The sequence below is a fragment of the Eurypyga helias genome, unplaced genomic scaffold (assembly GCF_000690775.1).
Source record: "Eurypyga helias isolate BGI_N326 unplaced genomic scaffold, ASM69077v1 scaffold13150, whole genome shotgun sequence".
Classification (NCBI taxonomy): domain Eukaryota; kingdom Metazoa; phylum Chordata; class Aves; order Eurypygiformes; family Eurypygidae; genus Eurypyga; species Eurypyga helias.
The window spans coordinates 1-60,284 of record NW_010227699.1 but is presented as its reverse complement, the minus strand read 5'-3'; the positions used below and the strand labels follow the sequence as shown (position 1 = coordinate 60,284).

Here is a 60,284-nt window from a genome sequence, read left to right as displayed (position 1 = left end):
ATCCATGTCACCGACAAAGATGCTGTTTAAGCACAGGCCCCAACACTGACCCCTGAGGAACGCCACTCGTCACCGATCTCCACTCGGACATCGAGCCGTTGACCACCACTCTCTGAGTGCGGCCATCCAGCCAGTTCTTTATCCACTGAGCTTCTGCTCTACTTTTTCTCTGCCTTTCCTCTTTCCAAATCCTTATCTAGACTTCAGTGTATGCTTTTATGGTGTACTTCCTCACTTTAAGAGTTCTTGGAGCCTGGCTCATGTAAAGCTCTATGGAAAGGGGGAGACTTAAACATGCTGAGAGTTTAAGACTGTGCTTTGTTTCTCCAACATCCTGGAATACATCTGTATGCTGAGTGGGATAGCTGACAATCCAGGAACCTGTCTATAAGTACCCAATTTTGTGCCCAAGAAATTGAGGGCAAGGATTGAATTAAAGCACAAGCAGTTAGCATCTCAGACCAATCAGAACGTATTGTAGTCATGCTAAAATGAACGAAGGAAAGAAATAAAACTCTGGAAGGGATTAATGTTGCTGTAAGGTTCTCGCTTAGGTAGGGCAAGAAATTTTCTGCAATCTGAAACCTTCATTAGCCAATTTAAACTGATTGTTTTAGGCTGCCAACTCTGTAATTAATGGACACTTTAAGAAACATTCTTATTTTTAGAAATTCTTTTCTGGTGGTGATGGGGTGGGGGTCTTGTTTGTTTTTTTCTCTTTTTCACATGTGTGAGTTTAAATGCTAACATCTTGGGACTCATTCCTGCATATGTGAATGAAAATGAACCTTAAGGGGAGGCTGCCAACTCAATCAATACTGTGTTCACCCTAAGGTAAAATCTGAAAGAGATACATGCTTCAGTTAGTATTTTCTGTGAGCAGAATGGGAGTTAATGTTTCAGACTACAGGTTGAAGTTTCTAAGAACATAAACAAGAAATTCATTATACAATTCAAAGTGTTGCTTCTCTTTTCCTTCAACAGTTTTCTATAGGGACTTGCAGAGATGGTGATAGATCCTAAAGAACCTCCAGTACCTTGCCTAGTGACGTGCCTTTAAGCTATCCCCTTTTTTCTCTGCTCACATTCATCTTCATTTTCCATCCCTGTTCTTTGGTCTTACAGATTTGTCTCACAGCCTCCAGCTCACTATTTGAGATAGCCACCATATTTTTGTGCTTATGTCCCATGATACTGGACACTCTTAGATCTTACCTTTTTTTTCTTTCCTGGAACGCTCCGGCACACTTCCTAGGCATGTTGTTCTTTCAGGAAAATTTGTCCTTGCAGCCTTTCATTCCCATTAACATGAGACATAACTTTAACTCAAGAGGCTTTTCACATATGTGCTCTTCTAAATTTACTCTCTCTTGGCATCACAATTCCCCTTTCAGGAAGAGATTGTAGTTGTGGCAGACCTTCTCAGTGTTGTTTAGGAGTAATTTATTTTTAGAGTTTCGTCTAGCATCTGAAAACATAAGCATTTGCACCCATTTCTCTGCATCAGTTCATTTCTGGTCTCCACAGGCAACTTGTTCATTAAGTCCTAATTTTCCTTTGCTTCAGCTTCTGACCAAATGCCTGTTGGTGCATTTGTCCAGCTTGTCAGGGCTGCTCTGAAAAGCAGCTCTGTCCTAGAGTGCCAGCCAGCCAGCCAGCCAAGTCAGTGTCGCCTCCAGACTTGCTGAGGCTGTGTTCTGTGTTACTGCCCAAGCTGGTAATAAAGAAGTTAAAATGGTATTGGCCTCAGTGTCGACCGTTCCTGAAGAACAGCTGTTCTAACTAGTCTCTGGTTTGACTTTGAGCTTCTGACCACACCTCTGTGATCGCAATGACCACTGCTTCACCCACGCAGATGCTATCGCTCTAGTTTTTCTGTAGGGAGGTTGTGGGAGACAGCGTCAAAGACGTTCTTTAAACACGCCATGGCTAATGCACTCCCCTGTGCCACAGAGCCAGTCCTTCATCACTGAAGGCAATCAGTTTGGCCATGCTTGATTTGCCCTTGGTAAATCAATGCTCTTTATTCCTAAACATCTTCCTCTCCTTAATGTGCGTGGAAAAGCCTTCTTCCACGATTTCTTCAGGAACTGAGGTGAAGCCTTAGCCTGTAGCTTTCTGGATCTTCCTCCTTCCATTTTTTAAGATGGACATAACAATAGCCATTTAAGTGCATTTTATATTATAGCCATATGTATCTAAACTCAGCATTTTGGAAGCATCATGCGTGCCTCTGAGTAAAGATCCGCCTACTGTGAACCCTGCCTCTCAATACCACTCTTGGCCTGAGACAGAATGGCAGTGTTGTCAGCTGGATTAGCAATAAATAATGTTAGAAATTTCCATCTAGTTTCTTAGTTTTGGCAGACAAAAAATATATTTAATACAGTCAGAGAAGAAAGGGTATTTATTTTTCTTGTTCTGGGTAATTCTTTTTCTCCACTTCTTTATTCATTAAAAAATCCTTCTATTGAAGTTGCCAGGGACTTTGAACATTAAATGATTACCAGTGATTTCCTTTTTGAATAGTGATGAAGACATTGTCTTGCTTGTAGAATGTAGATATATTAAGAGCCCCAAGTGCTAAGAAAATGTATTTCATTAAATTGCTTATGGAGGTTTAGCCTTAAGTATTCTCTGAACTTCAGTATGTAGGAAAAAGGTGGGAATTAAATGCCAGGGTTTTTTTTGCCTGAGTATCAGAGGAGTGATAACAGGGAATTGTATACTGGGACTTGCACCTTCTGCTTAGTGGTCTGTTCTCTTAACTTTGGCACCAGAAATTCCTAAACCTAAGTATGGATATTATTAATAATTATTTGCCCTCAAATAACTTTTTTTTGGGTTCACCAAAGCATTATGAGTCTGTGGGAGCATGTCTTTTGCCATACTAGGTACTGCCATTATTGGGAAACTTGGAATCCTTTTCTGAGCAGCATTGTAAGGTACCACAGTCAGGGAATAGGAGTGTTCCAAAAGGAAGCTCACTTTCTGTACAAAGTTCCTTTGCTTCCCACTTTATCATGTCAGCGGATGGTAAAAGATAGCGATCGTCTTGGTCAGGGTAAACTGTCACTACGTACATTTCTAAATCTACTTTTATGGCTTACGACACACAGGAAAGTATGTTCCATCTTCCATCTTGTCTTCAGGAGGCCAAACAAACTGAGTTTTGTAATGCTTCTATACTGTACTGCATTTCTTAACTCTCTAATAATTATTTTTTTTCTGTAATGTCTCCATTTGGTCCACCGTTTTCTTGAACTGAGCAGAGAAACTTTAATAAAGGGACAAGGTCATTTATGTTCATTGTCTGTGCATTCCATCGTGCTGGCAAGTGTCAGCTTGGGAGTTTTTGACACAAGTATGTCATTTGTCAAGTTCTCCAATGACCTGGCACGTGTGACAATGTATAGGATGTAGCAAGAAAAGATGCTGCACATCTTTTCTAGTAGAAGGTGGATGGTCAAGATACAGTTAATAAAATTGGCGTCTGTCTTTGTGTTCTTGGAAACACAGTGTCTGGAAAGATGTATCACATTGCAATTTATATTCTCTGATATTGTGGGTTTTGATAGATTCTAAAAGGACTTAAAGGTAGCCGTACCAATTGGTAAGGAAGCAGCTAATTGCCATCTCGGGCCACAGCATAGAGGTCTAATTGCGTATCTGTTGAGCGTCTGGCCTCGTTTGCTTTTTCTGCATGAAAGTGTTTGTTTTAACATCACTGAGAAGGGTTTGGAAACTGGGAGCTTTCCATTCATGCAGGATTTCCATTAGGCCCCGTGCAGTATTTTTTTTGAAATCTACTTCAGATTCATATCACACAAGATAACCGGTTAACCGTATTTTTCCATTATGGAGATTTTCCTTGGCAGATAGTGGAGCCCTACCTTTCCATTTACACAGGACTAAGCCTTTAGTTGTTATCTTTGCTGAACAGTTAAAAGGCAGTGCATTCTTCACACGACGACCCTTAAAACGGAGGTTACGCTATCCATTTCTGTAATAATCTCTGTTAAAACTTGGACAATATTAAACCTAAAGCAATGGTGACCTACACCACTTTATTTCAGACAGAACTGTGTCAGCAGAAGGGGGGGTTTGTTAGTCCTTTCTCTGCATTCTGTGCACGTCAGACCTCTCTTTGCTTCAGTGCTTCAGCCTTTTTCAACTTTGCTCACATTCCCAAACTGGTTTGTTTAGAAGCCTCCCACTGCGGAGGGCATATGGGGAGGGATGCCTGAAAAAAGAAAGATGAGAGATGAACCTGTACAGCACAGGATAGTGCCTGGAACGTCTTTGATCATCTTTTAATTTGCCCCTTTCTTTCACAGTTGCAGGTGTGTTTGGCGTGTGTAGAAGTGAAATAGTGCCAGTCCTCTCATTGCTCTACTTCCATGTAGACAGTAGTCCGCGGGTGTAGTTACAGAGCATGCAACAGGCTGAGCAAACACTGCCAACAAACTCGCCGTTATCTAACTTTTCTGCTGACCCTGAAGACTGGTGTCATCCTTTCGACATTCCGTATTCACAGAGGCATTCTCTGATGTAGCAGTTTCATAAACTGAACCAGAATTCATAATTTTTGCGTAGGTAAAAATCCCAAGATTCTCATGCCAGACACAGTAGTTCAGGATTACCTAATGGCATGTTTTGTCCGAGTTACCATGGCTGTGTAACATAAAATGTAATTTAATACTGACATACTGAATGGCAGTCAGGAGAGTTAAAAAGAAGCACATAAGCTCTGAATTATTTCATGGCTTCGTGCAAGAGACGTTTCACAGTGGTACTTCTGAAGGCAGCAGATCTGCTGTCTTCACATCTTGCTCGTCTAATATTCTTGTGTTGCATTCTCTGAGAGACAAAGCAGACTTTACATCTGTGTAGGAAAGGAGATTCAATACTGAAACTAGTAAGGAAGTTTTTAATAAGCTTTTGAACTTCAAAACCTAAATGTTTTCTCTTTTTAATTATATTTTATGGTATTATCCTCTATACCATAAGTTAGATTTTATATTTATATTCCTTTGCCTGAGGAAAAGGACGATTCCCTTCAGTATTGGTGGTATAGATGGGAATACGAGCATACCCACGTGGCTATTCTCTCTGTAACTTGACATTACTGATACTGTCGTCTAGCTTGATCTGAATTCTTACTCAGGTCTGTTACCCTTTGGGTGTATGACCATTCTTAGTTTGTATCCGTATTTTCTCCTTTGTCTCCATTCTTCCTGTTGATGTTATTTTTTCTATTACTATATATTTGAGTATCAAAAAGTAGTTTAAGCACAAGTACAATTTTACTATTGCCACTTGAAAAATTTGTGAGAAAATGGATGCTTAGACAGAAGGAGAATAATTTTTTTCAGAAAAGGAATTGTATAATTCCTCTTTAATTGGCACCCTTCTGCATTTTTCTACATTTTCATAATCTGACTGTTTCAACCCAGCAGTTGCTTCCATCACTCTTTAAGCAATCATTTTCTCCTTGTCCTTTTCTCTAGCCAAATCTTTGTACTGTTTTAAACTGTTCACATTATGCATGGGTGACTTGGAAATGCTAATATGCCGTGCTCATGTTGTATTTGTGTGTTACAAAAATCCCTCTTTTCTGGCTGTCTTGGACACAAATTGACATCATACTCCCTTCAGTGAGGTCATTGCATCACAGAGCTGAGTGAAATAGCAGAGAAAGGTTTGAGAGAAGTTCTCTCTCCCACAGTGAGTGTTTGGTGCCTTTTAGTGTGGAAGTGTGTCGAGCAGCTCATTGTCTTGGGGTAGGGCAACTACTGCCATTTAAAAAAAAAAAAAGTCTGTCAGGGAGGGAAGAGCAAAAGCAGCTTTGCAGTTCTGCCTGCGTCGGAGCAACTGCCAGATACAAACATGCTAGATCTGTAGGGAAGACACGAGTCGGCTGATTTCAACTCCCATCCTTCACACTGACACCACTGGGTAGCCCTTTGGTTAACTGTACAGCATACTCTTTAGCTCCCAGGTGTTTCTTTGTCTTTATCAAATGTTGAAGAAGCCCTGTGAATGTTAAATACTGTCTCTTGTCAGAAGATAGAAATTACTGTGTTACATACTGTTAGGTTTTGGGTTTTTTTTTTTAATAGTACTGTGGAAGAATAGTCCTTTTTTTACTTCATTTTTCAGCCCTTTTGTTAATGGGGTGATTCTGTAGATGTTAATTTTTTTCCAAAGCTTTTTCCTAGGAGGCTCATCTTTAACCTTTTTACTCTCTCATCCAAGAACTGGTGTCTAAGAGACTTTTTGGCTTTCAGAGTTTCTGTGTCCTTATGTGTTTCACATAGATTAACAGCATCTCCCTGCCTACTCTCCAACTTTGTGTTGTGTCTTGTTTTGTGCCAGAAATAAAAAAAAAATGGATTTAGGTATATTGGGACAGGCAGAAAGTAACTAGAACTTCTATGTGTCTTAATTAGTAAAGTAAATATGGGTAGGCTTTGCGTATGTTGTGGCAAATCATTTAACTGGAGTTGACAACAAACCAGTTGCCATACTGTAGAAGAGATGACGCAAACAAGAATCCTCAGTGTGGCTTTGAATTTGTGAGGTGATGATGGATTCTAAAGAGGAAAATTCTGAGAAAGAAAAGTATATTGTAGGAATGAAATAATGAAAATGGAATAGAGAAGTCCTGTCATCAGGCAATGACAGAGATAGGTGGAGGGGGAAAGTGTGGTGTGGCAGAAGGCACTGTGAAATAAGGTGGCTGTAGCAGGAAAGCCAGTGCTGCGTAATCGTGTTAAGGCATTGGTAAGTGATGCTGAATGTATGTGTATGTAGATACATAGTTGAACAAGTTTATTTGTATGTCAACAGTAGGATGTAAACCAATAATATAACCAGTAATACAGTAAATATATTACTATAAATAAGAAGAAATGTAAATCATATGGACAATATACATTTTGTAATTATGATGCATATTGCAATCATTTAATAATAGTGTTATTTTAGTACTAGGCAAAAATACTGCTCTATTCACATACAAATTCATTTATCATGAACATCCTAACACAATTTAACATTGTAAATTGGTGTAAAAGAAGAAAATTATTTGTTGGGGCAATTGTTTGTTGACGGAGATGCATCTCATGTTGGAACCTTTTGTCACAGTGGCTGAAGAAGACTTCAGCAATAAGTAGTAGCCTTAATCGCTTGAGATTTTCCTTCTTTTTGTAAATATTCACTACGTATGTAAGGTTTTGTGATTTTTCATACTTTTCTAACACATTCTGCCTCAATATTTTCCTGTTGCTGTTGCTTGTAGGAGAGTATTACTGTACCTTTGAATTCTAGGAATCAATGAATTGTTTTAAGGATTTCAAGGGCAGTTCAGTGTAGATTTCATATTGTAAGTTTTTTATCCAAGTCTCTGCTGGCCGATATATTTCAACAGGGAAGAAAAAGATGTAGTGAACTCTGTGTCTAAAATGTATCTGGTTGTGTATGAGATGCCATGTTAAAAGAAATGGTTTTTTATTTGCAGAAAGCCATATTCTTGAGGACGTAAACAAGTGTATCATTGCACTGAGAGAGCAAAATGCGGATAGTTTAGATCGTGCAGCAGGTGCAATCCGAGGGCGTGCTTCAAGAGTGGCTCATATTGTCTCGGGCGAGATGGACAATTATGAACCAGGGGCTTACACCGAAGGAGTGATGACAAATATTCAGCACTTGACCAAGAACGGTGAGTGATTTCTGAGCCAGGTTCTCAGTTTCTTTCGTGGTATAAATTTTGTTTTATGTCACAGGTGAAGTGAATCCTCTGATTCTCTGATCTAATGCACTAATGACTCACTAAATGATCTCTAATCTCCTTTCAGCATGCTTTTCAATTATAGATGTTACCATGCAGTTCAAAACAAATTTTTAAAATTGTATTTGAATTAAAACATTTATGTAACTCTTTTTTAAGTTATGGAGGACTTTGACTGGAGTTCTTAAATAAATGCAAATAACAATGTTTGGAGACTTGTAATTGATGAGGCAGCAGCTTTCCACTTTGTTTTACTGGCCCCACCACATCTGTTCTAAGCAGGTGAAAGGCAAACTCAGAGAATCAAGTTCATGATTTCTGTGTACTGAGCACTTTAAGGACTTTGGAGCAGTGGTTAAATATTCCCAAATACCTTCAGTTTTGCTAAGCAAGTTTGGAACATCCTGAAATGGTTAGTAGTGTACATTTCCTTTTTTCATAATAACCAAAAGAGGGTATCCTATATTGGAATGTCCCTGTATTGGTAGTAGTGGTGTAACTGCACTATTCTGTAAATCATGTCTTTTGTTTACAGCAGTTGTTTATGTAAATGAATCTCTGGACTTTCACAGTATATACTGTAGGAAAAAAAACCCCAAACCAAAACAAACAAAAAAACGAAACAAACAAACAAACCAACCACCAAACCCAAACATTACTATCTGTGGAGCTCCCAGGACTTCCATGTTTTCAGTGGTTGCAAGTCTAATAGTTGAGCAGTTTAAAAATTGCACTTAAAACATTTTCTGGCAAGTCTGTACATCTCTGGAATACAAGATTTAGTTTCATGAACTCAGAAGTCTAAATCCTAGCTTGGTCAGTCTAAACAAATTTATAGTATCTTACATTTGACTGACATTTACTTTATTTTACCACAAGAAAAGAGGAATTTTGTTTGAGCTCTTTCTTAATCAGTTCAAATATGTCCAGGACAGAGCTGTCTTCATGTGAAACAAGAGTGAACTGACATCACAATGAAGTGGCAAGAAGGACAGAATAGTGAGAAGAGTTTGAAACAGACTTTCCTGTTTTTATCTTCTTTCCTGACATTTTGATGAGAAAATCTGAGACTTTCAACATGACATTTTTTTTTCATAACTTTTGAAAGCACTGTGACAAATACCAAGGGAAGCAGCAATTATAGGAAAGCATAGTTTTGATTCCCATGTAAAATCTGAGCTCTTCGTTCTTTAAACCGGAGGTGTTTAAACACTGTAAAAGTTGACACTGATTTCTGTTCTGTTGCCTTGTTTTGACAGTAATACATAATGTACCTAAATCCGTCTATCTGCAAAAGACAGGAAGATGTAAAATGGATTTGGGGTGGAATGTTTGCTGTGTCAGGGGACATTAAGCATGGTGTCATCTGCTCAGATGTCTTTGCAGCACTTCAGACTTAAGAATCCGCTCCCTTTACATTATTCAGTAGGAGTGGAAAGAAGAAACATGTACTTTTCATAGCTGTACTTATATGATCTGCAGTGAGTAGACATCAAATCTGTGAGGTGTTTTGGTTGCATCATGGTTTTCTTTTGGTTTGTTCAATTGCTTCAGCTTGCAGGGAAAATGCAGGTAGGCTGCAGCCTTCAGGTGTAACCCAAAACACTGTGTCACTGCTGGGTCTTTCAGGAGCCAGCTGATTGCAGGGTGACACTTTGCTAGGAGAGAACCGTGTATTTATGCTGCCGTTAGCTCCTACGTGAGCTTACCTGAGTAACCTAGCAGCAGTTAGATTTACATAAAGGGGTTATATTATGGAATATATCTGTTGATAAAGTAAAAAGCTTGTATTTATTGTAGATTTTGTCTGCAGTTTTGCTCTCCTGTCAGATTGCAATAATGTGCTATATACATGTATATGTTGTTATACACGCATATAAATCCTATAGTTAGTTAGGTCTAAGGATCTGGTAAATAACAAAAGGCCGGAGACAGAGATGGTAAGTATTTTAACTGTCTTAAGGTACTAATGGAGGTATCTTTCTCTGAATTACTGGAGATCTTTTATTCCAGTAGTGCTGATAGAATCACAGCAGACCATTGGCCACAGCTTCTTAGAACCAGAATGACAAAATACTTGGTGATTTATATAGGGGTAGGGCTTAACTTTTAGGGATAGTGATCAAGCTGTATTTGGAATAAAAAACTGATTGACCCATTCTCAAATTAAAGATCAGGTGTAGGCATCGTTCTGAGGCAGAACAATGGTATGACACAGTACTGTTCTCACTACTTTGAAGAATGGATTAAGACAGAGTTTAATCCTGAGACAGAATGTAAAATTGAACATGGATCTGAGAATTTCTTCCTGCCCCAGAAAATGTTTAGACACCTGTATCCATAACTCTGAATTGCATATACTTTCTCAGTCTAAGAGGGATGTCAGACTTTTTACAAATGACCCATGGGCCTAAATAGTGTGAGTCTCATTGAAAGTTATTAAAACTGTTTCTTGTGATATTTACGCCCATAAACTGGGAAGTAGTAATTTAATTGACTGGAATCTAGCAGTTTTAGTGATGACCAGTCCTCTGATGCGGTACCAGCAATGTTACTTGCAACTGGGGTTTGAAGAGCAAAAGATGTAAGAGGTATTTTTTATTGTGTAATCATCTGGGTAAGTGCAAGTTTTTAGACATTTTCGAGTGAGGGAAAAACTCATATCCAAACAGTCCCCATGACTTATTCACGAGGCTCAAGGAACTTTGAGTATTACATAATCACAGTTTGTTGTGATAGCAAGGACGATTTGTGGCCCCATTATCTCCTTGAGAGCTTTGTAGGCCTATTACTTCTAATTAAAGATTTTCCTTAAAATTCTAGCATTTATGCATGGCCAGTTTGTACGTTTTCTTCTTCTGTCAATGTGAACAACTCTTCTGCCTCCACCTGGATTAAAACCACTTGGCCCCAGTGGCCAAACACAGTGGACAGTTATACCTGTTCTGGAGAGACTGGGACTGTGATGAGTAGTTTTCTTTAAAACCTTCATGAATTTCAGTTACCTTTTTTTGAAGTCCTTTCCTATGCTTTTGTCCTAAAAGTCTTTCTGTTTTCCTTGACCCAGATGTCTTCTGTATGGGCAGCATGTTTTTGCATCGTGCTGTTTGCCAGTGTCACTAATGCATTTATTTATTTATTTGTTTATTGGTCCTAAGTTGTAATCTTGGCCACCTTCAGAGTCTTCTCTCACTTTATAGCCCTTGGAGTGTGATCAGTTGTATAGTCTCCCTACTAAAACTGGCCTGCTCCACCTGAAATAGAGCTTTCCTGTACAATACTTTATTAAACGATTCTGCAGGGTGTGTTAAATCCCACTGCATTGTTTTTCTCTGGGAAAAGTTCATTTATCTTAGCAATGAAAAGTAGTAGTGTGATACTAGCTTCCTTCCATCTTCTGCTTTTTTGTTTAACTTTTCCATTGCTTGTCTGCTTCTGTGCGCAAGCTAATGGCTTTGTGTTTTCCTAGATGCCTCACTTGCCTTTTTGAAATGCAGTTCGCAGGCTTGTTGAACCAGCTTATGCAAAATGACGGACAGTTTCCTTTGTCCACTGTCTGAGTCTTTTGCAGTAGGGATTGTCTGTTTTCTCCAGTTCAAGATTGTTATACTCTTGCCCAAAAGACACACACCAAGGGGGGAGATATGAGAAGCCTTTGAGGTCTCCTTACTCTGACATCTGACTTTATCCTCTTTTGCCATGCCATCTAAGTCAAAATGGGGAGTGAGAAGCACCTCCACAGACTTTTTGCTGATATAGCTCTTCAGATTAGTTGGATAGGATGAATCAGCTGTTGAAACTCCTTACCCGTTTCTTGTAGTATAAAAGATACCAATATGACCAACTCTATTTTCGGTGATATATTTGGTGGTAGCTAAAATGAGGTGGATGATTTTCACTCATTCTGCGTTGCATGCAAAATCAAAAGTTTTCATTAATTTAAAAAGACAGTTACTTTCAATGAAAAAATATTTTTCAGTGTTCATTGATCACCCTCAGAATGAGATTTAAAGATAATATTTTCTATTAGAGTCTGTTTAGTATTAAGAAGTTTTCCCCCTTGCTTGTGAAGCCCAAAGACTGCTAGAAAGGCCTGAGTCTTTTCACTATAAAATATATTTTAAAAAAATCATGTCCAAAACATTTGATAGACAAATGGGCGTGAGGCTTGAGTGTGCAAACTTATGGAATTGGTGAACTTGTGAAATGTTGTAGAACTCCGACAAGAAACAGCTTGTAAGAAACTGTTCAGCAGAGACACTGGGTGGGAGTTAGGATGCCTTTGGCTACACGTTTGCGTGCTTCAAGGTGCTGTTGCACTTACTGATCGTCCAAGGTACTGAGAAGAAACTTGGTTCCTGTTCCCAGAGGCTTTGTTCAGTAGAAGCTCCAGAGCAGCCAGTGCAGGCTCACTGTCTAGGAGGGCACTAGTCCTTAACCGCACAGTCCCCACAGGCTGTCCTCAAGGTAAAAGGTAGTAACATTGAAAACTCTGCAGTAATACAAAATAGATTTTTTAATTAATAAGCTAATAATTTTATTTTTACAGTTTTCAGTTTATTTTTACTTTTTTTCCATTTGTTAGCCCATTTCCATGATATAGTATGGTAAACAGTGTCTATTAGTATCTAGACCCTCCAACTTGGACAGTTTTTATCTGTGTGTCCGTATCAAACCCGTTACCTTCATTTCAGCTGTAACTTTTCTTGCACAGGGTCTTAACCTCTGTAATGTTCTATTAACCAGCTGCAGCAAGAGTAGTTTTGGAACAATTAGTTAGATAGGAGACGAAGTGTAACTAATAGACCCATCAGTTTTAGAGCATTGGTCATGGACTTTCATGCAGGAATATACAGCTGTCACTCACGCTTCTTTGATTGCTGTCAGGAATTAAAAATGAAAAGGTAGACCGCTTCAGTCAGCAGATGAGAAGGCATGTACCTTGAGCACTGTACAAAAAATTCATTGTAGAAGCCTTCAACCTTCCAAAGCAGTATAATGTAGCAGCCATGCTTCTCTCATTGAGCATTCAGAGCTTGACGGCTAGGTTAGGCAGTGAACAGTTTGATACCCCTCCTAATCAACAAAAACATTTGGGAGAAGCCATAGATACTTCAGCAGCTTGTTTTGTTTTGTTTCATCTGGAGCAATTTCATAACTTCTCTCCTGATCTGAAGCTGCAAGTTAGCATTTCTTGCGTAAGACTTTTTATCCTTGGTGTTGAGGGAGGCTTAAAATAATTTCCTGAAACTGATTCCTTGTTTTGAAGTCAGAATTGTTTAGTGGTCTGTCCTAGAAGATGGCTACAAGTAATAGACCTATTTTCCTAGATTTCCTGGGGCCGTTGTTTTTGATGTGCTTGTTTTTTAGGAAGCGGAAGCTGTATTTCAGGCAATACTGTGAAGCAGATCCCTGAGGAAGCATTCATGATAAAGTAAATAATATTCAATGGTAGTACACCAGACATGAAAGAAAACCAATGTGTTGATTATAATAAGAATGCCAAAAAGGTGGGAAAAATCTGAGGAAGTGCCATTTGGAAAGAGGAAGGTACTCACTGAACACTTTCCAAAATAAGGCCTTGCTGAACTCAGAAATGCTGGGGAAAAGATTTCTGGAAAACAGAAGGCTCTCAGGATGGCCTAGAGCAGGGGACCTGTGAGGAGCAGGAGATTGTTTGCTTAAGGTTGGGAGGTGGAGGCGAAGGGACAATCGGATGGAAGCCTGCAGCTTCTTGAGAGACGGTTACAGGGTCGATGGCACCAGACTTCTCGTGTTCAGAGACAGACTGCCCAACAAAGGCCAATAGCCACAAGTCGCAGCATGAGAAGTTCAGGTAGGGCATGGAGCAGGCTGGGATGGGGATTATAGGAAGTGCAGTGCAGCAGTAGAACGGAGATGCAATGAAATTTCTGTCCTTGGAGGTTTTCAAGACTTAGCTGGACTGAACTGTGACTGACCTGATAGTAGTTTTAGTCTTTATTTTTAAGAAGGAAACTGATCCAAATGATACTTGGAAGTCCTTTTCAAACAATGTGTTCATGATTTTGTTTTTACCCCTAATGTTAAACACCAGCTGCATTTTTATAAGACTCATAATTTCTGGGTAATTAAGTGTTTTGACATATGCATTCGTACTCTACCGTTGCGATCTCGGATTCCCAGAGAAGAGTTCCTTCTCTTCCTTAGTGACTTGCTTGCTGTTTAATTACGTTGTGTTAGTATTTGGGAAGGACATCTAGAGTAAAAGGGTTCAGATACCTCATTCTGAATCTCTGAATTTCTGTGCAGTGCTAATGCAGGTTTCTTACATGAAGTATCATGTATTAAATGGAGGTGAAGCATAGCAACACTGCAAATGGGTGTAATCAATCTACGTGATTTAACCGGATACATTTCCAGATGGGCAGATAAACATTCAAAGCTTATTGGTACTCTATTTTTCAAAGTGTTTGTTTGCTGTGCAGTGTGCTTTTTTAAAACTACATTGACCTGAGAGGTAATAGTAACATTTTCAGTAGTGCTTTGAATTTCTACTAAATAGCAACACAGTCATCTTCTGTGTACTCAATTTTCTTTGCTTCACTTGCTTATATGTTACTCTGTGAGACAAACGAGGCAAATAAGTACATGTACCTAAGAATACCTTCAAAGATGATACCTTGACAGTGTTAGAAGCAATGTTAGTTTTATTCAGTATAGTTTTGTTCAGCTTCTAACCGTTGTTTCTGGGTTAATAACTGACATTCTTGAATCTTTAATAAAATCTGCTGAGTCTGGAAGAGAAGGTATTCTTTCTGCATTGCAGGTTAGGAGGAAGTATTCTTGTAGTCAGCCTTTGTAAACTGTAACCCACAAATAAATTAAAAAAATAATCTTCTGGAACTTCTTCAGCATTTCCATACTCTCTACATAAAATTGAAAGCAGTAGCAATCTAATTGGCAAACATTTTCTTGTCTGTTGCAGTTGGATTTCACCCTGGATGTATGTGTGGAACAGTCAGTACCTATTGTAATTAGTCATTCTCACTGTTTCTCTAAGTTGCTGATAACACAGGTTATCAGGTGGTTTAAGGCAGATTTAGGGAACCTGAACTTTCTCAGACCCATAGCAAGCAGGAGCCAGTAGAAGTGGGCTCCTTAACTTCCTCATTCAGACCTAAGCTTTTTTTGTGAAAGAAGATCCTCAAGCACAGTGGCATTTTTTTCCCCAATAGAAGGGTGTTCTGTGTTTTGGAGGTGTGTGGGAGTTCCTTGTTGGTTGTTTTCTAATGAGTGATCTCTTGGATGAGTTTTGTGTTAACCAATTAATTAGACAAGAGAACTGAACTGCAACTAACCTTTCAGCATCATGCTTAAAATATTAGGGACTGATGTTCTTTTGGCTTAGTATTAGGAACAGCACCTAGGTAAATGAATTCTAGGTCAGTATCAGTACAGCCAGAATAAGTACTTCATGAGCAGCAAATCTGTAATGTGTGCACAGATCTCTGGAAGTAGCTGAATGTAACTCTTTCCTCAACATGTTTCATATCTGGAAACTTTTGAAAACAAAACACAGGCTTTGCAAGTTGAACTTTGTGTGTAATTTGGAGCTTTTAGTGTGACCAAATTCCTCAGCTGTATGAACACTGTTTGCAGTGCTTTCTGATGATATAGTGGAGATACCTCAAGGTACAAGTCACCACTGCTGGACCGCACATCCTCAGAAGCATGTTCTCAAGTGCCCTTGGAGCGTGTTCTAGCCCAGAAACCTAGGTGTAGTCATTTCATACCCTGCAGGTTGTCTGCAGGCAGGCAGGATGCAAGGAGGACACAGCATCTCTTGCGGCTTCTTCCTAGGCTCTCTTGGAGAGCACTGTAGTCATAGCCATTAGTGGAGTGCACTGATCACTTTCTCTAGTTAGGGTGGTAAATAGAGGCAGAAATTTGAAGAATGTTGCTGCTGCAATTCTCTCTCTATACCTGCAGATTCAGTCCACCTTTGCTTGTAAGTTGGTATATACCCATTCCCCTGTTTTCATGGGAAATCCTCTTTCACCACTTGAAAATCAATTCTTTCTGTCCCTATAGGATGATTGCTTCATTTGATACTAGTTTACATAGCTATGCCTTGTGGCTGTCTGTAGCAGTGGTAAATGTAGAGAGTCAAAACAAATCCGAATGCTATCTTACAGGTATTAAATAATCCAAGCTGCAGTTGGGAAATAAATCATTCATATGTCAGCTGATTTTATTGGGGTCTATTTTTACTGCCAAAGGCAACAAATGTAGCACTGGTGTTTTCTGGTTTCTAGCGGTGTTCAGCAGAGATGTCTGCAGTGTTCTCATTCCTGTTCACACACACCTGCCCATGTGCCTTTCTAAATTTTATCCTTCTAACAAGAGGTGGACAAAAAGCCTGTAGTTACTGCTCACATATTCTGCCTGGTCTGGCCCTTTTTTCAGTAGCTGAGAGTGCTAGATGCAGTCTGGTTGTCTGTCACAGGTATATATTTGGCTCAAGAGCCCATTAGATTTGGTACTCGAGACAGTATACACCCACACTTAATGCTGCTTTGTAGACAAATTCATCTTTGCCGTGTTTGGTAAAACGGAGGCTCTATTCTGAAACATTATTTATGAGACTGACATTTTGCTATTTTTGCCATTGCAAGAGACACATTTTATGTGGTATCTCAAAATGAATGATCAGAAGTAGAAATAGAAATAAAAAATAGCTTTTGGTAAAGGGTCTTGCTTTTACAGTCCTATATTTTGTCTTTTATGAATTGCATGAAGTGTAGTGTGGCATGCAAAGGAAATACAAAAATCATGTTTCATTTTTATAAAAACTGCAAAGAAAGTGGCTGGATAATGAGAAATATTTAAAAGGGTGATACAGACCAAGTGTATGCTAGGGTAGAGAGAATTCCTTTGCAGATTTGTGGCCTAGACTTGTTAATATAAATGAATTTTCTGCATTTTTCACTGTAGAAGACTTTACAGAAGGATGGCATTGGCAGTTCGACATTGCAAGTCAGACTGAAGTAAGATGTGACAGGTAATGGCATGAACCACTAGTCAGAGTAGTGTATATTTAGTTCCCAGTGTTTTACTGAAATGTGCATGTCAGTGGGTGTGTATTAAAAACTAAAGTAATGTCTTACTCAGTTTAGACAGAGGATCCCTCTTGGAGTAGTAAGGCAGGACTACATAATTTCTTCCTGTTTCATTTATTTTTATACCTGTGTTTGGTGACTTTTTTTTCTAACTTGAGGTGTCCTCTTGCCCTGCTATAGCTACATCCCAAGGAGAATACAACAGGATAGAGAAAATGAGATAACAATGTATCAGTCAATACTGCTTGTTTGATGGGAATAAAATTTATCATTTTTTGTTTAAAAAAATTATTTGGAGAAATTTCATTTCTCTCTGTGTCATTGAACTGGGTCAGTCTTCGTCCCTCGGAAAGTCTATTCAGTGGAAACATAACTTCTGTAAAGGGGAAGAAATGTCCTGGAGTTTCTGACCTTGTTTTAGTTGAATGATCTTTAAATTTTTAGATAATTTTATAATTGAATCTCTGATTCAATACTGCTCAGTACAAAAAGCAAAGTCTCACACCAGGTACTAAGAGTAGATGCTCCTCTGCTTTGCATGTGCTTGGTTTGCTTCAAGTCATGTTTCTTGTAGTCATTAAGAGCCTTTTTTGGACTATTTCAAGCTCTTCCCTATTACCTGTTTTCTGTAAAGGCAGAACTGAAGGTAATTATTTCAGAGAATATACTACCAGTGGTTATTACATTTCTGTAAGGTAACAAATCCCATTCTGGTTTCTGCTCTATCTTTATGCAATTATAGCAATTTAGAGTGTTTCTGGAGACCTTGGGAGTGTCAGGAGCAAGGGCAACACACAGAAAACAGCTAGCCCCACGCCGATCTGGTGCTAGAGTCCAGTGTAAGGGTCTGTTCCCTTTCCCATTTTCCCATCTGAGAGGCAGCCATATTTGTTACTGTGTGTTATTTAAACTTAATTAAACTTAACTGGAGTAAAACCTATCCTGAATTTCCCAAGGTGTCTAAATATGTTTGGAGACTGTTACAGTCTAATTATGACAAGGAGGAGTCTGGCTTGATCCCTTTAAAAATGTCCATGTTAGGTACAGTATGAATTTTAAACTCTATGACTCTTCCTGTATCTGTTAGTAGAGGGATGTATTTTTGTCCTTTGATCTGTGCATGTGAGGGCAGGAAGTGAATGAAGGATACCAACTCCTTAGCATGCCTACGTAGCTCTTAATGGTATGTGGATGTGGAAGTTTCTAGGAATAATAGTTGTTGAGGCACACTGTGCTTAACTCCTCACTGCTTGGGGAGATGCCTTTCATTTTAAAATTTTCCTATCACTTTCAGCTTTTAATCTGTGGCAAGCCTTTGCCCCTTGCCTGTGGCTTATTTTTTTCCTCTCTAGTTTCATGTACAAGCCATTTGCCTCCTGTGAGCATTTTCAGGGCGCTGCAGTGGGTTAGAGATGGCCACTTCTCGTGGGCTAAGGCATTCGGACATGGCAGCATTTGATCTGTCCAAATGTTAGCGGCGTGTCTTCAGTGAGGCTGTCTGTGCGCGTGCTGAACCCCCCCTCCCCTTTGCAGGGAGCGCAGCCGGGCAAGGTAAAAATGCCCGCCTGTGCTTCTCCTGCTTCCTTGCACATTTTCATTTTCAGAGACAGTGTTCGTGATCTAATTTTCAAGGAGTTGTTGCATTTAGCTATTTGCACTGTAGTTTGTGCTAAAAGGCTCTGCCTTTTCGCTAAGGTCATCTGTACAGTTTTGATAGAGCATATGGAAAGACTTCATGGCAAACTCACACCTACAATGAACACAAAAGCGTAATCCGTATAGATGACATTCAGAAATTATTTTACAGTGATTTTTGTTTTACAAAGTCCCTTTCCCAGACTTAATTACCAGATACTCATTCACGTCAGTGAATGTAACACTGTCTCATAGATACAACGTCTGAGATACGCATTACCTGAAGACCCATCCAAATTGACTTACCATGCTTACCCTTGCTGTATTTTTAAAAATTGTTTGTAAAAAAAATTTGGCAATTTTAATGAAATGTGTTATCACTTTTTCAGATAAATCAGTATTTTCATGCTGCATAAGCTGTGTTTTGGGGCAGCTTATAGGATGAGAATATAACTTTGCACTTAAAAATGCAGTTGGTTTTCTGTGAGTTCTCACTAAGCAGAGCTCAGAAGTACTTGGAGATACTTAGTGATAGATAATTAGTGTTTGTGTATTGATTTTGTTGTGCTAGCTAGCTTTCCCTAGTGCTTTTAAATGCCTAAGTTAAATTAACCATCTTCCTTATCCTCCAAATGAAAACAGTAAAATGCCACATCCCACCCACTACAACAGTTTTCAATTGGAAGTGAAATCAGATACTAGATATTGAAAATCAGAGAGTGCTTTGTCAGACCTGACATAAAAGTAGTGAAAAATCAGTGAGAGAAGCCTGCTGTCACACTGATACTGATTACAGAATCAAGTGCTAGAAACAGGTTGGTTAGTTCTAGCATCCCACCAGATTGTCCTCTGTTCTTGTGGGCTGCTAATTCTCTTCCCGCTGATTAGAATAGGTTTCGTTTTTCTCTTTTCCAGTTGTAAGCAATAAGACAAAGAGATTGTAAGATCTCTCAAATATATTTTTCCTCATTATCCGTAGATTTGAGAGTGCATATGTGTGTACATACAGCATTTTTTCAGTTGAATAGGAAGTTACAGAGTCTAAAATGGATGGAGAAAGTGTTACAGTCATACTCAAGAAAATAAATAAAGCCAGTCTTCTAAGGCTCAAAAACTGTAATCTGTCAGACAAAAGGGAAAAAAAAAAAGATTTTGCAATATTTTTTTTTCTTTTTAAAAAAATCATTGTGTTTACAGATACAATCTGATGGAATGCATCTGGTGTGTTACAGTAGGTATGTTTACAAACAAATCCTCCTTAGCCAACAGACTGCTTTGTGGAATTCATTTTTTAATTGGATGAAGCCTTTGAGGATCTTCTGAAGATGCTTGGATTACCTTCAGGGAGAGGAGAAGGTTCACTAAGAGTTACAAGCTCAGGGTGCAGGCCAGGGTAATAGTAACCAGTAATTCCTGGGATGTAACAATAAATGTGTGGAATAAGCAGACTGGTAGTCTGCAGGTAGTCTCCGCATTTATGAGTATGTGAGGAAAACCACACGTTAGTCATGGCAATGCTAATTTATAAAATACAAAATGGGTTGTATTGCACATGCACACAGAGTAAGAATATATTCCATGTGCCAGCGTATCTGTTTCCCAAATAGGTAGGCTCTAATACAGTGGTGAATTCTGTCGTCTTTTCATTACTCTCACCAGATCAGACTTAATAAGATTTCTATTTTAGTTCAAAAGAGGTAATTATTTTTGAATGCTCTTAAACGACTTTACATATATCTTCTAAATCACCTTTTCAAAGGTCAGTCTCTGTAAAGACTAAAATAGTCTAACTTAGACCAAAATATCCCTTTATGTACTTTGCTAAGCATATTCTTATCACTTTGAATTTCGTAGATATTATCATATTAAACATACAGTTAAGAAAAGGCAGCATGTAATAATACTCGGAAATCTAATGGTTTAGTATTTTTGCTAATTAACACCAATCTCTAGCTTAAGCAGGATATAGCATAATGCTTATTCACTACACACAACCAGGTTTCACAGATTTATTTATTTATTTAATTCAGCTCTCAGGATTTCTCTTCCCGCCTAATTTACTGAAAAGCTGTTCTTTGTTCAGATAGTCTACGTACAATGAAGGGACCCTCCCTTAGGAAGACCTCTGTTTCCTCTTAATGGTTTCTGTGGCACCTCCTGTGTCCTGTTCGGTAGGTTTGAACAATCACAGTTCCAGAGTATTTGTTCAGCAGCCTTTAGAAGTTGCCTCATCTGTTAGTCGGCTCCTTGCACTTCCTGGCAGAGCTTTGGCCTTGGGTATAACAAAACCAGTGAAGAAAAACTCCATTAGGAATCTGCAGGTACTAGCATGGCAACTCTCTGGCCTGGTAGCCAGTGGGGCTAGAACACTGGACTACCTCAAAAGTATCTTGACATCCTTAAACTGAAGTCTTCAACTGCTCCAGTTCATTGAACTTCGTCGTCGTGCTGCTGTCTGGTCACTGGTTTTGAAGTGAGGGTGTATGTGCTGTGGTTTGATAGTAGCCCACAGTTGGACTGAAGGTAAACTGAAGCCTCTGTGTGCCCCATGAAATGCACTCACAGAAAGTAATCATGCTTTTATTGTTCTCTTTACAGAGTTATTTACTAGTCTTAGCTTTTGTGTACCACAAGACATTCTGTTTAGTGCAGATGCCTCTCAGTTAAGTACAGTGACTTCAGTTGGGCTAAAGAAGGTCATGCTGTTCTGTACTCTGAACTGGGTCCTGGAAGAGAGGATGTTTCTACAGCACATAAAGACCCTGCAATAGCAGGGAACTGATGAGATAAGACAGGCCCACATGGTCCACACTGTCTGCTAAGAAATACAAAACCAAAACTTGAAATTCTTTGCCAGCATGACCTAGGAGAAAATGTCTTTCTCATCTGAGATCTCATGGTCAGTCTGTCCTTGGCAGCAAAATGCAGTAGGTAGTGAGTTTTAACCAAGTTAGATTTTTTTTTTTTTAATGTGATCTCAAAGTTACCTTTCTGCTCTTTTGGATGCTGTGACTCACATCTAATACCTTGTCTAGGGAAATCCATCTAACCCCTCAAAACCAAAACTGCCTCTTTCTGTTTTTCTTGGCACTTATGCAGTGAGGGGGGAAAAGATCTCTTTTCAGAAGTCACCACTGAAATCTTCAGCTGTGATGTTTAATTGTAGGCACTGCCTTTATTCCCAACTGTAGTGCACTTGGCAGGCTGGGCAAGCACGGCAGAGAGAGCTTGAGCAGGGGGAAGTCCAGAGGCTCGCAGATTCTAACATTACAAGCAATGACCCTTACCTGTCCGGTCTGCTGTCTAACAGAGTAACAGTGACTTCCTATATATCTGAGTTGTCTTGGTGCAGATGAAAGGAGCTGTATGTTTTCCAGGTAGGAGGTTGAATCACTGTCATGGGTGCATTTAAAAGACGGATAAATTAGGGCCTTTTCAAAGTTAGAAGCAGCAATTTACTGGATTGCCATTCACTAATAATATACATTGCCAATAATTAGGTCTCACTCATTATCAGTCATTTCTCATATTCAGGACAGTTAAGTCTTAAAAATCTTACCCTTATTAGCTGTAAGGATGTAATACTGCAAAACTGCTGTCATGTCGTCAGCATGGCTGTTTCATGTGTTAGAAGTTCCAGAAATGTTAATCCCTTCTCTTGCATGTGACCTATAAACTTGTTACCAAAAAACACTGATTGAAAATGAATGATATTATTTGAAGAAGTGGAAGGGATATATCAAAGACACACAGTCACACAGCTCTTCTACTCCTTTCATATATATGTATCTACAGGCATGTCTTAGCAAGTCATCTGATACGGTGTTATAATTAAGTCCCCAATTTAACTTTGTGTCACAGAAATACAGGCTTGAAGTTAAGTGTCTGCACCATAGTGAAGTCAAAGTTAGTTAAGAGCTTGCTGTTCATCTTAGCATTGTATTATGTGGCTTTGTAACAGTCAGAAATTATTTGTGTCAAAAAACTGTTTATGTTCTTCAGTTCAATCTTTGCAGTGAGTGAAGAATTGCTTTTCTTTGTAGTAATTATTATTTAAATGTATTTTTGAACACATCTACTGAAGATGTCTGCATCGGTCATTAAACAGTTTATTCCATTCTAGATAGGATGCCTTGGGTGGTGTAACTCAAGCCTCTGCCAGAAGAAGCCCTTGTAGTTGAGGTGGTATGGCTTAGCCAGCAGAGTTGCCTTGGCTTAGATGTTTTTGATTTATTAGTTCTTTCTATACCACTTTGGATTGAAATGACATTAAGGATAGGCATAATACTTAGCAGTAAAACAAGGTTACCAGAATATACAGTGTTCTTACTACCTGCAATTCTTAGATACCACTCAAGAAAAAATTTGCAAAGCCTTATTTTTGAATCACAAGAAGTGCAAGCTATCCTTTAGACTCAAAGAGTGAAATGAAATAAAGTAGTACTGAATAAAGACACTGCCATTATTAACTAGATTTCATATTTTCTCTCGTGAGTTACCCTTCATTTAAGCAGTAACTGTGTTTTGAATCTTTTCAACCATAGCATAAGCAAAGGCTTATGCTTCACTTTAGCTGAATTCCTACATCTGGAAAACTATTCAAATCCTCTGAAAGCAAACTTTCTGTACCCATCACATTGACTTTCATGCTTGGTGACCAGATTATGGGTGATAATAAAATACTTGAGATACACACCACTTGCCACAACTCTGCTTATACTGTCACAGGAGGACTCATCTGAACTTCTTGCTGAAAGATGAAGGACATCCTTAAAGAAAATCTTTCATTCCCCTGCATAAATTCTAGATTAGTTTGATCAAGCATAGTGTACAATTCCAGGATGTAGTATCAAAAAGCATTCTCAGGAGGGTAGGGTTCAAGCATTTATTCCTTTTGCCGTGTGGCTTTCTCAGTGCTAAACAAAATTAGACTAACCCAATTGTCATGGTTTAACTCAAGTCAGCAACAAAGTACCACACAGCTGCTTGCTCGCTTCCCCCCTCTCCCAGTAGAGAAAGGTAAGAAAACTTGTGCGCTGAGATAAGAACATTTTAATAATTGAAGTCAAATTATGATAATGATAATAATGAAAGTAATACTAATACTATTAATAATGTTGATGAAACGTTAATGAGAAGGAAAACAATGCTCACCTTGCTGCTTGCCTGTAGCATTTACCTGGTGTCATGATTTAAGTGTACGTGGCAACTCTTTTCTTTATAAGGTTTGGATAAGCTTCTTCCTTTAAATAGGGAAGTCAGGACGCTGTTAAGAATTATCATCTATTAGCTGTCTGTTAGAAGGATAGATTTCTTTTTCATCATCAACACCTCTTGATAATTTTTACATGCAGAACTTAAAAGCTTGAATGGTACATTTCGCTGAAATGGAAATTTTTACTCTTAGAAAAGGAGAGGAATTTTAGATTTGATGGACAGTATAGTTCCTGTGTTTAGGAAAGAGCGTGGGCTAACATACTGCAGCATATGGGGTCTCATTAAAGGCCAGTATCCATCCCAGTGTGATCCTAGGCTCTTGTCAAAGCAAGAGCCACCTATGGTATGGTTAGATTTTAGGTTCTCAAAGTTCAGTAGGTGCTTTGTAAGGTAGAGTAGTGAAAAAGTTAAGATACGCTAATTTTTTTGTAGTTCTCTTTTTCTTCCATTGTTTAAAAAGCCTTGAGTAATGATAAAAATACCTATGCTGTGAAAGGAGTTGATGAGCCAAGAACATGATTAAATGTGCAGAGGATACTAAGTAATTGGTTCTGCGATAACTGGTTTAATAGAAAACCAGTGTATTTCAAATAATTAGGTGTGGTGTTTAGAATGTAGAAGGCATTTTAAAAATGGAATCAGAATCAGTGATCAGTGGATTTGTTGTATAGGCTATGAAAAAATACTCTCATGTTGTCCAGCAGTGAAATTCAGCGCCCTTCTGGGAAAAATGTTTTTTGTTTAGAGAACTAAATATAGAGATATAAATTGTTCAGTTGATGAAAGGGTAAATAACAAAATGAAGAACATGGTAAAACACTTTTAAATACAACTGTGTGATTGTGTGTTTGAACAGGTTTTAATACTTGTTTTTAATACTTTTTTTTCTCAGCACAGATGATCTTGCAATGAACCAAGGTCATTATCAAGACCAGAGCCTCTGGTTTTTGCCATCTTACTGGCCAAATGGTGGATGGTGTTAAACATTTTGGTGGGGCTATTCTTTCCTGCTTGGAGGCTGATTAATAGAGTGCGCTGAAAGAAGGTATTAAGCTTAGTGGTTGAAACATGTGGGTTGGTATAGGTCTAAGTTGCATTCATCTCAATTTGCCTACCTGCAAATTTGAATAGTTTCATATGAGCTTAATTCAGTGCCTGTATAGGCTTTACATGACCAGGCTTTTGGCTTTTGCTTACTTTTTTAGAATCTGTCTTCTGGCAGGCTTTTTTAAGTTCTCGTGGGGCTTTGTCCTCCTCTTAGAATCCTAATTCATCAATGACCCTGATTTTATTATCCTCAGGAGGAAACCCATTTTTTCACGCAGTCTTGCTCACATATTAAAAAAAAAAAAAAAAAAAGCCTTTTGCGTAGCAATTGCTTCAGCTAACTGTGGAAGATTCCTGTTCTTGACAACAAGTCCTCCTAATGCCATTCATGTTAAATTCTGCAGTCTTCACTCAGATGTTAAAGGTTCACTTTAGGTACTAACCTTCATGTGATTTATTCTGCATGCTTTGTTAGTTGAAACTTTTTATTCACTCTGGGTATTCTCTATTTTTGTATATTGTCAAGACAAACGTTTTAGGAATGCTGCTCATGTTTTCATATCTCCTACCCAACAGTCCTATGGCTCTTTTATTTGGCTGCAGAGGATGCCTCTGGATGGCTGACTGCCCAACAAGAGTCTTCTGCTTTGCGGAAAGATCACTGAATTTCAGTTCAAGCAATGGCTGTGGCAGTCTTGCAGAGTCTACTGTAGCTGGGATCTGTAGGTCTGCCAGAGGCTTTCTTCACTCATCTGTGCACTGTGTGCCATTTCCATTTCAGACCTGCCTTTGAATGAGTAGTTTTTCAGACTTCATTCTAGTGGGAGCTCTTGAACCTTTTTCCAGTCTATTTACAGTAAGTTGCTTAGAGTGTTTATACTTAGAGATAATCACTGAAGGTGAAAGTTTGGTCATTTGCCACAAATTCTTTTTTTGGAGATAGACCATGTATCTGTTCATTCAGTAATCCACCACTTTGCTCTCTCCTGACATCCTTGAGAAACTGTGGCATTCTGAGATGAGAGGAACTGAGGGGGAGAACCATACCCTGCCTGTACATTTCAACATAAGCACAAGGGATGGGACCTGGGGATAATTCTGCAGAGATATCAGAATACCAAATAGTCTTATTTGCAATACCTCAGTATAAGACTGGTGAAAAATAAGCAATCTGTTTTTTCATGTCTTTATCAAATAAATGAAATGGGTATTGTTAGGGTTTTTTCTTTTTTTTTTTTTTCCCTCCCACAATTGAAAACCATAAACATTTTGAATGGGCCAGGGTGAAGGGGAAGTTATCATTGTTATTTTTGGATCAGTTCTAGGAGGTCGTGTCTCTCCATGTCAGTTATACTCATTTTGTTAAGGCATTCTGTAGGTGAATGTTGCATATATGTTGACACTTCAGCTGTGGAGAGTGTTGCTTTTTCAGTATCAGGCTATCTTGATTGCTGATGAAGTGCAGTTAATCACAACTTCATTAAAAGGTGCAAGTAGAATGGTTCTTATTTTCACATGTTGTCACTGACCACCTGCAAAGCTGAAAACCTGTTGTCCTGCTGATTTTGTTACTAAAAATAACACACAAAGTTGATAATTGAAGTTTCCTTTTCCATGCTACCTGATGTCATTGTGATGTACAGATGTGGTAGCCTCTGGGTGAAGAGATGGACTATGACATCTGTCAAACTACAAACAGGATTCATTAATTGGTTTTGGTTGAAGATGTCAAAATCAAGCAGAAATTATTAGATGTCTAAGAAAGACAAATAGTATTGTTTATTTAAAACGAGAGGAGTTAGGGAAGACATGGTGAATTTTAAAATAAATAAGCTTAATTTCAAGAAATGTTTTTGGCGGCATGAAATCTGTAAATTAGTTTGGGGACTTTCAACATTATGATTATGAGCATTATTGGTATTTTTGAAAACATCCTCCTCCTTTCCACACCTTCCCCCTGAAGAAAGGCAGGATTATAGATGTTCATTTTAAAATTTGCTCCTAATTCCTGTTGAAAAAAAACCCAAGCAAAATTTCAAGTAAAAATTACAATGTTGACTTTCAGAAATGTTAAAACCACAAGAATCTAACAATATTTCTCAATTGTATAACTATTGAAATTTTTCATTTTCCTTACGTGTTTAATTTTTCTTTGCCTTTGAAAGGTTCAAAAAAAATTAATCTTGTCCAACCTGCTTTTACCTGCATCCACTTCTCTGCATTGAGGCACCTGGAAAAATAAATCCGAATACAGCAAAGATGCACATTATTAATGTAATTCTAGGCCACTTAATGCAGTGTTTCAGGGCATTGCCCAAACCATTTGGGGGTGAATGAATTCAAGTATATTTGATGCCAGTGATCCATGGATAAGACCTCATATGTCTACCAGAACCTATTTTTAAGTAGTCATTTTGTTGGGAAATCAAAATTTAAGTCAGTCACGTATACTCAAGAAAGGAGTCTGAAATTTGAGAGAATTATCTAATCAGATATAGGGTAAATGATTGAATAATAAGAACTATTTGATACCCTTGTAACAGCCTGAGTGTATTTTTATACTTCATTAGCAGATTGTTATGTATGTTTTCTATAGTTAGAGTTTAGTCTTGTGTTTTAATCATCTGTGTGTAAAATCATATTGGTGAAAAGCAACCATCTTAAAAACGTTACCAGGGGGAAACCACTGAGATCGTAATCCAAGTGCAGCCCGTGGTTTAACGCTGACTCCACCAGTAGCATGCAAGCTATAAGTACGTATTTGTGTAAAATCCTTTGCAGCATTTTTACAGTGCATGAGCTGAACGTTTAATTTTATGTAAACGTATGAGGTGACTGCGTATTTCAAAATTGCCACACTTGCAGTTATTTTGATAATCTAGAGGCCAAGATCATTGTTAAACAGAAGAAAAAAAAATTATGTTCTAAAATTCTGTATTTGTTTCTTAAAAAAATATAAATTCAAAAAGCACAAAATAAATAGGTACTTGTTCTCCCTAATTACTACATTAGGTCGCTAATGAAAAATGTACCTTGACTTTTTCCCATAGCATTTAAGAAATCTGTTCTTCCCACTGACCTTTTCAGAAGGCAAAGTAATTCAAGTGGTAAGCTGAAGAGGGAAGAAACAATTTTACATACCCTATTTTTCAAATTAAATGGCATCTGCTTGTTTCACACTTGTGGAGACCTGTTTTACAGAATTAAATGAACTTTCCCACTCCCACTGAATTACCTGAAGTTTGTTATTTCTCAGAACTGACACGTGCAGTAAGTGTTCTGCGCTCTAGAGAGAAACAGCTGAACTCTAAGACTGTGAAGGTACTGGCATGTGAATTTAAATGTTAGGGTTACGTGGATTTCTCCATGTAAAGTTAGGAGTTCAAGCATTATGGGTGAATCTTTAAATATCAGGAAAGTGTATGTTGCTGGATTTTCTAATTGAAGTCCTGTTGACTTCAGCTGAAGCTTTGTCTGCATACAAATTTATTGTATTCTTTAAAGCTTGCCTGAAATGATTCATACCGAAGGTATTGGTCGTGTAGCTTTCGAGTGGTATGTATTTATGAATTACACAGCACCTACGTGTGGAGGAAGGGATGGAAAGCATACTACGCTTGTATTTGAAACCAACACAAGCTCTATGTTACTCATACTGAATATTTTACAATCTGAGTTCTATCCCTTCACTTTTCATTCATTCGGTGTCTTTGCTCTTCAGGTAGTAGGAAACGAGCTGTTGCAAATGAGGTTGATCTGTACTTGTTTGAGGTCCTTCTGTGTGTGATGGGTTTTCTCTCTGCATTCTTTCTTTACTCTGTATTTTGTGTGTTGGGTTTCCTTTGCTTCAAATTGGTGTGAAAGATCAAGTGAGATACAGTGGTACCAGGTCACCATGCAAAATTAGGCCATGGAGCACCAAAGAAAATGCTGAGGACATTCTGGGTAAAGATTGGGTTCATATCAAACTGGCTCAAAATTTATAATCTGTTTGATTCAATCTAACAAGGTAAACTGCCTTGGTCAGTCTAGGTTACAGTTGTGGGACCCATCTTTGGTAGTTTTGTCTCCATTCAGACTGAAAGCTGATTCTGCAATAGTCAGAGTCTGTTTAATAGTCTCTCCAACAGGTTATTCATCCTGATTCTTTGGGTAAAAGTACTGTTGAAATAACTGGCAAGTTTTTGCAACTGCTTCCCCAACCCCTCCTTTGAAGCTTTCCCCTTCTTTGTTGTAGTGCATAACCATCCACAGCTTGCATGCACACCGAGAGCTTTTCTATCACTGTGCTAAGAATTACAAATGTGTTCCCGCTTAAAACTGTGTTACTACTATAATGCTTTTAAAAAATAAAGTTTTAATCAGTGCGAGAGAATTTTCCAGAAAGAAAAATGACATGTTTTATGCTTTTTATGCTCACTGAATTTGGTTTGTGTTTTCTTTTCTTTTTTGAATAGTGATTCCAGAGTTCATTTCTCAAGTCAGTATTGCACTGGAGAGCCTCAGCAAGAACACAGTGCATCTGTTCGATGATAACCAGTTTGTGGACATTTCTAAGAAGGTGTATGACACAATCCATAACATCAGATGCTCAGTCATGATGATTCGGGTAAGTTGTTTATTGAATATTCATTTCTAAGATAGTTCAGGACATCAGAGCATTTTCAGGAGAACTTAAAACTGTGAGAAGGCAATCTGACAAGGCAAGAAAAACCAAAGTATCAGAAATTGTTGGCTGTACCTGGAGCTTTGGGTAGCAAAGAGCAGATACTCCTCCTCTGAACTGAAGAAGTTAGGACCAATGGGAGAAGAGCCTGCCTCCCATGATCCTACACAACGTGTGTGTTTGCCTGAGAAATCAATGTGGCTTGAAGTGTATTCACTGGTATTTGAATGTATTCAACAGCCTGGCAATTGTAGAGTTCTGACAAAAGCTCAGGAGATAAAAAATAACACTTAACTCATTAAAAAGGACATATGCAGCTTTCCACTTATTTAATACCATTATTCAGACGCTCCCGTGAGAGGGTTTTTTTGGGGTTTGGTTAAATGATACTCAGCTATCCCTTAGAGATACTGACTACCAGCACAGAGAGTGCTGGGAAGACCCGGGCATTCATTTTTTGAATAAGGATGTATTTGCATTTCTAATTAGAAACACTCCAGACAATGCCAGTTTCATTTCGGTCTGCCTGTAAGGAGCTTTAGTAAATCTGGTGGTGGTGGTTCAGACATACGCTGTTACCCCAGCAGCCAAGGTGAGGAAGTAAGTCTTCTGTTGCCAACTTATAGGGGCTTACTGATACAATGCCAGGGACCAATGCGTTGCTGATTACAGGGGACGGCAAGGCTGAATCAGGGAAAGAAACTGTTGATCTAAATATAATTGAGAAGTGTAAATGAACAAGGACACTGATTCACAGGGGGTGATTTTTCAGCATCAAAGTAAAATCAGAAGCTCTCCAGATCAGTCCCTCAGGAAGCATTTCAAGCATGTAATTACACAGAGAGGATGTTTTTAAAAATAGAGTTCCAAACTGTAAAATGCTGCCAAATACTGTTGTTAATGCAGATTATCAGATACGCTTTTCCACGTCTAATCTTAACCATAGATGCATAAAACATTCATTCCAGTCCTGCAGGTATAATATGAATAGCACTTGAGAGCAACTAAGTAGTGGAAGGTGAGCTGCACTGATGAGCTGTAATAGAAATGCCCCTGGAACTGCGGGGTGCTTCCCTTAAGATGCTTTTCATTGTTTCACTCACAAGGATTAATTCATCCAGTGGTAGCTGTTGATTCGAAATCATCAGATATTTGATCCAGGGCATACAGCTGCATGTGCTTATTAGTGTCCACATTCTTCTGTCGCTTTTTGACTTTTGAAGCATCTGATTTTTGTGAAATTGTAGAGGCTTTGTGAGCTTGATAGTGTTTTAATCAGGCTACTGCTGTGATGTAAATAGATTAGGGTAGACAGTAGAATTGGAGACAAGAATTCTGCCATGTGAAATAGTAAGAAAGAAGGTTGACAGTTCTTGAGACAATAGGTATTAAATGTTTCATAGTGTTAAAACTGATGTTAGAATGCCTTTAAAAAAAAAAAAGGGCTTCTATGTGAAAGTATAGTTTGTTGATGAATATGAGACAGCTGGATTGAAGTAACAACTAATAATATCCCATTAGGATATTAAACACAGTGGAAAGTAGTAATGAGTTCAAATGAATAATAACTACTGATAGCTGAAGCAGTAATATAAACATCCTAACAGAAATGCACCAAGGAGAGTGGAAAAGAATTCACCCAGTCAGAAGTTTCATGCAATTGTTTGTTTTTATTGGAGGATAAACAAGTGGGCTGCTGTGAGTTTTCCAGAGAGGAAGAGGGCAAAATGTTCATATACTCTGTTCAAAATCCTTCTACTGTTATGTTCATGCAAGCAGTGAATGAGGAACCTGTGTTCCCTGAGAGGTGGAAAAAGTATATTGAGGTTGCAGTCCGTATCTGATACAGTGCATCATTTTGATGCATTTCTTAAAAATCCTTTCTGCCCGATGTGCATTTGATGTGCTGTTTCACTCAGAATTCTGGTAGGGAGACTGCAAGTTCCCTCAGAGTTTGTGGTGTTAAGATTTTTGAGTGTTTCTTTTGCAGACTGTGCCTTTTTACCATTCATTCTCTGCACCGTGTTGCACATGGTTGCCACCGCTGGTTCCCCCCCCAACGCTGAGGCAAAGCGGTTTTCTGTCACACCTAGATACTTTTATTTCAGCTATGTACTCATTACATTCCCTTTCTATTCTTTATTTCCTTATTTCCTTATCTAATGGTGGTTTGCTGTGGATTTTAATTTCCTTTGCAAAATCACAATCAGTTTAGCTACACATTCAGGTGTCTACAGCATGACCCTTCATAAAATGTTTTGGCTACCTCAGAAAACCTTTGGGATGGGTTCCCTTTTTCTCCTTTTGTTCGTTGCAAATTCTGGGTAGTTTTTCATACTGTTTTGAAGAAATGTAAGAGTTCATCCATAGCAGACTTTGTGAGGTCTTCAATATACTTGATTTCTCTCATAAGAGATATCACAGCAGTCTTCCTTCTCTTGTATCCAGCACAGTTACAGGAAATCTCAGAACATGAACTTCTTGGAAAGGAAGATAGCTAGTGGTGAAAACCTTCCTATCATCTTGTTTCTCTTTCAGCCAGTTAATGTGTCTAGTTTATATTTTACCTTTGCTTTTATTAATGACAGAAATCTCCTACACATGCAGGGTTTTCTACCTGTTTTTACTTCTCTGGTAAGAGTGAGTTAGAGCCTGTCAGATGCAGGCAATAGCACACATGAATTGAACTTCTGTTGAAGAGCTAGAGAAAACAAAGCAAAGCAGGGAAGTGTTTGATAAAAAAGACATTTACTGCAGCCTTATAATTGTTTGTTTTTCCAAGAGAGCCGTGACACCGCACGGGAGGAAAGAGAAAGAACAATTCCTACAGTCTTGGTAAACTTCATTATTGTTGCTCTGAAATTTATGAGTGATGCTAACTTGTTACAGATACATATTGGGAAGCTTGTTAATTACCTTTTTCTTCATTTTTCTGTCCTACACCAGTTGCACAAGAGGAACTTTGCCAGCGGTAGTTAGCAAGCCAGTTGGACTTGCACCTCTCACAACTTTCTTGCCATTACTTACCTAGGTAGGGCAGAGCTGACTTTTCCTTCCCTCAGCTCCTTGTCAACTGCCCTTGCAGAAAGCAGGAATTTTCTTGTGCATTTTCACTTGTGCTCCCTTATGCATTAGGCTTCAGGTATAAACATAGTTAGTACTTGGTATGTTGTCATCTTTTTTTTTTACCTTGAGAGGGTTTTCTTTCCTTGTTATTCAGGAAAAAATACGCTTTATACTGGTTGTTACCAAGCAGATGTTTCCATCCCATACCTTCTTCGAATAGTGCTTTCCTTGCTTATTCTGTCCAGCCTGTCATCCAAAGTTTCATCTCCCTAGATGCAGTGTGACTGAAAAAGGATATAATATCTGATTTCCTTTAAAAAAGGCCTAGAAGTGCCTGTCATCTGTTAAGGATAGCTGGACACCTGTTCCTTCAGGTTTTTTTGAGTCACATAAAAGATGTTATTGGAGAATGTTATGCTTGTGCTGCAGAAACCAAGTAAGAGGTGAGTTAAAACTGTTTATGCCGTGATCAAATATGCATACTTGCAATTAAAGCTTCTGGAAGCTAGTTGTCCCTGCCATATTGCTTGCCTTTTTAACACCTCGAGTCAGGATCACCAGCCTTGAGCTACCATTATGAGGAAAACTTAAAGCACTATCCTACACAGGTTACATTTTATAGCTTAATTCATCTGCATATGTATTTTCCAAAAATGTGTGTGTTCTTTAACCCCACAGTATACCTGGGAAGGCCTCTCGTATTTTAAAAATAAGTACTTGTTTATATTTAGATCTGTATTAGCATCATAAACTTAGTCATTATTATTATGACTACCTTGCAGATGTCTTAAGAAAATGTTCTGTATTGCAACAGTTTTGGGACACAGCCTGCATACATTTCAGTTTAACATACTGACAGGTTTTTTAACGCTAATATGCATTTAGTACCAGGTCAGTTTGTGTTCCAAAATAAATAAAGGCGATTTCTATTTTCTGGCAAACAACTACACATACAATTTTGCTTGTATTTCATGTTTATGTACCATATAACAAACTCTCAAGGGGCTGATTTTATGCCAATTTCATTAGTTTAAGGCCTTTAATATCTTCAGCAAATCAGATGACTGTTGTGGTTCTCTGTGTAATAGTATTGCTGGTTTCGTTGCTTTATAGAGCAAAAGGCTACTCAGCAGTGTGTCTGTAAATAAATCTCACCCTCTTATTTTCCTTGAAAGCTGAATCCTGTTTCCTTGAACACGTGCACAGGGTCTTACCCTAAGAAATCTCTTCAGAGTTTGGAGTTGCCACTGTTGCCATAACAAGTATCTGCTCTTAAGAGTTGAGGTGTTTCCACAAAAAAAACCCCAAAAACTTTGTTAGTAGAAAACTGGAATAATTTATTGACTTTAAAAACAGATGGTGTCTTCTCATCTCAGGTAGAGGGAGGAAGGCAGAAGATGAAAAAGTGAATGCTCACCCTTTTAATCTCAGACATGGGGTTGGAGGTCAAAGCACAAATACATTATTATTTCACTCAAGGAGTGATGGCCCTTCTCCCACATCTTCAGGTCCCCTTTGCTTAAAGCACTGAATCAGAGTCAGCAGCGTAGTTGGGGAGTGGGGATTTTTAAACCAAAAAGAAGAGAAACTGCCTGACTTGTGCTTTTACATTCCTTCACGTTCAGACTAACAAGTTTTAAGCTTTGTGCTCAATGTACATCCTTCTGAGTGCTGCCCCTGCTCCTGTGCTCCAGGCATTTACGCAGTCTTTACAGGGCAGTTCCTGATTTTAGAGTCTGGGTTCTTTTCACATATAAAATGAGTAGTGAGTAGGAAAATAAACACCCCCTTCATCCTCACATTTGCAATTCCAAAATTTTCCTTTTACATCCATGGGACAATGTATTATTTCTATACAGAGAAATCATCCTGTAGTATAGGAGTGTCAAAAGCAGGTGAGCCCTTCTGAGCAAGAATATGTAGAATTTTCATACTGTGTTAGTGTACGTTGGAGGAGTACACTCTCTCTAATTGCATGGATAAGCATATGAGAAGGCAGGTGATGCTGTCAGGCTACATCTTGCGCACAGGTCTGATGTTGAAGATTTTCTTCTACTTCCAAAGCTGCAGCTCGTGTGTGTCATCTGGGTGACTCTGGATATGACTAAATGGAAGTAAGTACTTACAAGGAGTGTCAGGAACACACCACTTGGATAGTACCACATTCAAGCCTGTAGTTACTGGATATTAACCTTTCTTACGGTTTTTCATTATCTGGAATTCTTTTAATACTATTCAGTATTACTCCTTTTGTCTAAAATACAGTTAACGGCCTTCTTTCTAAACCAAAAATATTGCAGTGTCTTTAAAGCGGAACCATACTTCTCACTGTCACGCACTTTACTTGTCTCACCCTCTTGTCAGTGAGGGGAAAGAGAAGAGTAGCATACTTAGAGGATCAGAGAAGGAAGGGGCTTCAGGAGGTCATCTGATGCAACCTCCTCCTGAAGGCAGTATGTTATCCAGGGCACTGTCAAGCCAAGTCTGAATTGTCTGTCTGTTTTTTTATTTTATGCATTAGCTTTAAGACAATCATGGAGAAATGGTGGGGCAAACAAAGCAGTAGTGTGTGCTGAATCTTATTTATAAAAGCAGGCTGTTTGCTACGTTGCATACAACTACTAGACTAATACTTTTACCATAATTTGCTGTATTTATGACTGCTTGTTTACCTTCAACATGTGACTGTATGGCCTGTCTTCTCTTTTTATATTTTTTTTCCAGTTAAAAAATGTAATTTTCTTAAATCTGCTTTATTTAGGTTTCCAGTTTGTGTCTATTAATATGAAAGATGTTGTGTTGGTTTTTAAAAACCACTATACTGGTTTTAAAAACCAGTGAATGATTTCAGAAGCGCTGATACAGGGATCAGTGGTGAAAGTGTCAGCTGCATGCTGTATCCCTTACAATATAAATGTGCAATTATCCATCCTGGCAAATCTGCATTGTCTTCTGCCCAAGCTATACAGCCTTAGGCATCCTGCAAGGCTGTGAATTAAGAACTTTTCAGCAGCAAATTGCTACATGGCTTACCATCAAAGTCGGTTCAGACAGAGAAGCCAATATGCTTTGTGCAGAAATGGATGGCATGAACAGTTTTGACTTCTTTAAATTGCAATTCTTCCCAGTTTAGGGATTAAATTATATTACAACTATGTCACTTATGTTTATGTTTTAAATTTTTCACAAAATGCCTCTCTGTCAGGAAAACAGAACTTTCCAGAATGATTTTGTAGGTCTAGTTTAGTGGCTCATTGGAAACTTAAGCGTGAGGCAGTATTTTTTCTGGAACATTAAAATGTTTGCTGAGGTTTTTTTTTTTTTTTCTTACAGCAGGGAAAAGTGGTGTGTATTCCTTCCTTGCCATTTGGTGCTTACTGACTAATATAAATTACATTTCCAGAGAAATGGAATGAATGTTATGCTGTTAAAAGCAAAGGACTGAATTTCTGGAACTAAAACTTGGGAGACATAGAAAAAGTGTTAAAAATCACCAATAGTCTATTAAAATATGCATCCTGCCATATGGTTCACTGGAGTATGAGAAATGCAGGCATCCTGGAAATGGAGACTGCAGTCTCTCAATAGAGCTAATAGCTCAGGCTGTGTTTCTGAGTCTGCAGTCAGCCCTGCCAGTACTAGGGCCAGTTCTGGCTCAGAGATCTTCATTGCTTGCTGTAGATCTGGCCATAGGTCCCTTTTACTGATGATAATCATCTGTACAGTCCGTGGCCTAGCTGAAATTTTTCAGTTGCCCTTATTTTCACCGTGGAATCATTTAGCTGGTAAGATGGACAACCAGCATGATGAGGAAAGCAATGAGGTACATTACAGATGTATTCAATATGTAATCAGGTTTCAGAACCATAATAATGATAATCTGCGTGCTAGATTGTGCTCCCAGTGGTCTGTGTCATTCTGTGCTTTGGCATTGGTAATGGAGTGGTCCCGTTGTCATGCCTATCCTTGCTGGTGCAGCAGTGTGACAGGGAAAAAGGTTTGGGAGGAATTCACTTGTTTGTTGAACCCTGAATACTTCTGTTGATTTACATTTTATAATTCCTTAGTATTCCATAGCTATATTTGAGATCAGGTTTTGCTGTTAATGATCTCTTCCTGCCTTTTTTTTTTTTTTAATGTTGCTTGTGAACTTGAATCATAACAGATTATTTTCTTGGAAGTGTGCTTATAGAGTTGGAATGTAGAGTTGTTGAATGCAGGTGGGCATACCAAGTAAGGAGACACAGTAATAACAGCAAAACTGACTCAGAAAACCAGAAACCTTGAAAGAAAATTCTTTGGAGAATTTACAAAAAATCTTCCACTGAGCTACGGAGCTTGATAAATGGAAGATGGTATTTTTAAGTACTGCTTACCTGAAAAGATTGTGTAGGGGTTGACAAATCAGATACTTCCTAATTACCTAAGAACCTCTGGGACTTACAGCCTGCTCTTAGAAAGAGAGAAAAGAGACCTTCATTGTATTTAGTAGCAACAAAGTCAATGTATATTGATACTGAAGTGAAGCGTGTTGCAGCAAGGGAATACCATGCATCATCCAGCACATGGATTGTGTTGGAATTGCAGTTTTAGAGCACCATTCCTTCAGTATAACTTGGCTGTTAGCTTTTGAAGCCCTCTTTCTGTTCACTGTGCCAAGTACTCTAGTTACTAGGAAATTAGAGCAGTATCTTTAACATAAAATTAGTTTGTTACTCCAAGTGCCCTGTTACCCTGGTGTTCATGAAGTAGTCTGCACAAAATGATTATAGAAAATAAAAGAAACACAGTTATTCAGCAAGTTGGGCAGAATGCTTTCTGAAAATAGTAGCCTTCTTTTTTCCTAGACATGGTCCAGCATGAAACAGTGCGTGAGAAACGATGATATGTGTCAATCCCGTTAGCCTTTGAAATATCCTGAAATGTGTTACACTTAAATTCACCTACAAAAATCATAACAAATTCCATGTTACCATACGGCGAAGCATAACCATGTGAAGTACTGAGAATCAAGAGCTGCCGGTAGCTGTCTGGAGTGAGGAGGCAGCTTGGGAATACACGCAGGCACAGGTATGTGTCTCTGAGAATGATTTTGTCACAGAATCACAGGGTGGTAGGGATTGGAAGGGACCTCTAGAGATCATCTAGTCCAACCCTCTTGCCAGAGCAGGATCACTTAGAGCAGTTTGGACAGGAACGCATCCAGGCAGGTTTTGAATATCTCCAGAGAAGACTCCATGACCTCTCTGGGCAGCCTGTTCCAGTGCTCTGGCACCCCCAAAGTAAAGTATTCCCTATGTTTGATGGAATTTCCCACATTCCAGTTTGTGCCTGTTGCCCCTTGTCCTGTCACTGGGCACCACTGAGAATAATCTGGCTCCATCCTCTTGACACCCGTCCTTAAGATATTTGTAAGTATTGTTGAGATCTCCTCTCAGTCTTTTCTCCTTCAGACTAAACAGCCCCAGCTCTTAGCCTTTCCTCAGAAGAGAGGTGCTCCATTCTCTTGATCATCTTCACAGCCCTCCATGGGAATTTCTCCAGTAGTTACCTCTCTTTCTTGAACTGGGGAGCCCAGACCTGGACACAGCACTCTGGGTGAGGCCTCACCAGCACAGAGTAGAGGGGGAGGATAACTTCCCTCGACCTGCTGGCCACGCTCTTCTTAATGGACCCCAGGATGCCATTGGCCTTCTTGGCCGTGAGGGCACACTGTTGGCTCATGGTCATCCTGTTGTCCACTAGGACCCCAAGGTCCTTTCCCCCAGAGCTGCCCTCCCAGAGAACAGCCTCCAACTGATCCATGGGGTTGTTCTTCCCCAGATGCAGTACTTTACACTTGCCCTTACTGAATTGCATTAGATTTCTCCCTGCCCAGCTCTCCAGCCTGTCCAGGTCACACTGGAAGGCAGCACGGCCTTCTGGCCTGGCAGCCACTCCTCCCAGTTTGGTATCGTCAGCAAACTAGATGAGGGTACACTCCGTCCCTTTGTCCAGGTCATTGATGAAGATGCTGAACAGGACTGGACCCAGTACCGACACCTAAGGAACCCTGCCAGCCACAGGCTTCCAGCTGGACTCTGCACCACCAATCACAACCCTCTGAGCTCTGCTGTTCAGCCAGTTCTCAATCCACCTACTGTCCGCTCAGCTAACCCACACTTCCTAGGCTTACCTGGGAGGGTGTTAGGGGAGACTGTTGAAAACCTTTCTGAAGTTGAGGTAGGCAACAGCCACTGCTCTTCCCTCATCCACCCAGCAAGTCATGCTCTCAGAGAGGGATATCAGGTTGGTCAAGCATGATTTCTTCTCGGTGAATCCATGCAGACTGCTCCCAGTAGCCTTCTCTTCCTCTGCAGGCTTAGAGGTGACAGCCAGGATGGGCTGTTCCATCACCTTCCCAGGGATGGAGGTGAGGGTTACTGGCCTGTAGTTTTCTGTGTCTTCTTTCTTGCCCTTTCTGAAGACTGGCATGACATCAGCTTTCCTCCAGTCCTCAGGCACCTCTCCTGTTCTCCATGACATTTCCATGACGATGGAGGACAGCTTTGCAATAACACCTGCGAGCTCCCTCAGCACTTGGGGTCGCATCCCATCCCATGACTGCCTTAGCCCTCTTGCACCCAAAGCAGCTGCACGGTCCCCATTCCAGCAATGGCTCATCCCCTTTCCACAGTGTAATCAGGTTTCCTCCACTGGGATCATGGCCAGCGCAGGTAGGATCATCGTTCTTTAAGAGGCACTGAAGTTCACTGGCTGACTGCGTGTAGTCTGGCAGAGGGACGCATGCTTGATGCTGTAATTGTGTCAGAGACATCTGGGTAACTGACATCCATTGTTCTTCCACCTATATTTATTGTATTTATCATGCCGCTGCCTGCCTTTTACCTTCTTCATAATCTGTGTAATTTGCTCATTGAGGAAATCAGATAAGCAGATGCCAGACAACTCTACATTCCTAGATAAACTTAGGCTTTCCTTTCCCCTTTGCTCTTCCATTGCATTAATACAGCCTTAAACCTTGCATCTTACACTTTTCACCATCTCAGGCTTGACCGCTTGATTTTTTTCTTGCTGTTTATAAGAAACTCGTGAATCAGATGACTCATCCTAGTTGCCTTTTAATTACAGAGAGGATCTGCATGAAGGCAGTTATTTTTCTGAATTAAAAGATCATACTATATGATCATGTTGTTGCTGTGTTGTCGGTTTTGTTTGGGCTTGGCTTTTTTTAATATGGAACTGCACCACGCATTTTTAGAACATGCTAGCTTTATAATGCATCGGACTGGTTTGTCCTTATAAAATTATCATGTTTTTCAGCTGGTGGAGTTAAATCCAGATAAAATTTTAGGCTGTGTTTACTTCTTCAATAAAAAAACTTCATTTTCTCATGTTATTTTCCATTCCAGAAAACTCATTAGCAAGTATTACCTGCAGCCTGGAATGATTCACTCTTACACAGCCCTTGGGATTGCCAGATAGCTCAGAGGTTTGGCAGGCAGCTTTTACCTGTGCGGTTGGGTTTTAGGCTGTGATACATGTCTGCTTTTTCTTTTTTTTTTTTTTTCCTTGGTCATGTTGATGAGCTTGGAGATTATCTACTGCCTAGGCAAAAAAAGGTTGAGGGCATTGCTGATTGCCAAAAAATACCATCCTCCACAAAGAGGAAGTAAAAGAACAATGGAACTTCATGTTAGGGACCATTCAACAACTGGCATGAATAGCTCACCAGGAGGACGTAGGATAATATTCTTTGAAGAATCATGGTGCTGCATCACAGGGGAAGCTATGCATTGTCCTGCCTCACATAGTATTGTTTGTTTGTATCCTCTTAATTTCTTTTCATTTTCCTTTTCTTCCATTCCTTTTCCATGTTCTCTCCTGTTACTGTACAGTTTGTCTCATGTTGTTGATATGCAGATTTACTTCTTATGCCTAATATTAAGGTAGTATCATAATTGTCTTTTGTAATGCATGAAAACTGAAACTACCAGAATGCCAGTCTCTTTGGGAAATGGCAACTCGTGCACAAATTCTGATTTTTCACTTGGCTAAAAGAAATACTGTCATCAAGTGCGAAATTTAAAGATACTAAGCTATGTATAGAAATTGTATAATAAGTAATCCAGTTCAAAAAAGTCTTGTTAGAAGCAGGGATGTACACACTGGAAGCTACCGTGGCATATGGATGCAGATTAGAAGGTGGATGTTTGAATACGCAATTTAAGGTGCAGAGACCCATGTTCCCATGCCCTGAAGTCTACCTCAGCCTATGTATTCTAGTAGTTTCTATACACAAGGGAAGTAATTTGAGGAGCTAGACAAAAATAAAACAAGTGGCACCATGAGTTTAGTCCACCTCAGTCTCATCTTCAGAGTTAAATTCACCACTCTGCCATGCTTTCCCATACGAGAAAAGGCAAGTAATGGACAAACCAGGATAGGATCCACAACAGCCATAGTACTGGCTGGGAATGCAATTTAAAATTGTTGGCATTTGAGTGAAAACTCTCTTATCCTCCTGATTAGTAGTTTCCATTCTGTCTTGGGCCAGGTGACCTTGCTAAAGGCTGCAAAGATTAAAGGCAATTCTGTAGCCTGTGACCTTCTTGTGAAAACGCAGCGTTGTCTTTCAAAAACTGAATGGTGATTGCTTTTTCTAGAAACCTCACAGAACAAAACAAAAACACCCCCACAAAACAAAACCCAAACAAAACAAAATAACCCACAAACCCAAACAAAACAAAAGGACCCACAAAACCAAACCCAAACAAAAGAACCCACAAAACAAAATGCAAACAAAAGAAACAAAACAAAACAATCCCAAACAAAACAAAACTATGCCTAACAGAACTATCCCAAACCAAACATAACTATCCCCAAACAAAAAAAAACAACCCCAAAACAAAACAAAACTATCCCCAAACAAAACAAAACTATCCCCAAACAAAACAAAACTATCCCCAAGCAAAACAAAACTATGCCAAAAAAAAGAAAACTGTCCCCAACAAAACTATCCCCAACAAAACACAAAACCCAACAAACCCCCCAAAAAACCCAAACAAAAGAAAACAAACCCAAAATTACAAACCCAACCAAAACCAGCAAACCCACTGGAAATAAAAGGGCTGATACAAAAAAAAGGCAACTCGTAATAAGGTGCCTGGAGCACTCATGGTGCTGTGGGTTTTCTCACTTTTCTTCCATGATTGGCATGGGCTGATCTGTGTGACAGCAGACATGCTGGGGCCTTGCAGGATTAACCTTTCTCAGTGGGGGAGAGTTGTCTGTGACCTTTTTCTGAGCCTACACCTCCTGTGTTTATCACGAAGTTACGAAGGGTCATGCTTATGTTAAAAACACGTTAAAAGTTTAATAATACTGATGGGCCTTGGGCTGCCTGGTGCCCCGAGTTGGAGGACCACGAGTGGGGGAACAGTGCATTTTGATCTGTGAACACTGAAATGGTAAAGGACCAGCTGCATCAGCTGAATGTTCACAGGTCCATGGGGCCTGATGGGATTCATCCCAGAGTGCTGAAGGAGCTAGCAGGCTTTACAGCAGGACCCCTCTCGAGCATCTGCCAAAGGTCTTGGGAGAATGGGGAGGTCCCTGCTGACTGGAAGCTAGCCAACGTTATTCCTGTTTACAAAATGGCGTGAGGGAAGACCCAGGGAACTACGGACCTGTTAGTCTAACCTCATTCCTGGAAATGTTATGGAGATGATGATACTGCATCCTATTGAAAGGCATTTAAAAATAATGCAGTCATCAGGCACAGTCAGCGTGGGTTCACAAAGGGCAAGTCCCGTTCTGTGATAAGATCATCCCCAGGGTGAATGGATTTTGTTTGGATTTTAGTAAGGCTTTTGATACTGTCCGTCACAGCATCCTTCTGGACGAGTTGTCCAGCTGTGGGATGAGCATGTTGATGGTGCGCTGGGTGCAGAACTGGCTGGATGGCAGGGCTGAAAGGGCTGTAGGGAACGGGGCTACATCTGGCTGGCTGACCAGTCACCGGCAGTGTTCCTCAGTGTTAGTTCTAGGGCCAGTTCTGTTCACTATATAATTCAGCGATCTGGTAAAGGAAGTGTTTCTTTACTGAGAGCATGGTCAAACCCTGGAGCAGGCTTCCTGGCGTTTGATGGCTGGCTGACCAGTCACCGGCAGTGTTCCTCAGTGTTAGTTCTAGGGCCAGTTCTGTTCACTATATAATTCAGCGATCTGGTAAAGGAAGTGTTTCTTTACTGAGAGCATGGTCAAACCCTGGAGCAGGCTTCCTGGAGAGGCGTTTGATGCCCCAAGCCTGAGGCATTTGGATAATGTCCTTAATAACATGCTTTAACTTTTGGTCAGCCCTGAAGTGGTCAGGCAGTTGGACTAGGTGATTGTTGTAGGTCCCTTCCAACTGAAAATACTCTGTCACATATACTCCTAAAAATCTGAGCACAATATGTATTTTTCCAAGGAAGCTGTTAGGTGGTGTTTCTTAACTGTACTCTTACATAGAATAGTTGCCAACTAATTAGTTGGAAGATAATTTATTTTAGTGAAAACATCATGAAATCAAATTGAATATATTTTTAACCTCTGGAAGAGCACACCACTGGACAGTGGGCCATTGCAAACAGATATACGTAGATGTTACAGGCCACATCTGCTCATAGGAATTTAGCAGCTATCTTAAAAACAGTAAAGTGTGGCAATTCCTCTGCTTGAAGTCTGACTCCTTTTACTTGGTATGACAGAGAAATAGGAGTTTGTCAATATAATATTAAAAAGGGGAAATAGATAAAGGCCGTAGCACCGTTGTGAGCAGCAGGCCTCATTTACCCATCTCACTCAGCCTGTATCCGGTATTCGTGTGGTCCTGTGCTGTGTGTGGCACAGTTCAATGAGCTTTCACAGTCAGTTATTTTCTGTCTTTAACTTCTTGAAGTTGTCTTTTACCCTTTCCCCTGTCCCCCATTTGGAACTGCATTTATCGTTTGCGAAAGTAAACATCCTCCTTCTTCTCTCTCAGTTCTTATTTTTTGAAGTCTTTGACTCATACGGATGTTTGCACCTGATTTAATATTCTTCTCTGTTTCTTATGTTGCTTGTATCTACATTAACATACTAAAAAACTGTGAATCATTTAGAAACAAACACTTAAAAGTTAGTAAACAGCACTGCTGAGGTTCTCTGCAAACTTAATGCACTGTATCTGAATAATGTGTCATTATATGATCCCTGTTGTGTGTTTAGCAAGTATGGGTGTTTTTTAATGGTATCTCAGTAATTAACAATAGTAAATCTTGCAGTGGATTGAATAAGTACACCTTAATACTTATTTATATACTGCCTGCATATGTATGCATACTAATATGTTATCATTTCCACAAAAAAAAGAACAAAAGTTTAAACCAGATCAGTGCGTAGATGATGGTTCTTATGTAGGGTAAGAGAGAACTGTAGAATTTGGGTGATTGAAATGGTTCTGAATAGTTTACTGGGTGTAAGAGCAACATATAAGGTAAGGCAAATAAATTATACTCTCATTCATTTATATAAATCTATCTGATCACTTTTTCCAAAATTGATTTTCCCATATGAATCAAGGATCTGTGACCAATTCCATGCAAAATCTATAGAATTGTGTCTTTTTTACATTACGGTAAGTATTGCAAGTCCCATTCTCAACTTTCAAGCGGTGATAACTCCTACAGCAAATTAACTGTAGTGTGATGCATTAATGAAGAAATACGTGCAATGAATGTTGTTTTGTCTTTTTCTCAGGGTTTACGCTAATTAGAATTAAAAGTGTTATTCCTGTGTATGTAAATTTGTATTGAAATTTGTCATTCTTGTAAAGACCTTACTTGTACTCTTAACAGCAGGTATTCCATAGTGTAATCAGTGCATAACAAGGTATCTATTTTCAAAAATACTGTTTGGCAGCAGTGTTTACAAACTTGAATCTTGTATAATATTTGCTACTATTCCCTTCATGTCCAATTAACAGTTTAGTAGTGCAACCACATTGGTACTTTACCAGTACTGTTTCCTGTGCAGGCCAGGATTCAAATAATTCCCCATATTTGTCTAACCTGTTCTTAGAAATGTCTGCAACTGGAAACTCCCTGGTGTCTGCAAACAATCTCTTTTTACTCCTTCATTACCTTTATGAAGTTATTCCTAAAATTCATCCCCCATGTCATCAGCTTAAAGCACTTCTTGTCTGGTCAATCAGAGATGTGGAGAACAGGCCATCCTCCTTTTGTTTTCTTTTATACTTAAAGAGTGTTTCTTTTCATATCATGCTCATCCTTGTTGCAATCCTTTCCTCTGCTTTATCTCGTTTTGGAAGTGCAGTGCCCAACACATTACTTCCAGCGGAGGCCTCAGCTCTGAGCTGAGTGGAAGGCTTATTTCATATGACCTGCTCACAGCTCCTGCAGATACTCACAACCACCTGGCTGCCTTTATTTTCATTAGTTCCTACTATGCTCATTCTTTCTTTCTCAGTCTGTTTTCTAAGATTATTGTCACATTTTAACACCTGCTTTATAATCACAGTCTCAGGAATTCGCTATCACCTACAGATTTGGTAAGCCCACTGTTTCACTGTAGAAAATTTTTATGAAAATACTGGGCTTAGTGCACATGCCTGTTTTAATTCTATTGGACAAGTCCTGTTATTTTGACAGACAAATTTTGGTAACTCTTTTGGAGTGTACTTTTGTTGTAGCCAATTGTCATGGCTTAACCCAGTGGGCAGCTAAACACCACACAGCCGTTCACTCACTGCCCCAGGTGGGACAGGGGAAAGAATTGGAAAAAAAGTAAAACTTTTGTGGGTTGAGATAAAGACCATTTAATAGGACAGAAGAATAAGGGGAGAATAATAATAATAGTGATAAAAGAATATGCAGAACAAGTGATGCACACCACTTGCTCACCACACACTGACCGATGCCCAGCCAGCCTCTGAACGGTGGCCACTGGCCAACTCCCCCAGTTTCATTGTTCAGCATGACATCATACAGTGTGGAATATCCCTTTGGCCAGTTTGGGTCAGCTCTCCTGGCTGTGTCCCCTCCCAGCTTCTTGTGCCCCCGGCCTCCTTGCTTGGCAAGGCAGTATGAGAAGCTGAAAAGTCCCTGACTTAGTGTAAGCACTCCTCAGCAACAGCTAAAACATCAGTGTGTTAGCAACATTATTCTTGTGCTAAATCCAGAGCATGGCACTATACCACCTATGAGGGTGAAAATTAACTGTATGCCAGCTGAAACCAGGATACTAGTTATGTACAAACATCATCATAAATTCATCTAGAACCCATTTCTCTAGCTTTCTTACAAGGAGATCATGTGAAAGCGTACAAAACCTTCTGCCCCTCTATCCACTAAGGGGCATTATCCCATCTGTCAAGTAAGTTTGATTATTTTGCCTTGATTTGTTCTTGATGAATCCATGTTCGCTGTTACTCAGCCTTTGGGGACCAGTAGCCTTCAGTGAAGTTGGTGCAATTATCCACACACGTGCAGGTTGGAATTTGTGTGCCTTACAGACCTTTCCTCTGTTGAGATCCCTTGGCCATCACATCAGCTACATCCTGTAATGCCCACAGGCACGTGAATTTATCAGGGAATTTTATTTTCATTGCTAAAATTCAACTAGAAACCAGGTCCAGTTCTGATACGTCCCTGCCTGTGAAAGAGTTTTGCTGAATTTATTCATGTGCATAAGCAGTTTCCACAAAAGCTTAAAATTACAAGTAGGCAGTACCAGTGACAAACCAAATTAATTTCATTAATGCTTTTTGAACAAGTATTTATCAAAGGCATTTTTTCTTTTCATGGAAGAAAGTCTTTGTATTGTTTCGTTCTAGTAAGAAAGACTTTTTTTTTTTTTTTTTACCATTGCTGTGGGATAAAAATATTAATCAGCTCCATTTACTGATTGAATTAAGGCCAGTTGTGGTTATTTAGATTCTTACTTAGATTCATTAGTTCTTAGGTTTAACGTACTGTTCAGGTCAGATAATACTGGAGATCTCTGAAAGACCAATTGCTCCCCATGCAACCAAGCAAGATTTTATAGAGTTACAGCTGGCTGCAGTTACTCTGCTTTTTATCTACCTGAGTTAAAAATGAGGGAAGTGGGGTTTCATGGACAAGGTGAGCAGTGAGCACCTCCAAAATTCCCTAGTTGTTTAAGCAAATGCACTCCGATTTGTTGCAGCTAGAATAATCAGAGTATTAGAAAACGTGACCTATGAGAAAAACACTGGATGGGTTATCCTTAGTTAGCCTAGGGAATAGAGACACAGAGGGAGAGAGAAAGGAAAGGTATGGCAGTCCTGAATTCTGTAAAATGTTGCGCAAGAAAGGAGAAAATCAGTTACGTGTTTATAATGGGCACAAATAGAATAAGCTCTGACTACAAGGGGCAAGATTCAGCTTACGAAATTTGGTTTTGCTAATGTCTAGGTAAGACACTGTTACGTTTTCATAGCTGTTAGGGATCTTTTGTCTGTCTTTGCGTCGTCGTTATCTCTGGCAGTCCGTGTTTGTACATGGTTTAATATCTCCACATCCATTTCACTGGCCAGTAGAGGGTGCCAGAGATGCATATTGTGAAAAAAATACGCAAGGGGAATATTGATCTGAATAAATTTCCCATTTGTTGTGTTAGAGGGGAGTATTCCTTGCTGCCTTGTTTCACGTAACTATGGCATGAAACCCCCACAAATAAGATAATTTCGTGTACAAACCCAAGAGTTTTCCATGGTCTGTTAAATGCATTAATAATAACAGACAGTCTACATTTACCTAAAATCTGTTGTTCTGCAGTTCTCTGTAGCACCTATAAAAATTATAACAAAATCATGTAATGAATAATTTGCTCAGAAAGAAGATGTGGAATAGTTTGTGTTGTTTGAGGGATGGTTTGGAGTCTGTGTGTTTAATTCCACTTCAGTTGGGGAGCCTACTTAGTAATAAAGGCTATCAGCCTCCTAAAGCAGAATCAAATTACTGATTTGTGACGTGAAGGCTGATGCGCACAATGATGTGCTTAATGGGTTATTTAGTTCCACAGCGACTGACAGTGATCACTCAGTTGAACAGTTATTGGTTACTGAATGACTTAAGTGTGGGTGGATGCATGTTCTGGGCATCAGAAGCCTCTTGATGATTAAAAGCAGGATGAAAGTAATGGATATAGGATTCACAGCTGGGGTGGTTTTATTTTCACTGTCTTAGCACATGTTCCTCCCTGACACTGAAACTGAAAAGTTTAAATTTCAGGGCTAAGGCATACGTGGGAATGCGTGAGAGGGATGATGGTAGTGGTACCTGTTCCTTCAGTAAATTAGATTCTGTATTCTTACAGTTATGCACAAGATTGATTGACAGGTGTGTATCTTTTTCCAAGATAATATGTTTTACTAGAAGGTCATACAGTAGAGAGGGTCAGTTGAGACTGAAGAGACTTGAGCAAGTCTTGAGGTTGTAGAGAATCATTTCATGTACTCCAGTTTGAGAAATGGACCTACTGGCAATCTTGCTAAGGGATGTATTCATCTATTCAGTGGATTTTAAAAAATTATTTATTTTTAAAGGTATGATCAGTTAGCATAACTCATTTAACAGAAATATGTGGATTTGGCATGTTAAAGAAAAAAATCTGATGGCAGGGGCTACCGTTGCTCAGGCTCTGTTAATCTGATAAACCCACACTTCTTATGGAAATCTCAGCTGTCTTTTTTACCTTCTGTCCTTTATGAGCACTGATACAACTTTTTTAAGACTTCAGGGTATTCACTGCACCTTTTTGACCTTTAACACTGATGTTGTCCAAAAGCAGTTCCAGTTTTCTAACCTGCATTTTGTGGGACAGTCAGCCTTGAAGGAATGTGTCTAGAAGTAAAGCCATCTATTTCAACCACAGCGACAGAAGTGAAAGGCCATCTATAACTTACTTTATAGAGACTGCTGGCAGAAGTGAGAACAACAGCTTACTTGGCTTTTCACTTTCCTCACACAGCTTAAAAAGTATTCCCATTAGAAATGCAATGTCTTAATGAGCTTCCCACTAGATGGAGCAAACTTATGTCAGCCCAGCAGAGAAAAAGGGGAATACATTTTACATCAGCGGAACAACACATCACGTGTATTAAAAACTACTATTCTGTTTCTATTAATTATTATTTTTCTGATATTAAATGGAAGTTTCTAAGCCCTGTGGTGAAGTTTCCTACTCAGTAAGCGTAAGCAAAGGATACACTTTGGGTGGAGCTGTGTATCAGTTGTCATGGTTTTCATGGGGGGAAGATGGGGACTCCGGTTACAGCACGTGGTTTCCTTTTATAAAAAGCACTACGTTGTCTATAAATCTCATCTTCCTTGTATCTTTTGACCCTTATGGTTACAGTACCATTACTGGTGTGATTTTCAGGCAACTCTTTAATTTGCCCTTTACAATGTGGGGCTTCAGTGTTTTCAGAATAACACCCAGTTGCTTTTAGCAAAAAACCTGAAGTGCTCCTAGTGAATAGATAGCAACAATTATATGAGGTTCTTACTAAATGAGTCAGGAATAACAAATAAAGCTTGCAATTTCTTGTTCTCCCTTTAGTGCATCACAACTCTGGCAGTCTGTCATCTGGCAGAATTAAGTGTGGGATAACGGTGGTATTGTGACCAATATGCAAAAATACCAGAAACTAGCTAAATAGATGCAGAGGGCCTATTTGTGACACATTTACATTTAGTTTGCTACACTGAATGACATGCTGCTTGCCATGATGAAATTTTTGAAATACAGGCATTAATCAAAGGTCCAGAATAGAACAGATAATCTCTTTAAACCCATTCTCTTCTCAGTGAAGACTATAATACACAAATTCTGCTCCCCCTAGAGTGCATATGAGCATTTCTGTGGCTGCTGTGATACATATATACCACAAATAACTGTATTTGCTGTGGTATCAAATTAAGACATCACTCATCAACTTAGCTCCAGTGAAGGTGTTAGTCTGCACTGCTATTTCATATTCATTTGGGAAAAAGAATGACTAACAGGGGATGTTGAAACCAAGGTAAGATGGAGCATAAGAGCATATAATGACAGTCTAAAGGTCAACATTTAATGGAATGTTAGATATCAGGAGATAGCTTCCTTCTTTCACATCATGATGCCTCTTCGTCCATTTACACTGTATATCTTGAGACTTCAGACTTGGCTCTGCATTGTTTTTTTAAACAGATGAGACCCTTTATTTGCAGGATGGATGGTTTTATGGGTGTATGTGACCTTTAAAAAATGAATGATCTAGATAAAGTTGTTTGGATAATCACTTTTGAGGAGGGTTTGCATAAAAAAAAACAGTGTTGGAGAAAATGCTGTGAAACCTAGTAAAACACTTTGTTCTACAAAGCTTAGATTAAAAAGCAGATAAGCCAAAGAGCACATTTGCACCCAGTTTGGAAAGACTGTAGTTCTATTAATTTGTTTTATTAATTATTCTCTTTAAAATCCTAGTGGAAAAGCGAATTAAAAGGTTAGTCATCAGAGAGTGTTTTTCATTTCATAGGTGAAAGGAAATTCATAGCCTGAAATTGCCCACGTGCAACAGTAATGACTTGCTACTGCGGCTTGAAGTTGAATGCTAGGAAGGGGTAAACTTCATCTGTACTGGACTTGGCTATAAATAGGATTTTGAGTCCTCAGCCTGAGTTTTCAGTAGCAAAACCATCAAGAATGCAGATTTACTACAGGCATTAAAATGTGGAAGGGAATACTTGTGGTGGAACATAGGGGATTGTTAAACATTCCCAAGCATATGTTTGCCCAGGAAGGAATGGTGCCCTGCTACTGTGAATCCAACATGATTCATGAACACTGGGAAAAAACCAAATTGTAACTAATGTTTAGAAAAACCTAACAATTGCAATATATTTTTGTATGGAGTAACCAAGTATCGTGTAGTGCCAGAAAGAAAGTGGTTTTTTTTTTTCTCTATAAATCTCTCGCTGAACCCAGGCAATAACCTGTCTGGGGGCCCTGGTCAGTGTGATCCTGAGAAGTTGAAGTTGCTCTGTTTTAATTGTCTGTCTGTTACTGGTCCTCTAATAAGGGTCTCTGTAAGTGTTTCAATTAAAGGGAGTTTGCGATCTTTTTCTTTATTTCATGGCAATCCACCCACAACAAAATTTAATTTTCCTTCCACACTGCAGGTTTTCAAACAGCTTTCGCATGGTAACAGCTTTTGGGTACTGTGGAAGTCTTACTACATCTAATTCCAGGACTAAAACTAAAAGACTTCATCATGACGTTAGTATTTGCCTGAAAACAAAATGTTCCTTTTCCCTGCTTTACCAGTGTAGAATTATGCTCATCTTTGCCCATAAAACTGATTGCCTGTCTGTTTTCCTGAGGAAACCTAGGCGCGTTTTTCACCACCAGCATTATATTTCTGCTGGTTTGTGCTCCAGCCTGGAGTTCTTTATTTCTTACAGTGTTATCTCATAGAAATTGTTATTTTGTTCAGTGAGTGAAATTGTGTGCTCTTAAAGTAATCAACTGCTAGTTAAACCTTGTTTCAAGGCTGACATTGAAGTCTTGTGGTTTCTATACCACTCTCTGGCCACGGAGGTGCTTTCCCAAATGATACGAATGTATACAGGTGGATCTATTCAGTTTAATGTACTGCCCTTACCATGCTACTAACCCAGAAGTAACAGACCCCTACAATGTCCCTCTGAACAGATATTGTCTGTATTTGGCTTGACAGTATAAATAAGAAGGTGAGAAAATACATTAATTCTGAATTCTAAAATTACATTTGACACGATTGAAAATTGGGCAAAAGAAATGACCAGGATTTTTTGTGCCTGTCTTTTGGTAGGGTTCTCTGATAGTCCCTCTCTTGTCAAGTTTCTTCTGGCACGTCAGGCTTGTGGGATACTAAGAATGTCAGGATTTCCCTCTAATTAGAACTCTAGATGTCAGGCCGGTAGCAGATCATTCAGTAGTAGGTCTGTTGCCAGTTACGTATAAAGTCTGGTTCTGTATATTTTTGGTTCTTTAAAATGTGAATCTACTTGAGAAAGGAAAAATTTTGAGTGCCCTATTGCATTGGCAGAACCAGTATTAATTTTTAAATAGTTCATAATTCTGAAAACGATCTGTGCTGCATTGGGCAGTGTTTTGTTAATATGAGCAAACTTGCTTTTAATGTTTCAGTGCCCTTTCTATAGCTATGCTTTTTTTTTTTTACCAAGTTACTTACGGTAAAATTCAGAACTCTGCCATGAAGGCTGTTTTATTTTTGTTATATGTTGGTAAGTGGGAAGAAGGAAATAAACACAAAGACCTGGATTGTATGGTAAATTGCTCTTGTTGTAAGTTAAGCAGTGTTTTTTCATGGACTTGATCAGGTATGCCTGAAGAAATTAGTACCCAAAACCTAGGTTACCAAAACAGATGGTTTTAGTTGTGGGCACGTTACAGTGCATACAAGATACACAGTAGGTTATAGACTGGCCGAAATCACTCATGAATTGCAGTTTATGACCAAAAAACAGTTAAAAAAAGAGGAAAAGAGGAGAGGATGATTCGGAGAGCATGTTAAGAGAAAAGGCTAAAAATAGATTTTACACTTTTTGCCATTTAAAAGTTGTGAAAGGCTTGTGCTGAATAAAGTGTAAATGTATTTACCTAATGCTGTTGTGATTAACTTTCCTTTGCTGAGGAGATGGCGTGATATCGTTAATTGATACCCGTAAGAACTACTTCTTCCTATCCACCTACATGCCAAACCCAGACAGCCCTCAGAAAAAATCACAGCAGTAGAAAAGAATAGCAAATCACCACAATGCAGATGTGTATTTCATGAAATGAACTGGTGTTGCTTAAATGGCAGTTGAGGTGACTAGAACGGACAGTGGCATAGGAAATAATGCCATGTGTACAAATAACAAATGAGGGCCACTTTATTTTTCCTGTAGTGCAGGAACTTGTGCAGACTTTGTCAGACGTTATCTTGGACCAAATTATAATACACGTTTGACATTAATACCAAAGTTTCTAACCATAAAGGAGCATAACCCATTTCTACATCTTTTTCCCCAGACCCCTGAGGAGCTAGAAGATGTATCTGACCTTGAAGACGACCATGATGCACGTAGTCGTACAAGTATTCAGATTGAAGGGAAAACTGACAGGGTATGTATTACAGCAGTTTATTTATAAAGCATTTGATGAGGGGGAAAATGCTACTGTATTACTGTTCCTATGAAGCCACTCAAAGTTACGCAGTGAATCGTTAAATCTAGTTCAACTCTTAACAGATTACTGAAAAGTGCAGAGGGCATAAAGCTATGACCTGAGAGAGGAAAAGACAGTGTAATTAAGTTGCAAATTCTTGGTGAAAATTTGGAATTACAGAATAGCTCCAGTTGGAAGGGACCCATCAGGACCATCGAGTCCAACTCCATGTTCCTTGCAGGACTACCTAACACTAGACCATGTGACTAAGAGCCTTGTCCAGACACTCCTTGAGCTCTGAGGGGCTTGATGCCATGGCCACTCCCTGGGGAGCCTGGTCCAGTGGTCGATGTAAATTAGACAGAAAATACTTACAGAACGAACTTCCTGCAAGTTACATTTTCATAAATGTGGCTTGGTGTAATAGAAGCTAGGTTAATACGGATTTTTTTATATCTGGGCCTTACTGAAGCCTGTGATGTGTATAAACCAAAACCAACCTCTACGTGTGAGAAAGCTCAGGGGCACAGAAGAGAAAGGGGAATATATGTGGAGTCTTAGCCACTGCAGTGGGGGAGTTAGGCTTTCCCTGCTGTGTTCATGTGTGAACCTATTCCGTGTTCTAGTGCTTCACTAGTGAATATGTGAGGAGCTATGGAAAACCTAATACAATAATTGACAATTTCTGCATTACGGGAAGTTCTGGGTGTGGCTTCCCTGTGCCGCCATCATTTAACCTGAGGACTTCACTACGTTACTGGTTATTGGTTTTGGTTTACATTCAAAGATTTTTAAGAGCCTGAAAACATTTTTGAGATAGCAAAAAGTTTCTTACTACAAAATTGATGTTTTTAGCAGACATTAATCTTGTTTATGTTTCCATTTTAAATCATGTTTCAGCAAAACTGTATTCACAACATTCTGAAGTGGAAAGAGCTGCGGGGCCAGAAATGTGTATTGCTTCTTTGGTCAATACCTAGAGCAATAACAGATTTCTCACACTTGATTGGCTCTAGTACTATTCCCGTAATGGAAATTATAAATAATAGAACTAGTTGGGAAAAAGCAAAACTTTTCCGTATTAAAAGAATTGTGTGTCAAGAAAATGGCATTTCTGTCCACATTTGTTTTTCAGCAAGCAGATGTGTTTATCCACCAAACACATATTTTCTTTATTAAGACCCTAAATACTAACCAAAACCGACTAAAATGAACGCTGTTCACTTGTGTTCCATACGTGCTCATCAGTTACATATTAACTGTCAGTTGATTCGTAAAACGTTGTGAGAAATAGAACAACTGTGTGAAAGGTCACCTCACACCATCTTATTACTCAGTAAACAGAATTTGCAATTGTAATATACTTGCTGCCCTTTTCAATTAAAATTACTCTTTGTAAACGTTAGCACGTTTTCCCCACGTTACAGCCTAAAATTTCTGTTGTAGTTAAGAAATGGAAGGTTTTCCTTGACAACGTTATCCATGGAAGATGCTGTGCATTTGTTTGAAACAGGTGCGGACGGTGTGCTTGCCTGTTTTCATAACGAATGCACTTGAAGGTGTTTTCTCACTGGGAAAACAGTAGTAGTAGTTTGTAGATGTTGGCTATCCTAATGCAGTAACAGAAGATCCACTGCTGTTTTAAAAGGTCCCTGTTCACTCATGGTCTTCCACCTCTCAGGTAACGCAGAATGCTGCCTGAGAGGGAGTGTTCTTTGAAAAGAAAACCGTAAATAAGACACACTTGCCGATGTCTACACAAAGTAAGGAGTAAATGCTGAGGACACTTGTAGGTGGGGGGTTGTCTGTCAGGGATCAGACGGGTTATTGCTGTGCAGAGATATCTCTGGGTACTGCACACACAATACATAATCTGCCCCAGCAGTGAATTTGGTGGAGAGGCGGAAGGCGACAGTTATTTAGACAGAAACTATCACACAGTGGAAAGGACCTCTAGAGACCATCTAGTCCAACCCCCCTGCCAGAGCAGGATCCCCTAGAGTAGATCACACTGGAGCAAGCCCAGGCGGCTTTGGAAAGTCTCTAGGGAAGGAGACTCCACCACCTCCCTGGGCAGCCTGTTCAGTGCTCTGTCACTCTCAGAGTGAAGAAGGGATTCCTCATGCTCAGGTTGAACCTTCTGTTTCCCAGTTGATGGCCACTGCCCCTCGTCCTGTCACTGGGCACCACTGAGAAGAGCCTGAGCCCATCTTCCTGACACCCACTATGGTTAATATATCTGAAAAAACCCCAGTATTTTAACAGTATGGGATGTACCTTTCTGTTTTTCCTTCCATTTCTCCCCAGAATAATGCAGTTAGTGTAAATGTTCCTCTTGGGATCTAGATAGCAGTCATTACTTAAAGACTGATACTGTATCTTTACGTGGGTACAGCTTTTCTAGTTTTCAGACTATATGGTATTAGGGTCGTAAATGGCACATTACCCACCGGAATAATAGAAAATTATAGCATTGCCTAAGTTAGATACATACTCTCTAACGTTAATCAGCATGTTGACAGAAACCTCACATTCATTTTCTTCAAACAAATGTTGGAACATACTTATTTGCTGCTGCAGCAAGTGTGACCAGTGATTTAAGACCTCTTTGTTTGGACTGCTATTTGATATTGGTATTTGAAGATTTATACCTAGAACCTATTCAGCAATATGAAGAACCTTTATAGGGAAGATAGAATTTAAGGTTTAGGTAGGGATTGTCTCTTGTTTTGTCCCCTGCAGCAGATTTCTTGTGCTATTTTAAGGCTTTTGCTGGTGGTAGTAACACAGGGAATGACTGCATTCCGGAAGTGTTGTGGCAAGATTGCAGACTAACTGTTTTTCCTCCTTAAATTCCTTCTCTTGGGCATTATCCCTACAGTAATTCAATTTCATTTATGCATACCTGTCTTGACACTAGTTCTGCATAACAGCACTCTTGGTTCCTCTTGCTTCGTCAAGAGTGTATTTTCTCCTGTGTCACATCTCTCGCTGCTCCAACAGCGAATCAGTGACTATGAAAGCACCTTTTTTTCATTCACGTTCTCACAAAGCATAAAAAAAAAAATCACATGTAAAAGCAGATGTGATGTGCATATGCTACTTGGAACCAACGCTACATCTTAACTAGCAAATCTCATTTTCCTCACGTAGGAAAAATTCATACAGTATTAATTAGAACTTCTTCAGAATATACCTCTCTGTAGAGGTCTAGGATAGTGGTGAGATGGTGTCTAGGTAAACTTGGAAATGTTCCTTCATTGGTCTTTCCCCCAGATAATTCCGTATCTTTAGGGTGAATATGACAGTGCTTACGGCACTGTCCCACACCACAGGATGCAGCTTAACTTGGGCAGTGTGCTCTCAGATCTCTCAGTAATTGAACGGGATACCAATGCTGATTATTACTTGTAGGATGGTTTTACATCCCTGAAGAAGATCCTCAGGACCAAATCCTTGGTCCTACTATAAAAGCAGGTACGGCTTGTGGATCCAAGGACTAACGCAGTTGTTCTCAGCTGAAAGTTAGATCATCTTCTGGTTGTTGTGTCTAATTTGTGTAGTTGCTCTGCAAGCTTATCGCACAGTAATTCTGCTTGAGAAAATTTATGCCATCATCATCAGTGCAATTCCACTGAGGTAGTTAATGGTTTATTACCGTATGATTTTGCCTTGAAGAGAAGGTCAAGTAAGTTGTTGCCCAGTTAATTTTCAGACCGAGAAGACAATGTGCATTCTGATGGCAGGAGAAAATTCAAGTGTTTAGAGTTACTAAATTAGTGAAGGGAACAGCTCAGCTTAATTTTAAAGTTACTGCTACAGGTTAGGTGTTCATATTGCTGCAGCAGAGACAAAATGGTTTAGCTCATACATAATACACTTCCAGATGACGAGCAGAAATGCTTCCAGGCAACCACCCACCCGTGTTTTTTCTCAGAGGTCTGCAGACAGTTTTGTGCACACATAGACAGAAGTGTCTGAGAATAAGAACTTCTGTACAGCTTTGCTGCTTACTGTGTGCGCAACAATTCCGGGCTGATGAAGAGTTGGCTCAGTGTCTATTACTGTGAATGAGAAAATCCAGGCTGCATTACTTTGTTGTTTTATTTCTTAAATACAGCAATTATTTAGACATTAATACATGTCTAAAAATATATTTAGCATTGGAAAGATATCCGCATAAAAGTCGTAACCAAACTGTCTAAGAAGAGAATAGATGTAAAAGCAAATACCAAGCACACCTACTGACACTTCCATAAAGCAATCCTTAGAAGGGAAGCTTTCCTTTCTGGATATCTAATTTTCTTTTTTTGTACTTGTAGGTCCTTATTCCATGTCCCTTCTATTTTCTAAGCTCCAGATTAAGTAACTCCAATACCCTTTATTTGTCCTTTAAGACAGTACTTTCTGTATGTCTTTTTGCCCTTTTTTTTTTTTTTTTCTCTCCTGGATGCTCTTCAGCAGGTAAATGATTCTTGCATTTTGTGTCCAGACTATTCATATTGTTAAATGAATTATGCCAGCTGTTGTCTCAACAGTAAGCACTAGGAGAAAAAAATCACCACTATTTCTTCTGTATGCATAACAGAATGAGTTTTGTATGAGGTTTGACCTTTTGCCAAGAGTACAACTACGAATCCTCACCCACAGACCTGCTGATAACCTGTTGTGTCTCAGTTTGGTGTGTGTACTGGTGATTTTTCTTAGGTGTAAAACTTGGTGCATGTCTCAGGTGAAATACATCCTGTTACGTTTTCAGATCAATTCTCAGTTTCTCAAGATGGCTTTGAATTGTAAACCAGGACTCCTGCATGTCAAACCAGGCCTCTTACGCTGCAAATGAGTGATCTGTGCTCTTCGGTCTGCCATCCACACCATTAGTGAGAATACTGAATAATGCCAGAGTCAGGGCTGGTCCCTTCAGAATCTCACCTGATAGATCCCTCCCATTCGGCACGTGTTCTTCGCAGCTATTCTGTGAGCAGTTTTCTGACCAGTTACATCTGGATCATTGATGAGGACAACATGAGAACCAGTGACAAAACCCTAGTGAAGCCCAGATTCGTGACATGTTGTGTCTTCATCTATAGACCTGTTAGCCTGGGACAAAGAGAAATTAGATTTCATAGGTCACATTTGCCTCATTTGAGTCAACTTCTTTAGTGAGGGCCGATGCAGAAACGGCATTAAACTGTTTATTCTTTTGTTATTATCTCCTGATAGCTTTAGCTCTTTATCCAATTGTGTTGCATCTAAAAATATACAGGAACTGACATGGCAGCACAAATGAGGCACTCTGTGCACTTGTTCAAAGACTGCTGGACTTCAGCAGGCATGCTACAGTGCTTAAAAGCAGAAGACAACAACGGGTGACAGCAGAGAGTAAACCTGACAAAAGCAAGCCAGCTTCTCCCAGCTGTCAGTATCGCACACCCACACACTTCATCTCCAGGGAACATCCTCTGTGTTCATTTTGCCATGAATTGCTGGATATCCACCATTCTCTCTGTTGCTGCTTTAGCCAAACTTGAACAGTTATGCAATCAGTAGAGAAAACAGGACGTTTTGTAAAAGGCAGTGGACACATTTTACTCATTTTAACAGAATCACTCTTAACCCCGTGCCATATTCAAGTAAGTACTTCTGTACTAGCATTCAGATCACATCTGTACAAGTGCCTCTCTTAGGCTCACCTTCATCATGGAATAGGCTCAGCTGATGTGCACGTATTTTTTGACACTGATCTACAAAGTTTGTTCAAGAAAAAAACAACTGAATGTCATAACTGGAACTGTTTTAAAACAGTTTGCTTGCAGTATATTGCTGCCCTTTGAGTGATCTTGGCCTTTGGAGAGATGGTGTTCACTTCCACAAAAGCGTAGCTGAGTGCAGCGATGGAACAGGCATGTAAGGGAGATGGCCTCTCTTGGCTGCTGAGTCCCCCGTGGAATGAAGAGTTCGGCTCTCAGCCAGGGCAAAGCAGGGACATGGCTCGGGTCTTTCTCAGTCCAGCTGTTACCTTCAAACTACAGTATGTGAAGAGCGTGGCGTTTTGTATTCTTGTTCATAAAAGCTCTGCTGCAAAGGTTTTCATGTGCTCCATCAGCAGCGTGGGGTTTGTTTGCTTTATACCCTACAAAACTGTATAAAACCGTGTTCTTCTCTCTCTTCTCCGTATTACGTGATGCACTGCAGCCTACAAAGCAGGAAGTGCTGAACAATTTTCCAAGGGAGGTCTTCCCTTGGAGAGGGATATCTGGCTCACCTTTGTCTCTGACAAAGGGAAACAAACAGCTGCTTGTGCTTCTTGTAGCTTTTATTTCCTTCCATCTTCCCTGTAAGTGGTAGGAACTTCGGGGGTGTGGACATGGCCAGTCATTTGTTGTAGGGGATCGGGAACTAAATAAAAAAGGCATGTCAGTCTAAGACTTGGAGGGAATCATCAGAAGCATGGATGAAAGTCAGTTCCTTAGCGTGTAGCCAAGGACAAAATTAGGCAAAAGGCCTGTTCTTGGGGTCGGGGTCTCATTGGTGAGTAATACACCAGTGAGAGGACAGTCAAAGTAGTAGTTACTCCCTGTGTGTCCTCTGTTTTTATCGTTAGGTGGACATTTAGTTCTGACCTTAAGCTTTCGGTACCTGTGTCAGTGAATTGACTGAGGCCGGGAAGGGGCAGAAATGAAAAGAAACACCAGTCTTGCATGCTTAAGGCAAGCTGGAGACAGGACAGTGCAAATGAAGCCAGCGTTGGAGACTCCCAGCAACCAGGGGTAAATAACCTTCTGAAGAGTTAATTCAAGGAAATTAAAGAGAAAAGCGTATACTGGGGTTTTGTAGTAGCAGAAATAAAAATAACAAAACCATAACTTCTTCTCTCACCTCGTTGTAACTGTTATTTGCTACTGCAATAAACCCCATCTTGTCTTAGGGGTAATGAAAAAATCGTTTTCTCCTGGTGGCCAGAATAAACCTGTCCTCATGTAAAGTCATTCAATTTAGATCTTTATTTCACGTTTACCGTTGTGTTGCCTTTTTTGATGCAAAATCATATCTGTGCTTAAAAGGCTGTGTATACAATTGTTTTATTTTGTTGCTGTGCAGGGTTTTAAAGCAATGTGAGGGAAATGAAAGCAGAATCAAGGTCAGGATTGTAGTTTCCTTTGCCCCTTTGTTCCAGTGGATAATGTGTCTCATTCCACCTGAAACTCATTACCCTTGGCACATAGCAGGATACTCTGTGTCACAGTTCCCTCATTAAACTGTCATCTTGCTTGTGGTTTCCAGATCTGGGCCCGTGTTCTTGAACACAAAACACTGTTGAAGCTGGGGGCTAGGAGATACCGTAAGCGTCCAGCAGATAATTAATACAATGCAATGTAATGTAATATAATATAAGCAACTGGGTATTGGATTATAAAATGGGGTACTGCAGTTCTCTGGACTCCGTAGCCCAACTGTGCTGTGTTTGGGTGTGGAGTTTTGGTAGCAGGGGAGGGGCTAC

At 39.4% G+C, this 60,284-nt stretch overlaps 1 protein-coding gene across 1 annotated transcript; it reads left to right on the top strand.

Annotated features, from left to right (window-relative positions):
* Positions 1 to 7,492: 7,492 nt before the first annotated feature.
* On the top strand, positions 7,493 to 56,260 carry LOC104513754 (catenin alpha-3-like; the record flags this gene model as incomplete). The annotated part of the gene is made up of 5 exons (XM_010157214.1): positions 7,493 to 7,723; positions 29,250 to 29,401; positions 52,649 to 52,741; positions 54,230 to 54,296; positions 56,198 to 56,260. Coding segments are annotated over exons 1-5 (445 nt in total), but the record flags the coding sequence as incomplete, so codon positions are not given.
* Positions 56,261 to 60,284: the final 4,024 nt, after the last annotated feature.